Source organism: Chenopodium album, chromosome 17 (assembly GCF_948465745.1).
Source record: "Chenopodium album chromosome 17, dcCheAlbu1.1, whole genome shotgun sequence".
NCBI classification, from domain to species: domain Eukaryota; kingdom Viridiplantae; phylum Streptophyta; class Magnoliopsida; order Caryophyllales; family Amaranthaceae; genus Chenopodium; species Chenopodium album.
Genome location: NC_137850.1, coordinates 5,756,273 through 5,828,361, shown reverse-complemented (window position 1 = coordinate 5,828,361; position 72,089 = coordinate 5,756,273). Strand labels below are relative to the sequence as shown.

The window sequence follows — 72,089 nt, the reverse complement described above, 5'->3', positions numbered from 1 at the left end:
TATTTTATTGATGGTCATGAATAATATATGATATTATCTAATTGCAGTAATTAAAATATGAGATATTTAGATGCCATGTTTCCTTAATTATGAACATTCGATGTTGTAGTTTAGGAAAGCATGATGAGTGATTTATTATATGACAATTTTATAATATATGATATTATTTTTTCTATATAATGACTAGTATGGCCCAGTAGATTACTAAATACGATCTGCGCATCGTGATGTATTTTTGTAATCTTAGTACGGTCTACGAACCGATAAAGTATTTTTGTAATTTATTTTATTTTATTTAAGTAGTAGATAGAATAGAATAATATTACAGGTTGTACTTGATCCAAGAAGCCAATGGAATGGAGGCCTAAAGGAATAAGGTGGATGAGATCCATGAAGATTCAAGTGGGAGTCTTTTCTGCTTTATTAGTTTTCTTAGGATTAAGGGGTCATACCATGTCATGTTTTATTTATGCATTAGTAGATTATGCATGTTAGATTTATTTTATGTTGTGTGATGATGCGCTAGAGTTCACTATATTAAAATCACAAACATAATGAATCTAGGTCCCGGTAATATTGAGGTTGCTTTTCCAATTAAAAACCTGATAAACCTTCGATATTTATGATGGGTCATGCCAAAGCTGGGTGTCATATTATATTTCTTGGGAGAGTTGGGGTAAATCAAGTTTTACAATTTTAATTGGTTATACTCAACAAGGTTACCTAAAGAGTTTAGAACCTTGAAGCTAAGGGTATTAATTAAACATGTGATGGTTAATTATTCAACCAAGAATTACAAGAGTTGTAATCAGTAAAGAGTTTACTCACCTTGAAAATGTAATGGTTGATGGTAGGGCCAAAGTCCGGTCAACTATTGCACAAATAAAGGATCTTGAAATCATTTAATTCAATTGGGATCAATTAATATTGAATAAAATGTTTTAAAGTTACCTATTTAATTCCCTGCTTTAATTTTATTAAATATAATTGAATTTTGTGTTTACTTATAAGTAACATGTCGTTCTAATTTTATTATTATTTGTATCTCCTCGATTGAAAATAAAGTTGAGAAACGTTCTCAAAAGGTTAAAAGATAATCCATAAATCTATATTCCAATTTTGCTAAGATGGTTCTAAAAGGCAAGTTTTAAACCCATGTCAAATGTCTAAGGTTGGTTTTATTCAAAATGTTTGAGTAAAATGCCAACACATCTTCATTTTGAAAAGTGTTTCAAGGGATATAATGAGATGGGAGGTACAAACCCTTTAAAAGACAAGTATAGAAGTCCAATAAAATCTCTTATCTTCAATATGATTGAATCTAAGAAAGTGATTAGAAATCTCTATGATCAAAAGTTGATCAAATGACATTATTCTTCATCCATTTCATATAGAGTTAAATGGTTTATTAAACTCTAATATGAATAATAATTGAATAAGACTTAGCAAAATCATGAAAAGTGCTTAAAGTAGTTAAGCAAAGCATCATTTTGAACCTAAGAGAAGTGTTCTAAGTGGCTCAAATGGGAAAGGTTTAGGAATATATGAGGATTGCATTAAGAAGTTATAGGCCTAGAAATGAAAACAAGTTGCTACTTCTCAAACCTAGAACTACTTACATGCTAAAAGTTGTTATGAACAACAAATGTTTCAAAATTAAATGGACCAATTCCAATTGATTAGAAACTGCCTCATATAGTTGGAAGGTAAAAGAATGGAAATGTTCCAATTAGAAATTGATTTTGCATATTGCTACTTCTTGGACATACGATGTCTTGTTTAGTTCACTCATTAAACAATGTGGTTGAACTAATGGAAGAAGTTACGGGTTAGGGAGAAATAAATCTACAAGTTTACAAGCAAATGTTGCTACTTCACAAGTAGAATCTACAAGTCTGGAAGAAAAAGTTGCAACTTTACAAGTAGAACTTATATTTCACCTTACCTAGCTATTGACTAGAACTAAATAAATGTTATTCATTCTTGTCATTATCAAAAAATACCCATTTAATGTTAGTAATGATTAAGCATTGAAGATTCAAAAACATGGACTAAATGTTATTCTATGCTTCATTGTGTCATAATATGTTTTGAGTTGCTAAATAGGTTTAAAGTTCTATATGATAGAAATTATTAAACCATTTCTATATGTAAATTGTCTCTAATGTGTCAATTAATTCGAATTAAAAATGAACATTGCATGCGGAAGATCCAAAGGGATGGACTTTCAGTATCATTAGATTGTGAATCTATTGATATATGTAATTATCATTCTAATTCGACATTTTGACAAAGTCACCATTTAAAGAAATGATGATGCAAACTCGAGGTTGAATACATATTGATGTAAGAAAACCAAAGGTTCAAAGGCTAGAGACGGACAATGAAACTTCATTTGTGATATGATCACTTGTGCTTAGTTGAAACATAACTGTGAAAGTTTTGAAAAGTTCAAAACATCTAATATGAAGTTCAGAATCAACTTGACAAGATAATAAATACACTACAATATGATTGTAATGATGAAAGTTTAAGTCAAGACATTTACTTGGCAACACATTCAAAATATTGCGATATGATCGTAATAATGAGAATTAAGCCAAGACCTTGATGAACATCCAAGAGTTGTGAAATCGTTTTACGACAAACTCCGAAAGAAAACCTTGTGAAGTGTTTATGAAGGGAGCTATCAATCTATATGAGATATATTTTGATAATGGATGAAAATTACCTATATTCTAACCATTGTTCAAGGGATATACTTTTAAGATAAGCTACAAAACTAAACAAACTATATATGTCAAATCAAATGTAGAAAAAACTCCATATATGATATGGATAAGAAAAGTTCTTATAAAGTCTTTCTACAAAGCAAGGAATAAAAGTTGTATTAAATCGTTTAATGCACGATCAATTCCTATACAGATCACGGGGTACTACTACAAAAATCATACTTAGCACAAAATGTTTGTTGCTCAAGAAGGTGCCCTTATGGAAATTGTTCCAAAAGGTCAAGTGGGAGTAGTATAAATCTCAAAAGAGTTTGAGAAAAGCAACAAATAAACGTGGTTTAAACCATGATTGGTTCACCCTATGCTAAATGTGCCTCCTCAAAAGGCAAGTGGGAGTATAAGAATCTCGAAAAGTTTGAGAGCCTTGAAAGAGTTCAAGAAAAGTGATTTCGAAAACTTGAAGAAATTTGAGAAGTAATCAAATCAAAGCAACAATATGAACATGATTCACCTCATGTTATAAATGACAACGCGTGGTCTCATTAAGTGTAATAGGAATAATAACCATGTGTCGAAGGTAGTACATTCCAAGTGCATATCCTCTGTTGTCGTTTCTCATTGAAACTAAACAAAGTTGTTGTATAAGTTTCAATTGTTGCATAAAAACCCACAATGATGACTAGCATATGTAAAACTTAGCCAAAGAAATATGATTTCATATTGACAAAGAGTTCCAAAATATTTATTTTGGAACATGATGATTATGTAAATAATAAAGATGATTTGACAAGTGATAACTCCAAGTGGTTTAAAAACCAGGAAATCTGAAATAGATTCTTAGTCTATAAGCAAGTGTATGATACTTGATTAATTTGCCTAATTGGGTGAGACCTATTATAAGCAAAACAGACAAGAATGAAAAGTGGTTTCTAAACAAAGCAAAGACTTGTTAAAGGATTCAACTAATTCATAGTATGACTATGACTACGATGAAACCTTTACATTAAGTCATGTTGCAAAGATCTATTAAAGAATTTTAATGAATTCTACCTTATGAGATTTGGTAGATGGATTTCAAACACTTTCTTGAAATTTTCATGAAAGAAGATTTGTATATGATACAATCAGAATGTTTTTGAAAATCCAATAATCCTAAGAATGCATAAAAGATCCTTTAATGGATTGAAGTTAGCATCATGGAGTTGATTGATGTTCTTGATTTTGTGAGTTAATCAAATCGTTTGATGTTCTCGTAAAATGAAGAAAAGGTCTTGTGTATACAAGATGTTTAGTGGGAGCTATACAGTCTTCTTGGTCTAGTATAAAGAGCCATTATTCATTGCTTGAAGAGTCAAGTGGTGGATAATGCATTTTGTATAAAAACCTAGAAGAGGAAGATGAGTACAGTTGGGATTCAAGATCTATAGAGATAGGTTTTGAAGTATGATTGAGCTTGGTTAAGAAACTTATATTGATAAGATTCTTATAAGGTTCAACATTATATTGAAAGGAGTTTCAATCCCATGGCACATTGCTTAAAGATTCAATGCTTTGAGAAAGGTTGATGAAATTAATGTTTTGAGTGATGCTCCTTATGTAGTTCGCAAAGGATGCATCATGCATATCATGGACTATACTCGTCTATTTGATTCACGTGTTTTAAGAACAAGTGATGATAGTTTCAATCGAAATCCAACGTAACGTTGGAATACAAATTAGAAATTTCTAAGTTCCTTGCGAAAGGGGCGAAGGAAAATTCTTAGTGTATGGAGATAAAGATTATTATAAAATTTAGAAGTTGCAAAATTCGTGTTTATGAGAATGTCTCATGAACTCTACTTAATAAACCCCTTTCATGATCAAGGTATGCGAGTCATACTAGGATTCTTGGATTGAAGCAAGTTATGTAATTTAAGTTGTATATGTTTTGAGAAAGCATATTACATGAGTAATACATCAACTTGCAGAATTATGTTTAATCAGAAATTCATCGTTTCTCTTATTTAATTATGGTTTTATGATATTAAATAAAATGTCCAAAATAATTATGGATTGATGGGCTCATCAGGTTGATGACCTGGTGAATGAAACCCCACAGGTGAACAAAATCCATACATTATTCAAGTTCCTAGTTTGAAATCATTAAATTGGACATAAATGATTTCAATAAATGGACTAGCATGTAAGATTGTTTGGATAGCGCAGTTTCATGGGCTATAGGAGCGTAGTGAAGCTCGATCAATCACATGGATATGCATGAATGATGCATGATCAAACTATAGACCTGTTTTGAAGCTCAAGTATAGAGCTTCCGGATATATTAGTGGATTCCTTTGACATGAGTGGAACATTGATTCCATTCAATGATTGATGTAACTGTATACACTCAAACGTGTTCCCGTAACTGGAGATTATAAAGGGTGTTTCCTGGTTACTTCATGATTTGAGTGGCAACCTTGGTTGCCACAAGATTGGATTAAGTCTACCTATTTAAATAGGAATGTGTCTTGGCCCCTTGAAGAGGGAGAATTCAGAAAATGCATGGCCGTGCTCAAATGGATTACATAGTAATCATTTGTTTTGTAATTCTAACTCAGTTTTTCAAGAAAATATTTGTAGATTAATATAATCACAACATGAGATGCAATCATATTATCATATCGACACACATTGACTTAAGGAATTTGAATATTGCGCACTTGTCTCAGACAAGTGGGAGATTGAAGGAATTATGTCTTCGATAAGTGCAATTACTAGATATATCAAGGATCACTATTATGGAGATAATAAGTTCGTTCTTTTGGGTCGTCATTATCTGTTGCTATACTATGATCAATGATCTTTAGGCTAGTCAAATAGTCCAAAGCCCGCTAGAATGGATCGTATGAGGTCACACACAAGGGTATTGGGTTAAGCAAGTTAGAGGCCCATTTATGGGCCTCATGAGTAAGTAACTAATCATGAATTGGATTGGGCTAGCATAGTTAGATTGGAGTTAGGTTTTGGGCTTTGTCATGGACTCTTATTTAGAGATGAGATCTATAAATAAGATCCATGCCTAGGGTTGTATGACATAATAATTGACATACAATTAACATTTGATTGTGAATCAAGGCAACCAAATCCCAAAACTCTCTCTCACTCTCTCTCTAACCCACGGCTCTCTCTCTCCTCCCCTTGGACTCACGGTCGGCCACCCCTAGTGGAGCGTGTGGTGGTTCGTTGCTCGTTCTTCTCCTTAGAAGGTCAATTGAAGGGTTCAATTGCAACTAACTAGCATTAGTGGAGGTCTTAATCCGTGCCTGTGGACCAAGTAGAGGAATCACGTTTGAGGTTCTTTGTCTCCCTTGTTCTTATTCGATCACACGTGGAATCACGCTACAAAGGTACTAATTCTAATTCTTTATGTGTTATGCATGATCTTGGGATTAGGTGCTACATGAATATGATTCATGTTTTTCCGCAATCGTACCTATAAACTCCTACACTAGCTTCTTTAGTCCAACGTTTCAAAATATATTTCTCAGGGACTAATTTAATGTTCATAGTATCAAGGACCTTTAATGCATGAGAACATAATAACCCCAATCTTTCGAACATTTTGCAACTACGTGAAACAGTTTCTGTTGAAGGATCACCCAATACTTGATATTCTTTTCCAATACAGTTGTCATTCTCAGGGTCGGAAATTACAACTCTATATTCATTGGTAAATTGACCTTCAACACGTGGCTTAATATAAGGTGCTGTTGACCACTCATATTCATCTTGAAATGCTTCAAAAATATTAGGAGTATATATTTGGCTAACTTGCCTAAGTAAAGGTGTTCTCTTCATTTTAATTCTAGGTAGTTTTTCTCTTGAATCAAACTCATTCTGCAACTCATTTTGACGCTTTAATCCAAGAACTCTCTCAAATTGTTTAAAAACCCGCATTATATCCATGTTGCATTTTAGATAGTCTTTTAAGTCTTTATTAAAACTTTCACTTAACTGAGTACTTCGCATCCCCAAAGAAAACACATTTGTCATGTAACATTCTGCCCATTTTCTTTTCAAAGCATAAATACTATCTAACCAAATACCTTTGGTGACTTTGCCACGCAATGCTTCGAATGCCTTTTCGAACTCCGCTTCTTCTTTGTAATCATACATACAAGCTTTGAATGCACGAAGAACATCTAATCCATCACATAATATGTGCTTGGTTGCATTTTCTGTAACATGCCAAGTACATAATCCATGCCACACATCAGATATCACCTCTGAAATGGCCTTACCCATAGCAATATCTTGGTCAGTGAAAATAGTCTTCGGCTTCTTGTTACCATGTGTTGCTAGAAATGTTTCGAACAACCATTTAAAAGATTCAGCTGTTTTGTCGTATAAAAGAGTTGCACCAAAACCTGTTTTCTCCCTGAAATGGTTAAAACCAACAAATACACCAAGTGGTCTATGCTCTTTATTTGTACCAAAGGTAGTATCAAAGGCAACTGCATCTCCAAATAAAGCATAATCAATAAGCATTTTTGCATCAGCCCAAAATATGTTTGTTATTTGCTCTTCCCAATCCAATTGAATTGAGTATTGGAATGAAGGGTTCTCCACTGTTTGTAAGTGAAAGTATTTTAATAAACTTCCTGCCTCCCCATACATCATATCTCTTTGGCGCTTACTTCGTAGATAATTTTTATGGTCTCGATGAGTGTAGCCAAGATTGGAAGATCTACCCACATGAGCACCAATGAACTCATTAGCTACTTTAGGACGAATGCCGGAATCATCCACAAGTTCAATTTCAATGGCTTGTATTTCAGAAATTTTTCTCTGCGACGACAACAAGTGGCTAGTTTTTGGTTGATGAATTACATGATTGTGTTCGGATACAAAATCATGAACCTGGTATTTTCCTATCGATCTAATTAATATAATACCAATGCAGACCTTGCATCCGGTTCTTCTTTCAGCTCGAGAATTGGTTGTCAAGTGGTCTCACTTGTCAGGTTGACGAAAACCCTCTTTTGAACAAACAAATCTCCTAGATGTTACTTGTCCATCCTTGCCTCTGTTCTCATAATGCTTACGAACGTTAAATCCCATCTTCCCTCCATATTGTAACCAAAAATTCCAAGCATCCTCCACCGAATCAAATTCCATGCCTATCCGAGGAACCCAATTTTCTACTTCGTTGTTACTATCTGCCATTCTAAGACAAATAAATTTTATGTTGCTATTAGTATGAATCATTAAAGATCATCATTGAAATTATAAACAGTTTACAGTGTCAAAATAAAAAAGATATAAAAAAAAACTGAAGTTTTTCAATTGAAATATAAATTAAAATAGGGCATATATTGGAGCAATTTCATCTTACTTGCAATGGTTGAATGAAAACACAAAATCACAAATTGTAGACTTCTTGATCAAATGTTGCGACTTGAATTATTGTCAATGGCAGATAATTGTTGCTTTATTTTTTTAATGGGGATATTTGTAGGTTTAAAAGTTGGGGAAGCAAATAAAAAAAAATAATTTGCTTGACAATGGTGGAGATATAGGTTCATAGTATTACGGATCAAGTAGTGAAGATTTTGGTGGGAAAATAATTACTCCTAGTGCTGAAAATTTGGTGGGAAAATAAGCTAAGCAATTTAATTAGGCGCCTACTTCGGTAACTGCTAATTGCTTTTTTTTCTTTTTCTTTTTTTTTTGGGAGTAAATGGAGGGTTGAGTAATAACAACCGTTGATATGCATGGAGGGTTGTGATAAGCCCAACTCCAACTCTACATGGTAGAGTTTTCCTCCAACTCTAGAGGATGCCGACGTTACGAATTTGTATTAGTTAAATGAAAGTAATTCTATTGTTGATTTCCAATTTGAATATTAGTAGGAAAATCTTATCTATAAACAACGTTACAAATTTAACTTTGACTTAAATTAATATTATAATTTTTGAGCTTTTTGTTTAGTCTATTGTTTTTTTGTTTAAAATTAAATCATTTCAAAAATCATTGACAATTATTAAAAAAAAAAAAAAAAACTTTGATTTAAATTCAATACTATAATTTTTTATAGATTACAAGAAGAATTTAGTGCAAGTTGTTTTTTATTCTCTAAACACAGGTTAGTTTTCTTATCTTTGGGATTTTTTGAGTTGATTTTAAATTTTCTCTCTCTCTCCCTCTCTTATTTTACTAAGCCTTTTCCTAAGCTAATTGTGTTATTCTAAGCTAATTGTCCTAATTTTATTAAGTGATCTTACTTAAGTACCCCTCTCTTTCTCTCTCTTTTCTAAGCTTATTGCCTTGATTTTTGTATGTGATTTTTGTTAATTGGTCTCTCATCTTTTCAAAGTCAATTGACCCTATTTTCTTAAATGATTTCTCTTAAGTGACATCTTTCTTTTTTTTTTTTTTTGTCTCTCTCAAGAAAATTGTCTTGATTTTCTTAAGAGATCTTTTTTGTGTGGTCTCTTTTTCTCTCGCATTCTCTAGCCGCAAGGGGCTGCCATCATCTCTTTGATGATGGTAAGCCCCAAAATTTCCATCGATTCCTTAGATTTTAATTGTTTAGCTATTAATAATCCTCCTTTCTCTCTTTTTATGAGAGATTTGTTCCCAATTTTTGGGTTTGTTCTCTCTGTTTGTGGGAGTTTGGAGTATGATTTTCTTTTCTTCTCTTATGGAATTGAATATTAGAATTGGGTAGTTGCAATTTGCTTGGAAGATTAATTTCCGTGATTGTTCGTCCGACAAGGAATGTTCGTCCGACAAGGAATGAAGATTTAGGGCTTCATAACCTCTCTAACTATCTAGAGTACCACGCAGGTATTTTCATTCGTACGACTATGCATTAGTTGATCTTAACTAATTCACATATTGTATTGCTTCGGAAGAAGTTTTTTTTATTAAGGCTATTGTTGATCGAATCTACAATGTATTTTATTTTATGGTGATCGAAGCCACTCAAGTAAATTCACTTCAACTCAACATTTTTTTTTTAAAAGAAACGAATGATTTTAACAACAATGATTTTAATCACAAATAACAACATTATATTTTGAGATTGGTTGTTAATATTATCTCTCTCTCTCTCTCTCTCTCTCTCTCTTTCTCTCTCTCTTCTAAGTTAATTGCCTTGATTTTTGTATGTGATATTTCTTAATTGGTCTCTCATCTCTCCAAAGCCGATTTACCCAATTTTCATAAATTATTTCAGAAGCCACTCAAGTAAATTCGCTTCAACTCAACAAAAATTTTTTTAAAAAAAAAAACGAATGATTTTAGCAACAACAATGAAATTTTAACGTGTCATTCTTGCTTTGAGATGTGGCAATGTGATAGTCTTTTTTTTTTTCACGTAGGTAATGAGTTTGAAAAGAAATGTATATTGGGAAACTTTAATAAAAATTGATAATAATGTTTTTGATAAGGTAAAAAAATGAAGTATGTGGCTTTTGTATTTGGACCTAAGCTAGGTAAGATAACTTAGTAACATGTTCATTTTAATAGATTTACTATTTGTTTTTATTACCTTTTTATTTGATATGGATAATTTTAAATGTAGTAAAAAAAATAGGACTTTTAATTTTTTTTATAAGCCTATAGGTTTTGCAATATTTTAAGAGGTTTGTTTTTTATTGTTTTCTATGCAAGGAAATAGGTTAATAAACTAATTGACATGGATTAGCTTTTGTACTTGGACCAAAGATAGCAAAGATAATTTCTTATGGGTTATTCATGAATTGGGCCTAATTTAGCAACATGTTCATTTTAGCATATTTACTATTTGTTTTTATCAATTATTGACATGGATAATTTTAAATGTAGTCTAAAGATAGGAGTTTACATTTTTTAATAAGCTTATAGTTTTTGCAACATTTTAAGAGGTTTGGGTTTTTTTTTTTTGTTTTTTTTTTTTTTTTCTTCTCTATGCAAGGAAACAAGTTAGTAAAATAAGTAATATGGATTGAGTTTTGTACTTGGACCAATGATAGAAAAGATAATCTGTTATGGGTTATTCATGAATTGGGTCTAACTTAACAACAATTCATTTTAATAGATTTACTATTTGTTTGAATCTTTCTTAAGAGGTCTCACTAAACTTAGGTGATGGATTTTTCTTAAGTGGTCTCTCTCACTAATGATTTCTTTATTTCCATCTCCTAAGCTAATTGCCCTAAGTTTTTCTCCTAAACTAATTGCCCTGATTTCTAAGTTACTTTTTTTTTTTTTAGTGGTCTTTCTTCTTGAGTGATTTTATTTAAGTGATATTTCTTAAGTGAGCTACCTTTCTTTTAAAGCATTTTAGTAACTCTTTTTCCTAAGCTAATTTTTCTTATTTTCATAAGTAATCTTTCAAGTGCTTTCCCTCTTTTTGTTAAGTGATCTTCAAAAGTGGTCTCTCTTAAATAATATTTCTTAAATGCTCTCTCTCTTTCTCTCTCTCTCTCCCGTAATCTTTCGTAATTAATCTCTCTCTCTAGTAGGTCGCTTCCTAGCTACTGATTTTTATGTCTTAAGTGGTTTTTCCTTAGTGGTCTCTCTCTCTCTCTCTCTCTCTCTCTCTCTCTCTCTCTCTCTCTCTCTCTCTCTCTCTCTCTCTCTCTCTCTCTCTCTCTCTCTCACACACACACACATTTAGTAACTCTTTCTCTAAGTTAATTGCCTCAATTTTCTTAAGTAATCTTTCTTAAGTAGCCCCTTTCTCTCTCTCTCTCTCTCTCTCTCTCTCTCTCTCTCTCTCTCTCTCTATCTCTTCTAAGCTAATTGCCTCGATTTTTTAATGTGATATTTCTTGATTGGTGTCTCACCTCTTCAAAGCCAATTGACCCTATTTTCATAAATGATTTTCTTTAATGGTTGCTGTTTTTTTGCTCTCTTAAATTAAGATAATTGTCTTGACTTTCTCAAGTGATCTATTTTTTTTGTGGTCTCTTTTTCTCTCACATTTTATGAATCTTTTTTCCTAAGCCACACCGCTTGAAGTCTGCCCCAAACCCCATCTTCCAGACCATGTTTATTAAATGTAATAATCCTATAAAGTATGATTATTGATTGATTGTCACCTATAATATCACCTCACCATGTAAGTCTTACTACTTAACAATGTTGTTATGTGCGTTAATTCCTTTATTTTTTTCTTTTTCCAAGTCCACACTTTATCAGAGAAAAGAGCGTGATCACAAGTGGAGTAATCTTCTCCGCACAATGTCATTCATCTGTTAAGAAGAACATAAAATGAAATCCAACCTTTGCCGCTTTAAAGCTGCTATGGTGCTGCCGCAACGCTACTATTGCTGTAGTGCTGCTGCCACAATGCTGCTGTTGCTGCAGTGCTGCTGCAACACAGATGTTGCTGCAGTGGTGCTGCCGCAACGCTGCTCGCTGTTACTGCTATGGTGTTGCCGCAATGCAGTTGCTGCTGTGGTGCTGCCGCAACGCTGCTGTTCCTGCTGCAGTGCTGCCGCAACGCTGCTGTTGCTGCTACAGTGCTGCCACAACACTGTTGTTGCTGCTGCTACTCTGTGCTGCAATAGTTTTAGGAGCTTTTTCCATGTGTAGCAGTGTATTCACTAAGCTTAATGCGTGATATCTGATATGTAGACGATTTACATTGCAAGTATAGGAAGCATACATTATTATTAATGTCAAATTTCTCCAATTAACAAAGAACAAACATGCATTACATATCAAACCATTTAGCATTCATTAGAAAAAAATGCTAATTATGACTCGATACATGGAGAGGTGATTGCCCCTAAATTTGACAAATTTAACAACCGTGAGTTTATATTATTTCAAATTGTAGCTATCAAGATTTCAGTAAAAAATATGAACATTCAAGTCACACTTTTGTAAACTATATTTTTCAGATTGGTACTACACGTTAAGTTTATAGCCCAAAAATGTCATAGCTAACAATTATTTACACATTTAAACCCACAATATAATCTTGGTTGCAAAAAGAACCTTCTGAATCAAATTGCCTAAGATAAACTTATCAATCTCACCTATAACTTGTTCAACTTCATTTAGAGTGAACATACTCTTCCAACCAACTTCCCATGTTATGCTCTTGAACTCCAAATCTTGATCTAGTATAACATAGAGATCGTCGAAGGGAAACTCATCATTTACCGGCCTTGAATAGAGTCTTAGGTTCTCAATTCCATTGCATACTTCCTCCAACAGTCGGTCCAAGGAGAAATAACTTTGTAATTTTGCTGTGAAGATGCGCGGAAGAAGCAGGTGGCATGCTTGTAGGAGCTAAAACCCACATAAATACCCCCAAAGTTAAGCAAAAAGTCGTCCAACATTTTGAAACAAAATCAATTTTCCCAAATTCACTACCTAAAATTGGCTTAATCAATTGTTCAATACAGCAAAAACAACAGTTCCTTCATCTGGGTATTTAAAATCAAGAACAAAGAAATGAACACAATAGAAAACCGAGGAAATGTTACCATTTGGAGCCTTTAATGATTGCAAAGAAATATTAAAGATACCGGGAAACACACTGTTGTCAGCAACTTCAAATTGGTCATTTTCAGCCTCAAATTCAACTTCCATATTTTTCTGGTTTGAGGGTTCCTGAGATGCTCTTTTCTGAGTGGTTTGCATTGCCGGAGTCTTCCTTGCATCAGTTCCTTCCACCGCTCTAGTCCTTGTAATATAGCGAGTTCTTGTGGCCGTGGTCCAGGGAGCATAAGATGAGTTAATTGCTGATCTTTCAGGGAATCCCTGGGTTTCAGATTCTAGTTTTGCCAAAAATTCAGCCAGCCCATCAACCTACACCAATGAATTAATTAGATTCAATTAAAAATACTACATTGAATTGCAATAAAATCCCTTCCACAATCTGGACATCATAAAATATATGTCATGTATTACTATTGTATTATGTACAAACGAAATTATATGTTAATCAATAAAATGAGCAACAAAATCAGTAATTGAGTAGTAAGCTTAAAAATGAGTAAATTGCTAAATTACTTGTTCATGCTCCTTTCCAATAATATCAACTGAATAAACCATTGTTATAAAAAAAAATTAAAAAAATAAAATAAAATAAAGACGAAATGATCTCATAAAATCAAACTAATCTCATGAGAAAATGTTAAAATTTTGATGTATAGATCTTCATATTATATAGCCTCACTAAAACTTCAATATCAAAGCAAGCTATAAACCAAAAACTTCCAGATGAGGATACTGTAAAATTTTGTTAAAATGGAAAGTGGAAAATTCTTTTCCAAATTAAAGTATCAATATTAAAGCATACATTCTACAGGATTCTAAATCAAATTCTCAATTATAAATTCATTAACAATGCCCTTATATCTTGGGACAATCTAAAGGGTATAAATTTACATGAATATAAGTATATAACAAGAGTCATTTATTGATTTATAATCACTTATCAGCCTACGGAATGACATGAGTACACTGCCAATACACAAGCTTCGATTCTTCACCTAACAGTAACTTAAATAAAACATAATAACTCCATAAATATTACAATACCTCAGCATTGTAGAGAAGAAAACAAAATATAATTTTGATAATTATAGAGAGGAGTCGGCAATTGGCAACTAAATAGCAAGATTGTGCTATAACCACATCCCATCAAATTGAAAAGGCAGTCAGCTTGATAGTTACGACATCATTAAATCAAGGTTCAACAAAAAATCCTAATGCTTTTCAATTTCGATCATCCTAAAATAACTGGATTATCAAACAATAATCAAAATACACAACTAAACACAGCAGTAACATGAAAAAAAATCACAACCCAGATCCAATTATTAATCAAAAACTAAAATTAATTCAAAACCCAAAGGTAATTATACAGAAAAAGGGTGAGAAAGTACCAATTTCAAACAATAGCTGAATAATCCACCAATGTAAACCGTAAATTGACTATGCTAACATCAATATAACAACAATGTGAAAATGAACTGTTAAATGTTTTTATTTTTTTTAAAAGTGGGAAAACCACAGAAACCCTAGAAAAATTAAACTTTATTGTAATATCCCGTATTTTCATACGTTTTTTTCTAATATATTAATTATTATTTTATAAAAAGGGAATTTTAGTAAATTAACTTACTATTTGAATTTTGGAGCCAAAATGATATTTGAATTTTGGCGCCAAAAATATTTTGAAACCAAATTATTATTTTTATATTTTGGATAAGATTTATTATCCATTTATTTTATCTTAAAAATCGGATTATTTTTATATTTCGGATATTTTAATTATAGCAAAAAACTATATTTTATTAATTAATTGAAAGGTCCGAAAATTCCCAAACAGTAGCTAGGAATTTCGGATTTTCTATATATAGAAAATCTTATTTTCTTTATTGGTGAATAATTGGTATTTATTTATTTAATTAATTATTTTATACAATAAATATTATTTACACAATTATTTTAATTCCTAAAAACTAGCAAAATAACTTTCTAAATTACTATAAGGAGGTCCGAAAGTTTGAGCTAAGGAAGCTCAATATTTTCGGCCCTCTTGGGTGATTTTTGGGAGAATTATTTTGGTAATTTATATTTTTAATTATCTCCTTAAAATCTCTCATTTTCCTTAATTCTATTTTTCCATCTCCTAAATATTTGATCATCATATTTTCCTACCTTTTATTTCCTTTGATTATTCCCCAAGTATCTCCATTGTCTTATTATTTTTCATGACAACACACCTTCCATATTTTTATTATGCACAATCACCTTAATATCAAAACTCTCCGTATTTATTTAGGGCTTTTTGTCAAAAACTACCCAATAAAACCCATATTTTGCGAGAAACTACCTAATAAAAAAATGTTGTAATAAACTTCCTAGTAAAGATAAAATGTTAAAAAACTACCTAAGAAAAGGTAAAATGTTGTAAAATACTACCTATACCAGATTTCCACCGTTGATTGACCTCAAAACACTCCCAAAACCACCGCTTTCGTTTCCAAAATTAACACAACTTGCTTGAAATCGTCTCCACCACATCTAAACCACCTTTCAACCCCAAAACCACCATCCCAAAGCACTAATCTACCCTCACTAACTCGGAATATCCTCTCACCATCCCGAAAATAACCTTACTACCTTGAAAACTAACCTTCACGGTGGTTTCGGGCGTGTTTTAAGGTGGATCAGTGTCGTCAAATTAAGTCAACGGTGGAATTTTGGTCAAAGGTAGTATCTTTCAACATTTTATCTTTTATTAGGTACTTTCTTACAACATTTTTTTTATTAGGTAGTTTTTCACAAAATTTAGGCTTTATTAGGTAGTTTCTTACAAAAATTCCATTTATTTATTCACTTCTCCAAGTATTTCCATAACTCTTCTTACCAAAATTCTTCCTACATTTTCCTACCATAATTCATGCCTATACTAGCCTATAAATACCCCTTTATTTAATGACTAAACACTCACACAAATTCTCTTAGTTCTATCTCATTTTCTTCTCTTCTTTTCTTTTCTTTTCTTTTCCTTTTCTCCTCCTTTTGTGCGCCACCACCACCGGCCACCTTGACCACATACGGCTGCCACCAGAAACCGTCGCCAACCACCACCGGCGCCGCCAGCCGCCACCGCCGGCCACCCTTGCGGCCACCTCTCCTCCTCTTTTCCTTTGGTTTTCTATCTTTTCTTCTTCTCTTCTCTTATTTAATTAATTATAATTATTATGGGGGATTTATTAAAATTATTGTGACTAGTTTTAATTAAATAAAATCAGATTTTTAATGATTTTTATAAGAAAATAATTTAAAAGGTTCATGTACACATAGTTGGGGGTTTTTAATTTAATTGTTGTGATTATTTGTTAACCTTATATTGATTAAGGTTATATTTATTTGTAAGGTGTGTGCAATCAAGGTTCTTGAGTTCTTTTGTGTGGTTTTGCTAAGCAAGGATCGAGGTACGTTTAGGTAGCTAGACACCTTTGAAAGTGATTGAATTGAATAGCATGTTTTATGTGATTTTATTTGTGATTGATTTTGATTAAATTAGGGTTTATGAAATAAAGCATATTTAATTAATTGGTTTTAATAAACAATTGGAGTATTGATTTTTATATCATGTTTTGAAAGAATTGAATTATTTATCATGTTTTAAAGACTTGATTTTGAAAGTATGTTGAAATTAATTAAAAAGGAGCTTGAGATATTTATTGGAAATTATGATTTAAAGAGGTTATTGATTATTTAAAAAGCTTTACAAGCATGTTTATTATATTAATCCTACTATGCGGATTCGTTGAAGACTATGGACTTTATATGACCTAATCTTTCTCCAAGAATAGCCTTGAAATAGTAGGAGACTAGCTTGACGGTTGTGCACACTTAGAGAGGAAATTGGGTTAATAAATCATTCTTATTATCAAGTTTTGATGAATTAATGGATTTTAATAATCATTCTTATTGAATTATTGAGTTATTGAAATTATATTTGAGTATTGAGAATTGGTTTTAAATCATGAGTATTGGAATTTATTGGAAATTGGTTTGGAAAGAATGTTTGCAAATAAAGTATCTTGCACTTATCGTACTTAACATATTTTGCTAATTCGTATTTTCTACCTGTTTTGGTTTGCCCTGTTTACCTTAATGGTAAGCAGTGTTGACTAATTTCAGGTGAAGTCAATATGTAAGCATTTGGAGTCCCGGGAATGTCTTCATCTAGATTAGGAATCTCGGTTCTTGTGTTTTAATTATGAGTACTATGACAATGGTTACTATTTATGGGTTATTTAATAAAAGAGTATTGAAGTTTCCGCTGCAAAGTATTGGTTTTATTTAGTAAGTTTGGTGGCCTTGCGTAATCACGGGGCGGTAATACGCCTAAGTCTATCTCTACGGTATAATTATACGTATTTTTCTAGTATTTCCGTAGAGGGAGATTTGGGGATGTTACTTTTATTATTTTAACAATCAAATTAATCAAGAAGTTTAAAACCCTATATATGAAAGAGAAAAAAAGAACAAAACTACCTCATGATATTAGACGACTAAAAAGGATGAATATCTTACCTCATGAAGCTGCTTTAATAGAGGAGATAAAACCTTTCAACGGATCGGAGAACTCGGATTATGCTTCAATGGAGGATCCTAACTGTGTATGTTAACCAGGAAAAGACAATAATTCATAACACAAAATACAAAATTAACACAAAAATACCTAAAAGAAACATATAAATTCACCAAAAAAAAAAAATCAAAAAATCGTCGAAAAAATTACATAATTACCTGACCTTTAACCTTGAGATTGATGTGAGTAGAGTGATTAGGAGCAGGCTTCTCATTCTCATTAAACGTGAACCCAGAAGAAAAAAATTAAAAAAAAACCCACAAATGATGAAACAACAACAATAGATGAAGATGATGATGAAGAATCGAATTAGGGTACGACAAATGAGCAACACCCTTGAGAAGATTTCTAAGGCTCGAGAACCCTTAAGAAGTTGAAAAAGAAAGCTCTGAACCAGAGTCGGAGGAAGAGAGAGAGGACGTGGATTGGCTCGATTTCGATGGATGAGAAAGACCGTGAAGTGCAGAGGAGAGAGACTGAGTGTATAGGTAAAAGGAAAACACAGGAGAAAAAGGACCAACCATGTGCTGCACATGCAATTTTTGGAGGGCAAATCAGGGAACACACTGTAGATAAGGAAAAGCAAGGCAAAATTTAGGGGTAATATAGGCAGTACACTGTTCATAAGGAGACATTTTTTTAGTGTCTTGGTGCTTTTATAGATTAAGGATAATCACAAACCGGTCAACAAAAATCAACGACCTAATAGTCTAGGTAACCTAACACGTGTCAAGTGGTGTTTGGTCCAAAAAAAAGCCACTCGCACACAACTACTAGCAGTGGCCAACCCAACCCCCAACAAAATCAGGCCCCCCTCCCTCCCTCAAAACCACCATAACCAAATCCCCAACCTTGAAACCGCCACCCATAACTGCAAAACCACACATAACAAAAACCCCCGATCGACCCCAAAATCTTCCCCCTCCCCTCCCGGGTCCACCCCCGAAACCACCTATAACACTAATCCCAAGCCCCGAAATCACCTCTAGGGGGATCTCCCATTCTAAGATCCCCTAACTGTTCTCCTCTTAATTATTCTCCATCGTCCATTCTTATATCATATAAGACGTTCTCCTAACAATTTCTTCAAAGTCAACTTCAACGGTTTGGTTCACAGTAACTTAGCAACTTCAAGAGTCATCATTAGAGGTGCCCTTATCAAGTTCAACATCAACAACACCAAAGTATTCATAGTAAAATCTACAACTCATGTTAAAATGAGTATGTCCAACTACTTCAGTGTAGCATTCAAAATAAACATTCAAATTGAAGTTAATACCAATTATTCATCAACTCAGTAAAAAGACATTTTGGTAGTCTCTTGGTAGATCGAGTATATTATTATTTATTAGACACTCGTTTGTCGCTCACTCAATTTCACAATAAAGTATCCTATACATGCATCTATCAAGAGACAAGTCGTGCAATAAATTGGATCGCTGATGTAGGACACTTTGTTTTTGATAGTATGGATATTAATATTTGTAATTACTATAGCTTATTTGTAATCCCCTCGTAAGAAACTTTTCACTACTCCGTATTATTTTTCTTCCATTTTTTTAAAAAAAGCCTCAGCTATTAGCTAAGGCCCGTTCCCTTTACCTTTTTTTTTTAAAAAAAAAGAATAATAAAAATAAGTTTGCTTGAGTAATAATAAGTTCAATACTATAAAAATAATTTCAGTTCAGTAACAATGAGTAAGTTAAATAAGAAATATAATATACTATCTTCATTTCATATTATTTGCAACGATTAAACATTTTCTAATCACACTTATGTCAAATCGTTACAAATGTTATGAAATGAAGGTTGTATAACTGTTAAAAATTATTTCACTTTAATAAAATTAAGAAAGTTTGACTTTTGATACCTCAAAAATAGCCTCTGCTGACTTTGGATGCCCATCTAAAATTTTATATTATTTTGATACCTATTAAAGTTACAAAACCTAGATTTTGGTACAACTTAACAGAATCTGTTAGGGTTCCGTTAAGTGAGGCCCATTATCTAATTAATTAATGATTTAATTTATTTTTTAAAAAAATTTCTTAAAAAAACCCAGCCATTGCCACCCCTCCCCCCTCTTCTCCCTCCCCGTGCCGGCTGTCGATGCCCAAACGTTCCCCCGGCGTCGGTGCCGACAACCCCACCCCCTCCCTTTCCCTTTTCCAATCTCAGTCGCAAGAGCAGCGAAGCCCTCACCGAAACCCCTGTTTTCCCCCTTCCCCCAAACCCTACTGCAACCACCACCAAAACCCCTCCCGCACTCCAATAATTTCGAATTGCTGCTTTCCCTACCCCAAATTCCTAGCGGCTAGGGTTTTCGATGGTGGGGGATGAGCGTTTGGGGTTTTTCGGGAGTGAGTGAGGTGAATTAAGGGAGTTTCGAGTGGTGGTGGTGGTGGCGGCTGGAGTGTGCAAGAGTCGGCGCTGGTTGTGGTGACTAGGACATGTTCCTGGCCACAGTGGCTGGACTTCGGCCTAGCCGCGGCGGCAGGTTGCTGTGGTGAATGGGTTGCGTGCCTGGTTGCTGCAACGACAGATCGACAGTGACACCGACAGGCTGATTTGGTTTTCGGGGTGGCTGGAAGATGGTTTTCGAGGTTGCCAGCTTTTGACACGGGGATGGAGGGGGGGCTAAGGGGTAGCTGGAGGGTAGCAGGATTATGGTTGGGCCCCACTAACGGAAACCGTAACCGTTTTTAGACACAGGTACCAAAAACTATACTTTTAGAATTTGATAGGTAACAATATAAAATAAAATTTTAGATGAGTAATTAAAGACAACAGAGACCATTTTCAAGATACCAAAAGCCAAAATTTTTAAAATTAATTATTCAGTTCATTAAATTAAGTAAAGTTAATTGGTGAAGAGAAGAGGCTTTTGTACAAAGCTTTCAAAACACACTAGTAAAAAGTTGGCGCTCACATCCCCTATTCTTCGCGCTTTCTAAAACCCCCAAATTTTGTCAGTTGCTCTCTGCGACACTCCGAAAACAGCAAAAGGGAGAGAAAGAGAACAAAAACGAGCCTCAAAATTTGAAGATGGCCACCAAATTCGACGATCTTCTGACTTCCGAATTCGATGATATACCCTTATTTACCGTTAAAAAAAAGGTTTTTATTTCGATTTTCAATTTCTTTTTTAGTTTTATTTTATCTCGATGATTGGAAACACTTAATATTCATTGTAATGTATTATTTCTCTTAAATTTCGCCGAATTTGGTTCAATTGTCAAATTTCTGGTATGTTTTGCAGATACTAGGGTTTTAATTTCACTGTTCAATTTTTAATTTCTCATGGTCTAAAATAGAAATGTGACGAATTATTTAGGAATGGTAATAAAGACTGGAGTTTGGATTTTTCGGGCTTTATGTTACAAATTTTAGTTAATTTCTTATTAGTTGAAAGTTTTGTTAAGCAATTAAGTATTACTCCGTATTTGGGAAATGTTTTTTAATTTAATTTTATTTATTTATTTATTTTTAAAGTTCTATTGTAATGGTGTTTTTGTTATCATAATGTTACAAGGACAATGTCGGTTTTACTGTAAGTTCGTTGTCTGATAGATGGATTGAATATTCGGAAATGCCCCCATTCGACGCCTAGATACGAGCTTCATGTTGTTGTTGTTCAGTTTATGTCATGGATGTTAGTATGTTTAAGGGGTGGTAGCTTGAGTATTATGTATTGTTAATCCGATTTTGTATGTGTTTGGTCGTTTATGAGTATTGTTGTATCATTTTATCAGTTTTCGATTGTGAAGTGCATGTGAAATTTGATTGTTACTATGCCTTAATAACAATGTGTTACTATGTACACAAACTTTGTCATTATAAATATGGTTTATGCTTACTTTGTCGTGGCATTAGCTTGTACCTTAGCAAGGGTTTTTGGGACCATTGTTTAATTATACAACTCCAACAGGCTCAATGAAATTGTCTCGTGTTTTATGTGTTTTTGGAAATATTCAGGAAAAAAGGAATTATTGGCTTGGATGATCTTTTCAATGATCACAAGAAGGAGCAACTGAAAAAAAAGAAGGGAAAGCTTAAGACTTCAAAGACTAGGAAATTTTGTGTCTCAGATGATGAGGATGATGCTGTTGCTGCTGCTAATGAGACTGAAAATAAACTTACTGAAGCTCTTCATGATTTTAAGAAGACGGTATGTTGAGCAGTTTTGTTTTGTTTTCATTTTCTTCCTATTAGTAAACTTACCTGTATTTAAACTGGCCTATTTAGATATGTGAAGTTGACGGGCATGATGGTGCTTTAAACGATATTGGGCGGGAAGACACTACCTCAAGTTGGGGGCTGCATGTTTTTGGAACTCAGGTTCTTCTATATTTTACTGAACTCTGTCATGCTATGGGCCTAAGATTGGTTTTATATCTGACGAGAAAACTAATACTTTCCTGCAGAGAACTCCATCACCCTTGGTTGTTCCTCACTTAGAAGGTTGCTTGCTGCTACAGAGTTCTGTGAACAATGTACTCGATGAGTTGTTGGATAGTTCACAGATGGGTACTAATTTGTTGCACTCTTCACTGCTACTTTGTAAAGTTGCATTGCATCTGCTTCCAACGTGTTCTTATTAATTTTAGATGTACTTTACAGGAGCGACATTTCTTGAAGGATTACTCTTAAATGGCTGGGTTTCAAAATTGATTATAACCCGTGGCTATCTGGAAGAATCAATAGCAAAATGGACCATTAATTTATGTTAGTACACATTTCTGGATTTCTGGTTATGTGTGCCTATTGATTTCCATTTTTCCAGGGATGACATGCTCTTGTTCATTTACATTTTCTTTGTCTCCAGTGTTATACTCTTCGGATGAATCACTAATGGCTTCTGCTTGTGACTTTTGGTGTACTATTTTTTGCAACAAGGTTAGCTGGTCATAGAGTAGAAACTGAACAAAGTATGCTCTATTTTGTCCCATTAAGATACAATCCATTGCTTCGGTTTTAAGATTACTAGTTCTTATGTTTCCATTTTAGGCTGATGCACCTGTAGTTAAGATTGAATGGCTCCCTGGCTTTGTGGAACTCAACAGAGCTCTTGAAACCTTTGGATTTCAGCTGCATTCATCAACAAAAGTCTTGTCTCCTGTAGATTCAACTCTTGACAGTAAGTAATCTAGCTCCGAGTATATTTATTAATGCTGAAGCAACCCTACTGGCTACCCTACTTTTTTCTGCTTCTGATACAATATAATTTGGTTATAATGTATGCATGCTTTGTACAATTTGTTATGTTCCACAAAATGTTGCTTTGTCATCCTTTGTTGGATGCTATTTTATACAGTATATATGTATGAAACTACCTATTGTGGGGCTTATTAATTTATTGAGCTTGGCTCATAACACCACTATTTTATGATGAATTTTTCCTCTGAGAGTATTATATAACTGGATGTAAACACTCCTAAAGCCTAGATGACGCAATTGTTTGCTTATTACAGGGATCTTTCAATAATACACTATATTTCTTTGCCTGATTTGATGGCTTATTAGGCCTTGTAACATCTATATGCTGTATGTTTTTTTCATGTAGCTCCATTAACTTTCTTATTCTCTTTAGTTGTTGACTTCTATTTAGCATTGTTCATTTGCTGAATACTATGAACCCTTTTCTCATGCTGAGGATGAAACCCTTTTCTCATGCTGAGGATGAAACCCTTTTCTCATGCCTTCCCCTATATATACGTGTGTGGTGCGCCCGCGCTTATTTTTTTTTTCCACTATTCCCTTTGTTTTGTAATAATCACAACCCTTTCCTTTTACATTTGTTTCATAATAATTGTAATACTTCATTATTTGGTAATGTTCCCCCTCCCCTTTCTAAAATTATTTCTCTCTTACAAACTTTATATTATAAAAACTCCCCTTAGGCCCCACCTTATAACTCTCCTAAAACTGTGTAATGCTTAGTGTTGCAATTATTACAAAATAGAGGGAGTTAAATTTAGTCTCAGCTCTTATTCACACTTTGGTCAACACCGCTGTGTTATGATCCTTTCCTCCTATTGATTGCCAAGAGTCCGACTTCATCTCTTCGTCTGCAGGGATGAAACTTGGTTGTAGTTGTCTCTGTGTGGGCATGTGATGCATTTTAAGATTTTATTACCTACTGATAATTTTAGAGTCTCTTATGTTTTCTATCATGTCAGGGACTTGAGCATTGAGCTCCCAAAAATTCGTTACAAATAATCAGCATAGACTTGCTTCTAGAAAGAGTAGAATTACTTACTTTATGATATGGTGATCTTTTTTCTAACAAGATATTGCTTTTTTAGCAGGTTCTAAACAAAGAGGGCCACCAACTAACATCAGAACATGGATCAAATTTGCAGATGCTTGCTTTCAAGTAAGGTATGCAATTGTATGAATTTCAGAGGTTATTGACTTGTGATATTGACATGGGATGGGGCTTAGTTATCAGCATTAAGAACCTGTATAATTTTGTTTTTTGGTTTTTGCTTGCATATAAGTTCGATACATAGGCAGAACTATAGGAAAAGGGGATCTAGTAAAGGTTCTTATTATTTGAGTAGACTAAGGTAGATATTAGAAGACAGAGTTATTAGAGGATGAAAAAGCCACGTTGTTCATGAGGAATCACAGAGGAAGAGACTCATTAGAATATGAATATTATGTTAGAGGAGAGTTGAGAGATAGAAATTGATGAAAGTACTCCCAAGTCCCAACAGATTTATTTTCAAACCAAGGCAGCATAGCTTTATTGTCTGAAAACGGCTGTCTTTGACTTGGAATTTTACATTATTAAATGTAATTTTAGTGTGAAGTAGAGGGATGGTCCATGATGTGTAGATCAAATTGTCTATAATTTTAAGAGTATGATTGGATGTAAGCAACTCCTCATTATTTGCTACAGTTAGAAGCCTTATTCTATATGCTATGGTAAATTCCTAGAAGAAAAAGGCAATAGATAGAAATTAAAAAAAAAAAAAAAAAATGCAGAATACCTTTGATGTTCCAAATTATATGTAGGTGTTTATGGGGAGGAGGGGCGGGGGGTTACCAGTTAGTCAAATTTTCATTTTAGGCTTACTCAGTAGGTCTTGTATTAATAGTGTCCTGTGTTTTCTGCTGGATAAAAAGTGCTGTTTCCAATTATCCTACCAGTCAAACTGGGGAGAGGTATTTTGGCACTCCCTTATGAGAAGTGAGGATTAGGAAATGGTGCTCTTACATAGAGAATTGTATTACGAATATGAGACTACAGAATTCAATTGTCACTATTTGGTGTTTTGGTATTGTTATGCTCACCAATCACTAGTTGATTTTTTCTTCATTAAAATTTCTAGTCTGCTGAAAACGAAAAAGTGCCCTGTGAACTAAAACTGATTAGATTATACCTTTTGATTATCTGTGTATTAACTATATCCGAACCTTTAACCTGCAGGAGTAGATATTTGGTATTGTCAAGACGAGAAGCAGAAGAACTCACAGGAATACTTATCTGTCTGTTTCTGGAAAGGCAATTACTAGGCTTAAGTGGAGTCTTACATGATTGCTTGCTATCAGCTATTAACTTTTTTGAGGAGAAAGAATGGGATAGCAGCTGTGAGAAAGTAGCAAAATCGATTGCAGACAGGTAGTGTTATACTTTCTTCATATATATATAAAAAAAATTCTTAAATTGAGTTTTGAGTTCCATTCATCCCAACCATAGATTATTTAGAGTTTTCTCTTGCTGATATTGCATAGTTACAGAGCTATACTTTCTCTTTTTATGGAGTAATATTTTTAGTGCCATGTAGAATGCATTTCCTGTAAGACTGGGGCATATACATGTTTGTCTATTTTTTGTTTTGTGTAAATTGATAGCACTGCACAACTAAATTAATCATCTATGAAAGGATAGTTTGGATCTCTGTACTTCATCTATGTTGCAAAATGATGTTTTTGCCTTTTTTTTTTTTTTTTAGGTTTGGTCTGACTTTTTTGTTGTTGTTGTTGGCGGGGTCAAGAAATTTCATCTATGAACACATATTTCGCTTGAGAAGAAAAATTCTAATACTGGATACATGTCTAGATGAATATAAAATTGAAAAGAAAACAAGCTGTAAAGGCAAAATTAGAAAGTTCTGGTGAGAGAATGAAAGGAGAGATGAATTTTAGGTTGAAGATTATAGTTTTGGACTTGAGGCTTTGTGGGCAAGGCCTTTCTGGGACGGGCTAGGTCTTTGTGTTAAATTTTCTTCCTAGAGATAAGCATCTCTTTTGAAGCAACCCTTGTAAGTTAGTTTTACTTTCTTTGTTGTTTGAATGCTTTATTGAAATGTCTCGTACTCATCTTATAGTGAATAATATCAGTCTCTTTTGTTAAATCTGTATGCAGAGTACCTAGAGATTTAAACTGCTTGAGGGCAGTGGATAGTATTTCAGGAGTTGATACTCGCAGCAAGCAACTCAGAAGTGTTGTAGCTTTTCAATTCCTCACAACTTGTTATGCTGAGGTAGGTGATTTGTCATCTGAGGATCAAAATCTTCTTGTGTGGATAAATATTAGTAGGATATATTCTTATGCTTCATAGTTTTTGTTTAGTTGTCAAAAAACTCAAAAACTCTGTCAAGTTTATATTTTCTGCCTCAATAACTTTGTCCCATGATGAGTGAACAATCATGAACATTAATTTTAAATATTAGGAAATCGATGTAAAATAAATAGTATTTTAAAGGAGGTTATAGTTTGCTTCTAGAATATAAGGCAAAGCTGAAACATCTATTTCATTGAAATTTCTAATTTATCAGTTCATCGCCTGTGCAAAAATACAAGGGACCCTTTTGTGTGTGTGAAGCTTTGACTACATATATGTGTGTGTCCGCTCACTTAGCTTTCACTTGTGTAGTTAATGTGGTATAATTTCACATGCCTGTTGTTCTGTCACAGCTGACAGATGCAAAGGGTCTCCTGAAATTTCTGCTGTCAAGTAATTTGAAAGAAAAGAGCTGTAATCTTTTCAAGATATACCTGTGCTTAGTTCTTACTGAAAATTGGCTACTTTTTGGCACTGTATCCGAACCTCGGGTCAATGAGCTGTGGAGCAGCTTCATCCGCAAGTGTTCTATCCAAATTTCCAATACCAATTTTAGGCCTTTTGCTCAAGAGGTTTGTAATTCAGATCTGCAATTCTTACTTTGTCTTTTCTTGGACTAACTTAATACATCTCTCTGTGGGCAGATTCGTAACAGAGCTTCTTATCTTCAGCATAGCACAATCAGAGACTGATGGTTTTCGCATTTTATGAAGATAGTTAAAGCTTATATATATTGCACATATTAATATCCGGTAATGGAACCTCCAATCTAACTGCTTTTCAGCCTTTTCTGCTATCCTTGTTTAAGTATTTATAAGATTCTATATGATGCTATCTTAGGTATTTGCAACTCTTAATAAAGTGTAATTGCTCATCTACCTAGTTGAAATCTCAACTCTTACGACTAATGTCTTGTACTAAGTGGCTGTGTTTACATTATACATTTTCTCCTGTACACCACAGGTCGTTCATACTGGCTTCTTTCCTACCATGTTTGCTGCCTTTTTTCATTTGGGAGATGGGAGATGTTTTGGTCTACTATGTGTTGTCTGTGTGCTCCATTCCTACCCCCTCCCGGGCAATGCCCAATGCTTCATTTGGTGGTGCTTAACTTCTGTTACAATAATATACTTTATCATGTGAATGATTAGTTAGTAGTGGTAATTGGGTAGTAAAATATTGTCTGATTCTAAATTTCTTTTTCGCAAAATTTACAGTTTGGACGATGCCTGGACCAATGGTAGGCGAAACTGATGCAAGATATTGACGATCTGAGTCAAGCTATTGCTCATCAGTGCCTTCAAATTTTTCTTCTTTAATCTTATCGGTTGAAAAGCACTTGAGCTAAATTTTTTGTAGGATAGTCCAGCACCAGGCCTCTCTTTAACAACTTTGTGATTTTGAATCCTCTCGTGTACAAATGAATTGAATGCTCTACATAATTTGCTTATTAAGTTATCATTATCATCAACAATCTAAATTTTTATTTGGTTTTCTACGTAATGTTCTTGATTTTACGAATTTTAAGTTGTACTCTTAATTGTAAAACATATTCTTTATAAAAATGAAGCCATTTAACTAAAAATTTAAGAAATGTACCCAATCCCAAATTACCTACTTCCTCCGTTCCGTTAATATTGCAACAATGGACTTTTTGCACTATTCATCACTCTTATTTGACTATATAATATGATTTATACGCTAAGTAAAATATAGTCATGTGGGATCTTGTTGGATTTGTCTCATAAAATACTTTCACAATATCAACTTTTTATAATTTTTACTATTACACAATTATAGATATTTAGCATATAAAATGTACATTGGGATGCGTAATTTCCTACTTGTTGCAATATTAATAGAACGGAGGAAGTATTTGTCAAGCAAGGTTTGACTCAATTGGTAACATCTTTACCTTAGAGTTTTTCACCCAAGAGGTTTGATGTTTGAGGTCTGAATTTTGTTAAATGAAAGTGCTTCAAGTGAAGAGCTCATTATGACAATAAAATAAAATAAAATTGTTTACATTATTTAGCAATATAAGGGAAAAATGTATACACTGAAGGTCAAAGTTAATCTAAAAAAATAAAACCTTTGTAAATAATTACTCATATTAAATGTTAATGTATGATGTTTGAGTCTTGTCAACTTAAGATGTTTCAACTTGAAGATTTTGTTATAATGTTATGACAAAAAATTATTATGTCCCTTTAAATTACATTATTTAGCAACAATAAAAATTGCCAAGTTTGTGGTTATGACAAATATGTCAAAAGTCAATAAAAATAAAAATAAATAAGTAGTGTGGAAAAAAAAACATTCTAAAAAGTATGTACAAGATAGAGTTTGAACTTTGAAGAGTTTTTAACAAATAAAATCAATAATCAAATATCAATTCAACAATAATATTGAATACACCAAATAATAACCAATAGAAAACATAAACTAATAATGAATTAAACGTGTAACAATATAACCAAAATGAAATTGATTAACTTTTTTTTTTTTTATTACGAACAAATTTTAATTTCTTGACATGACAAAATTTTTGATATAAAGATGAAAGTCGAAACTTGAATAAAAAAAATAAGTAGATCACATATGTTAATCCACTTAATCGTATTGGCGTATAGCTGCTAGTCAGTAAGTCATTAGTTTTCTTTGTTAGTAAAGAGAAACTATAAACCCTAAACCCTAACATAATTAATCATTACTCCATACAATTTTGTTGCTCAAAGTTGAGAAGATTAAAAGGATATTAGACCATTTTCACGTTCACCCCTCCTTCCCTTTCTCTACTCCATTAGAGCGTACTCTCAATCCTCCATTGAAGCGCCTTGTGACTTGTGAGCTTTCTCTCCTCCATTGAAGCAGCTTCTCTTCTGAGGTAAGATGTGTATTTTGTTTTTAATTATCGAATACGATTTCACAATTTAGTGTCAATCGTTAATTTTATTCAATTTAGGGTTCTTCTAAGGTGAATTTTGCAATTCAACTACTGAAAAAGTATACCTTGACTTTTCGTTGCTAGAATTTCGCAACTCAAATTTTCAAGAGACTTTAATTTGATGATTGAGTCCAATTTGATTGATAATGTGTTCAGCAGGTATGGCGGAGGTAGAAGAATTGGGGGTTCAAAACCCAGAAATTGATGTAAGTAAAGTTGCAGGAAAAAAATCAGTTAAAGATGAGGAGAGAGAGAGGAGGAAGAAAGAGAAGAGGAGGAGGAGATTGTTGAAGGAAACTGAGAAGGCTGATAAAAGGGGAGTGTGTTATTTGAGCAGAATTCCTCCAAAAATGGACCCTTTAAAACTCCGTCAAATTCTCTCCGCTTATGGTGAAATTCAACGCATTTATTTGGCTCCCGAAAGTTCGTAATCCTTTTCTTCTTTGTTTTGCTTATCTATGTTAAATTGCTGAGATTGTGGTTATTTGTTTGATGGGTTGTTTGTTGATTTTGGTTAATACTAAGTGTTGGAATTGTATTGTTGAAGTGTTTATAGCGCGATTCTTCTGGACCTCTGAATGGAACGAAATTTATTTTGGTTGATACATGAGGGAAAAATAAGGTGTCATAATATGACAATATGAATATAGAAAATGGAAGAAAAGAAATAGAGGGGATCATGATACCCTCTACACTGTTTTTACTCTGTATAAGATAGATACCCGCAGGCTGTAGGTATTGTAGTTAAAATTTTATAGAAATATAAGTTGCTAGAAGAAGCTGTTATTCTTGTAGGGTTAGGTACATTTAGTATCTGGGAGGCTCAATGAGCATTGTAGTAAAAGCATCTTCTGCTTTTATCAAGTCCCCCTTTTCTAGCATCTACATTAGTATGATAAAGTACTAATATCAATTATCAAGTGCTTAATTCCTGCGTTCTCCATATGATAACATTGTTTTCAAGGCGAGAGCTCCTGAGACAGTGGCCAGGTAAATACAATTGGCTTGTATTTACTTTATTTATCTGGTTATCATCATGTATTAAGACTTTTATGACATAGGAAGTGCGTAATTTAAGCTATGTGGTGTGCTGATGAAAGTGAATGGGTTTAGTAAAGGCTTAATTGTAGCCGCTGTGCTTCAAATATCACACTGCATTAGGGATTTTGGGGGGGGGGGGGGGGGGGGAAGAGAAGTAGCAGCTTGTGAGAAGCAACAAAAAGGAGCTTTTAGCTTGAATCACATCAAATAAGCTTAATTTAAGAGTAGAGAGCTATTTGATGATTCAAATTGTTTAGGTGCTTTGGAGTTTATTTGAGCTGCAAATCTACTTATATGTTAGAGTTGGGTTAGTTTACCACAATAGTAGGCTCTAGACATGTTGTGGGTTCAGGTCATAGTTCAAGTTATGTAGAAGTTACAAAGTGAAGCCAAAGAGCAATGGTAGATAAAGTGAACCAGACAACCGTGTACATTAAATTACATGACTGTGTAAAATATGGTCAAGATGAAGAATCTAACGTGTGATGGTACATTTGTACATTAGCGTGTGCCTTGTGAAGTCACCCGAGTTTCAGCGTTCAACTTAATTGTAGTTTAATTATTCTTTGTAATATTTTTAGGAATCTTGGGTGCTTTATTCTTAATTAATTGTCAATTGCTTAGGAAGATAGAATACTAATTTCCTATTTCTTGTTGTATTCATCCTAATCCTTGTCGTATTCTAAATCTTGTTAGATGCTAGAATTGTTTCCTAAGTCTAATACGTGTCTAAGGTTTCCAACTTTCCATCCTATATGTAAAGAGGGCTTTGGGATCTTTGTTTTGTGTGCTCACTTATAAAGATACAGAAGTACCCCGAAATTCGACAATAATTACAACTCCTCGTGTGCTAAAGAGGGATTTGGATTTGTTATACAAAATCTAGTGAGATTGTGTGGGTGAATAAAGAGACCCTTGTTGTTGGTCAAAGTATACGTTGATGATAAGTTTGTGGTTTATTCCTCTTTTTTGTCAAGGTCATGAATTGTGATTGGGTGAGCATGAGTCTTTGTGGTACAGGTTTGCCTGTTTGCTTAGTTGGTACTGCTCTATGGTGTGAGTTTGATGCATGTGATTAAGTTTGAAAAAAGAAAAGAAAAAAGAAAGACAACTACCATACACCAAGTTTCCCATCCAAACACCATTATGACCCCCCCCCCCCCCCCCCCCCCCCCCCCCCCCCCCCCCCCCCCCCCCCCGCTCAAAGATGTTCTCTAACTTGTATCATTAAAAAAAATAATTGAAGTATTCACGAACCTAAAAAATATTCAGTGGGCATTTGCCTGCTCACTTTCTTACACTGGATATTTCTTTTCCTTACCTCACTTGAGTCACTTCCATATATGTTCTCTTGTATCCATGACGGTTTTCGCTTTGAGTCTTATGTTTTTTTGTTGATTTATTTTTGTTAATTAATTAATTAATTATTATTATTATTATTATTATTATTATTATTATTATTATTATTATTATTATTATTATTATGTCATGGATCATGGTATGACCCGACCCATACGGGTGTACACTCGGAGGTCAAAAAGGAACAACTCCAGTCCAAGAGTCAATGGTCAAGAAATCAGCAACAACAACAAAGAACAAGAGGACAAATCTAATTAAGAAGCAACTAAGGAAAACAAGCAGCAATTCTATTATGTCTAAATTGGTTTTGCCATTTTAGTGAATATTCACATGTATTCCCTAAGCTTAATTCTATAAGTAATGTAGTAGAACTTAGTAGTGGGTATCCAGAAATTGAGTGACTTGTATGGAGAGTAGTAGCCTCAAGCTGCTTGGTGAGATTAATAGCCTCAAGCTATTGTTACCCTTGTCCTCTTAATCAATCAATCAAACACTTGAAGCTTTCTTTAGTAATTTCAGCTTGTGATATTATTGCATTAGTAGTAGTAGTCTATTACATTTTATTATTATTTATTTATTTATTTTTTTTAAAAAATTTTTTGGCGTGTCATCTTTCTTCCTGTTGTACATTTAAAAAGGCTTCTAGTCATTTTGTATTGTTAGGGCTTACATGAGTGATGTTGATTTGCATCTCTCCTTTCTGGAATTTCATATGCATTTTATGTGACTTTTGTTCCCTAAGGTAATTAAAGATTAAATTAAATGTTATTTGCAGATCCTGAAGCTCAAATGCGACGTAAACGGTCTGGAGGTTTTCGTGGGCTAGAATTTTCTGAAGGGTGTGTGTGATCATAATACTTTCATTTGATGTTCAAACTAATTACAGACCTTGAATAAATTATTCAGCAACGCCCTTTTTGCTATCTCATTAGAAAAGGTCCTCACCTTTATTTTACATGTGATTATGGTTTGTGTAGGTGGGTAGAATTTGCAGACAAGCATGTTGCAAAAAAGGTTGCAAATATGTTAAATGGTGAACAAATGGGTATGTTCTGTTGCTCCCATTTTTTTTCCTTAAAGATGTTTACTATTTTAAACGCTTTAGTGCCTTTTAATTCAAAATGGTCAGAGAGTGGAGGTTGTGCTAGGGAAGAGGGGGTTGGGGTGGGAGAGAACCTGAAGAGAGAGAGAGTAGGAGGAAAAGATGGGCTGGTGCCAACCGTTCATCAAGGAAGAAGGGACATAGAATTGAGTAGAGTGGGAGGAGGGGGAAATATTACACCAGTGACGGGGTGATTGATATGTGAGGTTACTCTCCACTTAAGAAAGCTTAGAGCATCAGAACAATTTACCCCCTTAATTTTCCCCCTCTTATTTTATCTATTTCAGGCAGACCCTTATGTTTATTTGTTATATGTTCTGGTTTAATTCAATTGTTGGAAGGTAGAGAGGGAGAGAACCAAAGCTTTTTTTTTTTTCGTCACTATATAGTATCATTGAATAGATAATAATGGGATTAATCATTATTTAAGAAAATAAATTCTGTCAGACATGTGAGCTCTTTTCTAGGATGCAATACTACTAATTAGCTGTTCTTACCAAATAATTGCAGTTTTCTTGTCAAGTTGTCATTATGACCTTGTTCACTTCTTGACATCTATGGTATTAACAGGAGGGAAAAAGAGATCACAATTCTTCTATGATATTTGGAACATCAAGTATTTAAGCAAGTTTAAGTGGGATGATCTTACTGAAGAGACTAGTAAGGATTCATATATATTTCTATAAATTTGGTCATATTGGGGTTTTGTTGTTAATAGTTTATTTGTATGTCAATACAGCATACAATAATGCCATTCGAGACCAGAAGTTGCGTATGGAAATATCTGCTGGAAATAAAGAACGTGACTTTTATCTAAATAAAGTGGATCAGTCTCGTGCTTTGAGTGAGATAGAAAAGCGTATGGTCAAGGTATGTTGACTTTATACTCCTTGTTAAATTGCACCATGTTGAAAAACTTGTTGCTTGTATCAAGTATTTGTTATGTATGGTCTATAGTGGGATTGTTTGTTATGAGTGCATTTAGAGTTAGAGTGATGTGGGTCGAGCTAACAAAACTTTGTAGCTAACTTTTCTTCATTATCCATTTACATTGTGTCCAACACATAATATCTTATACAGATACAGACACTCCGCACTCGAATATGATGAATTTAAAAACACTTGTAACTGAATAAGCTTTATATTATACAAATTTGACGCTTTTGAAGAGTTTGAGTACCAAAGATGAGCACCATATAACTTTGGTTGTTTGTTTCTGTCAGTTTCATGAACTAGGACATCCTATACTGCAGAAAAAATATCATCCCTTAGAATCTAAGATGATTTCCCTTTTGTTTTAGTTTTATAATGAGAAATTTTGTATAAATGTAGTGTAATTATTGAGTAAGTATTTTAATGAATAATGCTGTTACATCTGTGTTCATATTTGGTAGAATCTCAATTGTCATGTATTGTGAATCAATTCGCATTATGTGGGAAAATAGCCCAATGGTGTGTTATCATATTCATTTATTCATTTTGTCAACATTAACCTTAATCTTATAACACCTACTTATTCAGTCATTGAGTTTTGGAAAAAGGTCTGCCTTTCTGTTTAAGGAGACCATACTCAATTTTGACCATTCTAGTTCACATCCTCATTTAAAACATAGGTTGCCTTGAAATACAAGATACTATTTATTGTCCACTGCTATGTGACTATGTGTCAGGGTAACACAACTTTTACCACTTACTCCAGTTGATTAATTAGTACTTCCTCTGTTTATTAGTTGCACCATTTTGAATTTTACATTAGTCACTAATTCCCCTTTGACCATTTTTGGCTATTTATTTGCAAGAAAAAATAGTCATGTGGATCTTATTATATTCGTCATGATCTATACTTCCATAATTCTTCGTATTAATTTTTACTAATTTTAACTAAAAGATAATCAAAGATATTAATGGACAAAGTTGTGCATTGACAACCGTGTAACTACAAATGGTGCAATAATAATATATAGGAATAAGTATAAGATTGTAGTCCATCCATTTTGTTTACTTCTCTTCTAGAGTAATTATCATTAGCCAAGTAAGGTAATGGCTAAAAATGTGGTACACAAAAGTTAGCGAGAAGATCTACTCCCTTTTTATCTCTTAGATTTTGTTTCAGCCTTAAACTTATCTATTGTATTGGTAAGGCTTAAAAGTTTCTTGAGCGCTCAGAACTTGTTCACCATGTGGATCAAGCTGTTCTATTTATCATGTTAGAATATATGTGACAGACCTGTCAGGGCTCTCTTCAGCATTGTAACTTTAGCTTGTACATGGCTTATAAAGAAGAATATGTTTTGTTTTTTCCTTTTTGGAGAGCCGTATTTTGAAGTACTTTTAGACCACCGGTGCATGCCATATAAGAATCTTGTACTTCCATTTTTTATGGCGTTGTACTTGTACTAGAGATCGTGCCTCAAGTTGTTGATTGACATGGTTTAGTTGACAAGTGCTTGTAGGAAAATTTTCCATTTGTTTCAGTAGCTATTTAGACCAATACTAAATTAATATCTGTCCTCAGAAGCGGAAACTCCAAAATAGTGTGGACTCAGAAGGCCCAAAGGAGCAGCAAAAGCCCAAAGTAATACGCCCGTTCCCCCAGAAGAAACCTCTTGCAGACACTGCTTTCAAAAACAGGCCTACTCTCTCTAAAGCTGTAATGGCTGAGGCAAGTGTTGTTCAATTTTACTTACATTGCTTGATACAATTCTCTGTTTTCTCTTACTGCAATAAAAATTTACTCATGATAAATATCTTTTTCCAGATCTTTAACTCAGGTAATGATGAATCCTGAGTATTCTAACAGCCTTTGTGATGCAAGGTCAAGTCTGCCTTGTTTGGGAATGAATGTTCCGTTGTTTACTGTAACATTTGTCAGCCATACCACCTGGATCTTCACTGTATATCAGAGGGTATACATGGAAGGAGAAAGAGATGAATCTTCATATTATTCCAGGTCCAAAGTTTTGAATAGTGTAGTTTCTTCATTTTATTTTATTCTATTTATTTTGCCTTTTTTAATTTGTCAGTGTAGCCGCTTACCACTGTAATTTATATGGATGAGACGTGGGTGCCTGATGGTAGTTCTTTAGGGCAGCTCACTCTTCACTGAACAATTCACATCAATTTTACTGCATCAGAAGATAGAAGTTTTTTTACACTACATTTGTATTGCTTATGTGCAAGAAAGAAGGCTAATGCAGTTGACTTAGCTCTTTGACTTCCGAGCTTGAGGTCAGCTATCGAATCTCACTAAGCTCATTCTAGAAGGGATTTTCTTAAATCTCCCTTCCTAGGATAGGCCTTCACCTCCCTTCCCCCCTTCCCCCCAAGCCCCAACACCCCAACAGTTTAGACAGCTTTTCAAGTTTTATATCAGCTTGTTGCTGCAAATGCTGCTACAGAAATTGCTTATGCCTCTCTGGCTGCGAAATTCCATGGAGTTAACCAAACACTTGAAAGACAGATGTATCTAGGATTCTCTACATCAACGCCTATTTCTTGTACTTCAAGAATTTGGTCGACCAATATTTATTCTATCTTCTACTCATCACATTTTTCATGCCAATTCAAGAGGGCTGAATGCAAGTTTCTCAACACCTTGTATGTTCCTCAAGAGGGTACTTTCATCTGTTTGGTCAAACAAGCAAGGTTATTTTTGTCATTTTGACAAAACAGGGGATTAACACCGTTACCTATATTCTTCAGTGATGGAGGAAAGCTCACAAACAATGACCAACATTTACAATTTTTGGTTAATCAATAACCATACTTTAAATTATAATACCTTTGATTTTTTTAGTTGACACCTATCTATTATCATGCTTGCTAAGTACTATTTTAACGATTAATATCTCTTTCAATTATTGATATTTTGAAATTTAAAAAAAAAAACGGATTTTAATAAAATATACATTTAGATGATTCAAATAAGATTTCACATGATTATATATTATTGTAGTGATAATATCACAAAAGCTAGTCAAAGAGTAGTTTGTAAATAGTGCAAAAGTCAAATAGTGTCAACTAATAAAAGGAGGAAGTATATTTCTTTGGAGAGTTTTTAGTTAAATTTGGCCGTCAAAAATGGTGGTGAGGTTAGGGTTTATTGTGATGCTTATGGTGTTGAGTATGGTGTTTATTATGGAGTTGAGGTCCGTCCACAATTGATGATGAGAAAGGTTGGAGATGATAATTAAGGTTGAAGAAGGGATGATGAAGAAAGTTGAAGCAATGGAAGGAGACGAAAGGGGATGGAGGAAGAGTCCGCAAGAGGGTGAGTCAGCTAACAAAAAACAATAAAATATTGATAAAGTTGCTAATATTTACAGTATCACTTTTGCCATTTGAGAATCAATCCATGTTTCTGAATTAAAAAACTGGGGCTCCCTCATTCAAAGGTGAAATATTCTTTTTTGAAAATGAAACTATTAGTCATACACCGTGTAGTTATTACAAATTCGTGCTGCTCTGCGCAAGATAGTTTACCACAATTTACTTGATTAAAGCCTTGTTCACTTCACTTTACAAATTAATTCACTACAAGTAATTTCAATTCGATAAAAAAAAAAAATTCAATCAAATCAAAATAATTTCAATTCTGTAAAAATAAGAAGAGTTTTGAAAAAATAAGTTGGGTAATGTTATACGTAGCTATATGCAGCCCACTGCATATAAGCATTTAATATACTTCCTTTTTTAATATTAAGTTGGAAATTTATCGACAATTCACGAGTAAATCAGTATAATAAATGTTATTTATTGTCAATTCTTTCGATTTTTAGCTCCTTATATGCAGCCCTTATATATCTTTTTCCAAATAAGTTTAGTTTTGTAAAAATAATATCACTCCAGTAAAACTAAATGGGAAATTCTCTTTGGTGAACTCCAACTTTTTAATTCTCTAAGTGGTAAATGTTTTAAAAATTTATTATCAATGGTAAACCTAAATTATTGATTACCATTGATAAGTGTTATTTCCTCAACTATAGTTAGTTTTTTATTTTTTAATTATATTAAAATAAAAAATAAAAAATAAACAAAAAACAACCCCTCCTCCAACCCACTGCCCTGCCCCCTCGCCCCACCCAGCCCCCTACCGACGGCCGAAAATCGGCGAACTATCCATCCCTGGTGGCCGGCGACACCATCCCTCTCCCTTTCCCCCATTTCAAAACCTTAACAGCCCTTCGAAACCTCCCTAAAATTCGTTCCACCCGTTTTCTAGGATTTCGATTTTCAAGATGTTTCGGGTTTGAGTGGTTTCGAATGGGTTATAGTGGTTTTGGGGGGCTGGAAAACAAGGGAGGGGTAGTTTGGGGGAGGGGAGGGGGCGGTTTTTGGGGTGGTTTGGGGTGGAGTGAGAGTCAGGTTGGGGGGAAATGGGGAGGGGGTACGGTGGTCAGTGGGTGGAGCAGCGGGAATGGGGAAAAGGGAGGTGGTGGCAAACCGTGGGTAAAGGAGGAGTGCAGGGTCTCTGGCGTCGGGTGAAGGGCGAGCGTCGGCGGGGGGAGGGTGGCTGACGGGGGAGGGGCTGGGCTATGGGTGGCGTTTGCTTTTTTTTGATAAAAAATATTTCTAAAATAAATGTAAAAAAAAAAAAACTATGGTTAAATATCTAGTTAAAATTTATCATTAATGTTGTAGTTGACTTAATATAAAAAATTTAGGTTTACCATTGATAATAAAATTTTGAAACAATTACCACTTAAAAAATTAAAAAGTTAGAGTCCATAAAAGAGAATTTCCCAAACTAAATTTATTTCATTAAAAATTCAATAAATGTAAATATACCAGAGGATCCACAAAAATTATTTTAAGGTGAAGTAAACCACCGGTCCACAATCGCCCGACGAACCAAGAGTCCATGGCTGGATCCCGAACCAAGCAAGCAAATTCAAACGTGGATGGGGCGCCAATGAAATTTCAAAATCTAGGTTCGTACCTCAGCTTCGGATCACCGTTGTAACACCAAACCTCTTTAAGCTTCTTCCTCTTCCTTCTCCCCACCACACTTCTTTGAATCTCCTTTGTTTTTCCTTCGATTCTCAAACTTTATTCTCATTGTCCCTCAAAAACCCATCTCTTAAAATCACTGATTTTTCCCTCTTTTGCTCGATTTTTGGTCAATCAATCTTCACTGATTTTGCGTTCTTTAATTTGAACTTCAGATTCTGGGTATTTTTCTTCTTTACCCTACTCAATTTCTTGCCGCTTTACTTTGTTTTTAATTTCTCTATAAATTTCTCCATTTTAATTAAGTTTTTTTGCAGCAAAAAAAAAAAAAAAAAAAAAAAAAACCCTTGATTTTTATTTTCTGAAGTATAATTTCAAACAGCTTCAATCTAATTTGCCGAAGTTGTTGTTATCGATGAAGGGTGATAAATCGATTAAGAGCTCAACATTTAGTAAAATGAGGAAAAGATTGTCTGATATTAGCAATTTGCATTCTCAACACAAATCGCCTTTCAAGAATCAGGAGAATGTTTTATCTGTTCCGGATAATTCTTCTAGTAAAATTTACATGGAAAAAATTCTTCAGGTGAATTCCTTTCTGCTATTCTCTTACAATTTCTTCGTCTTTTTTTTGTGTGAATATTTCCCCTTTTATGTTTGATTTGAGTTCAATTTGCAATTTTAAATTGTATGTTTTGAATTTGTGACTTAGGGAATTGGGTTCAGTTTATAATTTGATGAATTTTGCAAAATTTGTGAATTTGGGAAATGGGGTTTAGTATACAATTTGATAGAATTTTTATGTTATGAATTTGTGATTAGGGAATTAGGTTTACTTTACAATTTGTGTTTTTTTAGGAATAGGGTTTAGTTTATAGTGATGAACATTGTAAAATTTGTGATTTTGAGAAATGGGCTTTGAAATTTTGATTTAGGGAATTAAGTTTAGTTTACAATTTGTGATTTTTTAGGGTTTGAAATTAGTTTATTGATGGACATTATACAGCTTGAACTTGTTAATTGGGAGAAATGGGTTTTGTTTACTATCCAAGGAGCATTATCATTTAGTGCAGTGGGTTTAATTTATACAACCTAATGAGCATTCTATGTTTTGAATTTGTGATTCAGGAAAATGCTGTGATGAAGAAACTTATAGAAGAGAAAGAGTATCCTTCATTTTCAATTCTGTTTGAATTTCGGCTTTGCTTGCTTTATGGATTATGTTATGCTGTTATTATTTAATGAATTGTTAGAGTGAATCTCAGAAAATAATGTTAGAAGGATAATGTTAAGAGTAAATCATACTTGGAATGCAAGTCGGACATTAAATCATCTTCAGAATCTTCTTAACGAATGTTGTAAAGTAAAATTATTGAATCGAATGGAGTTGAGCTGCAGAAGCTGAGAGTTAATCTTCAGAGAACACAACTGCAGAATTGGCATCTTGCTCAAAGCAATACTCAGATGTTAGCGGTTGGTGCATCCTTTTCATGCAGACAGTGGTTGTTTAAAGTTAGTTTTTTAGCTGAGTGGAGTGTTGATTTCCTTTTATTTATGTGTGCAGGAACTTAACATGGGTAAAGATAGGGTAAGTAAGAACATGTAACTGCTTATATAGAGATTGGTGAATGAAGCCCGTCTCCTTGACATTTTAGAGAATTTTTTTAATGAACCGATAATCTGATTGATATCCAGTTAAAAACCCTACAACATGAGCTTCTCAGCAAGGATGCCTTGTCTAAAGCAATGACTCTTGAACTAAAGGTGCGCAGTTTCTCATATTAGTCTTAGGGATTAGATTGCATGAAAACCTTAAGAGAAAACTTAGCCTCATGCATTTAGTATAATAATTCTTTGATTCAAACTTTTGTTAATGGTTTAAATGGTAAAATAAATTGTTTGTGCTTTGAGACGTTAAAGTTAATTCATCTGAGCTTTAATCCTTCTACAAACTTCAGAAATACCAGGTAGCTGAGGGTCCTCTTTCTGTTTGCTTTAAATTGCAGGAAAAAGCAAAGGTGCACTGTAAAACAAATGGCTTGCAGGTATCTTGGAAATTGGCAGTGAACTTGTGTGCAAGTAGCCGGTATTGTGAATGTGTGAACTTTTTTGCTATCTGTGATCTTTTTCTAATTGATAATGGTTTGTTGGTGAAGAAAGGAGAGCCTAAACCAGAAGAAGCAGATGTGGAGCAACCACTGAAGGACGATGAGAACAAAGTATCCAAAACGAAAAGAGAACGCCCTGCAAGAAGTCAATGTAATTTGCTTCTTCTGATTTATATGTGTTTGTAATTTTGATCCTGAGCACCAATACATGTTTTCTGTGTGTTAACACATTCATATCTCACTCTTGCAGCCATGGGACCTACAACGTCTCAGCAAGCTGTTGATAAGGAGACGGTGGAAAACAAAAGGTCAGATGTGTAGTCTGGTTAATTTTAGTATGCTCTGTAGTTTATATTCCATTTTCTTCTCTTCATATTACTCATATAAAAGAGTGAGTATGATATGTATTATGTTGGAGGATATATGCTGTCTTGATGCCCTTTTATTTATCCTTTTTGTAAAGTGGCCTGGCAATATTACTCGCATAACCGTGTCTCATCCTTTTCCTATAAATGAGTTAGATTGGTTCTTGATTATGTAGAGAAAGAATGAATAAATTACAAGCAACAATATTTATGAATAAATAGTCCTGAAATCATGCTTGCTAGCACGTCTTAAAGTAGTTTATGTGATGGAGTTATTGGAGAATTCTGAGATCTTGTATATTATGTGTTCAGGCGTTGTTTGAGGAGGCAATCAGTGAGGTTGAAGCCCCCAGGGAAACAAGATGACTTGTTTGAGATTGAAGTGGGAAAAGATGCTGCCAACCAGACTACACATTTCTCACGTCGTAAATCAACCTCTGATAAAGCAGATGATGAAGAGTGTCTCTCAGGGTCATCAAATAGTACAACAGCACAACGATTATCAATTGGAAGGCCACAGCGCAGGGTTACAGAAAAAGTTCAGTCATACAAGGATCCTCCGCTTAATAAAAAGATGAGGAGACCAGCATAGTAAATCTGCATCTATATCAGCCTGTGTGGATTCATTTGGAAGGCCAACTAGGCATTTCTCAAATCGTAAATCAACCTCTGATAATGCATAGCCTATTATGTCCATGGCTTTGGAAATTATGGCTTGTTGTAGATTTGTGATATATCCTTTCTAATACTGAAGTAGTTAGGATATTTTTGTCTGATCTTATTGTAACATATTTGAGCTTCTGACTTTACTATGCAGGGTTTATGCAATATCAGCTTCTGAAATCTTGCAACCATTATTACAGTGTAGAATTGTTAATTGCAGTAGGTCAGTACTGTTAGCTTCCAATAGTAGGCTGGATAAGTCATCCAGCAATTCATGCTAGTACGTAGAAGGTTTATTGCTAGAAGCTAAGCCTTAAAATAATTGATTCTAGTTAAATTAAAGTGCAATCCTAACCTAATTTTAACTACTCCAATTTAAGTTACTTCTCTTTCATTTGTTTTTTGCATGTCAAATTGATTTATTGTAAGTCATTCTCTGTTGATTTGGTCCTATTTATATGTTGCAATGAGGTTTCTGTTAGGATGCATTTGGGAGGATTATGTTCTATTCTCAATGACTAATAACATAACCTAGATCTTATATTAAGAGGCAAAATTTGAACCGTTGACTTTAACGTATAGACTATAGACTAGTGATATACATATACCATTAACGTTCTCAACAGTAATGGTGTACAAATATTATTAATGTCGTCTCAAGTATATTTAGAACCTGTTCTATACACCTTATACGGCAAGGGATGAAACAATTACTCTTAATATCATTTCTTATTGCCTGTTCTTACATGTATAACTATAATTTGATCATATTTTTACACATGTGGGAAAATATCAATTTAGATATTTGATAGATTTTCCCAATATGTAATTTCAAATTTCGTAATATTCATAATTCCAGTTTACACACAACTAAAGGTAGTTTGATAATAAGTAAAAGAAGATTAAAAATTTTGATCTTTAACAAGTAACAACAATATGCAATAATTTTCCGAAATAAGTTGAGTGGATAACAAGTTATCAATCAAAAGAATCGTTGAATACACTTCCTCTTGAATAGATCATTGCAGACTTTGGATGACTAGACCCAAAAGAAGCAACACAGCTCAGAATCCAAGACTTCTAGCAAGAGTGGATGACATACTAGAATCATGTTAGTTTACTCCGTAAAACGCAAGTTCAGCTACAGCTACTCAATCTTTAATTGACGGTTGACACTACTATTAATACATCTATATTTATACTCCATCCGTCCCTAAAAGATTGCTTCAAATTCCAATTCCACTTTAAGAAACAAAGCAAAATTTATGTACAATTATTAACGAAGAAAGAGAGAGAGCAATTGAAGTTGCAAATAGAAAATACCAATTTTTTAGGAACATCCATCTTTTATATAGTTTTGAATTCGAAGTATAAAATTCAAAGTATGAGATAATTTTATAAGGACGAAAGAAGTAACTCTCTGTCTTCCAAACATATATAGTGTATGTAATATAGGAGTAGCCCTTATTTTTTTTTCCAGCTATATTTTGGCTTCTTTTGGGTTTGTCTAAACCAACTCCACCTTACTCGTTTTACAATTTTCTTCCTCCCACTTTATACTGCAGAAAAAATTAAAATAAACTGCCCCATTTTCTACCCACAAACAGTACCTAAACTACCATTTTGTCACCCTTATAAGAGGTAGGTACCACTTAAACTACTCTTAAGTCTTAACCCCCACACTTTATTCCATTTTCTTCTCATTTGCTAGAAATTATGGAAACACAGAGAACTCCTCTTCTCAATTGGCCTTACTACTATCAAGGCAAGGTAATAATACCCTCCTACTACTACTACTCTTTGTCCAAATTTAATTGTCGCATGACTAGTTCAAATTACAGTCAGAACGAGCATTGGCAAGTTTATTCATCTATTTGTTTTTGTACTAAAAATTTTTGGTGAATTTTTATGTGCAGAGTATAGAAGAGCTAAAGCATTCATTGGTATGCACAACACTGGAGCTAGAAACAACAAAATTAGCAGCTCAAGAAGAGATTAGGAAGAGGGAAGAACAATTAACCCATCTTCAAGAATTGCTTAACAAAGCAATTACTGAAAAAAATGAAGCTCAAGAAAATTGCAAAACTCTTCTCCTTGAAAAACTCTACATCCAACACCAACAACAAATGGTTCTGCCTCAAGTACACTCAGGATCATCTTCAAGTATTGAAGATGAGCCTACAACAACAACAAAAAGAGTATTTTCCAACAACAACAACAACAACAATGGAGGTAATTTGTCGTCTTCAGACGGTGAAGAGAGCATAATCTCTTCACCATCATCGCCATTGCCATTGCCACTGCAACCTTCACCATCCGCTGTGCCGGAAACTGCCCTGACTCTGTTAACACCCAAGAAGCCATTACCCGAAAAGGGGAAACTCTTACAGGCTGTGATAAAAGCAGGGCCATTACTTCAGACTCTGCTCTTAGCAGGACCATTGCCTCAGTGGAGGCACCCGCCACCGCCTTTGGAGAATTTTGACATCCCCCCGGTGTCAATACCGGCTGCAGCAGTCACTCAGCCAGAGGTGGTTCATCAACAAGAGTTTCTTCCTAATGTTTGTGGCAATGTTAACAGAAAAAGAGGATTTTCTGATGGTTTTTCTTCTGAGGCTAGTAAGTACCAAAGGGTACTTCTTCATTAGTACTAAATCTACTAATTATGATTTTTATGACATTAATTTTTAGCAACAAATGCAGCTTCTAAGAGCTAGATTTGTGGGGTTTTTACTTTTTAGTATATTTTTTGCCAATTATTTGGTGAAGGAAGAAGTGGTTAATCACACTCCTTAATTTAGTAGATTATTAGGAAAAACACTGGTTTAATAAGAGTAGTTTCAGTGGTAAGTTTGATCAGTTTTTCTTGAAGCTTGTTAGAGATATGAGATATAATCAATATCGGAATGTATGATAATATCTTTAGTATGTTTCAAAGATTTCACTTGAATTTGGTCCCTTATTGCAGAGCTGTAGTATGAACAGTTGAAACTGTAAATGATGAGCAAATTAGGGGTTTAGCTGTCTTAAAGATTTGCTACTGGTGAAGTCAGAAATGCAATGATAGGGAGTATTATTTTGTCAATAGAATTCTTGGACTACTTTTTTGGTTGTGATTTTTCATCAAGGATAAAGTTCTTTAAGAAAGTGTCCTAAAGTAATTTATAAAATTATAAAATTAACAAACTAGGTATTCGGTTAAAATTTGAATAATTGAGCTCGAAATTGGTAGGGATTGGTTCCTAAAACATATGGAGTATATTAATATTTGTTGGGTGATTGGATACCCAACTGGTTTCGATTTTAAAAAATTAGGAATTGGTATCTAAATCGGTTACAACTAATTTTTAATTTTATAACCCGAAATTGAAACCACTAGGTCCAATTTCAAATATTTGCACATCCTTGATTACGAGTACCATATAAGTATATAGTAACACTTTAACTAAACAATCATTTTCAAATTTAATTTCATGTTGATTTCAAAATGTAATCCCGCGAAATGTATCAAGAATCATAAAGACATATGATAGTTATATAATACATTATCTATATGAAAAGTTCCCTATGAAGTACAATATTTAACAAATAAATTCGAGTTATAACTAGTCACGTCTTCCAATGTACAAATTGATGTGTTCCCATTGCTGTAAACAACGTTATATCTTATTTGAGTCATGTCCACAAAACTCAACATGGGTGTGTTTTAACTTTCATCTAACCAAATCAAATGCTCAAAAAAATCCAAAATTAATTTTGTCTTTTATATTTTTTGAAATAGGAAAAAAGAAAAGTAGGGGTAAATGGGTTGAAAAAAAAATAGGAAAGGGAGAAAAAGATGAGTCTACAATAAAAGTGGTGTAGTTTTAGGTGTGGACTGAACATAAAAGATTGGAAATAAATTTGTTTGGATTTGAGTATTGGCTAGTGGCTACCAACTAGGGAGGCTAACGGGCTAATCTGTCGGGTAAAGTGGGTTCCACGGATCACCACCGAAATCTGGAGCCCAACCATAACAGTACTCTATTACTAAACTATATAAGCCTAATTATCTTATTAATCTTGTCAACATGGATCTCTATTACTTTTTAATTTTTAAAATTTATATGGAATATTTTTTATTTGTAACAATGTATTGCTGGGTTGATTCGACGGATTAAGGGCCTGTTCAATTCACTTCAATTCAATTCAACTCCAATCAGTTCAGTTTAACTCCTAATTTCCTTCTCTCATTAAATATTTATTTCAGCTCTATTCAGTTTAGTTCAGTTCAGCTCAGTAAATATGAACATGCTCTAAATCTCATTAATATGATAGAATATAAAACATATTCATGGGCCTTAACCATCAGCTTAAACTTTTGGTTGAGACTTAGGAATATGTTTTATACTCTATCAGTAATTTATGTCATCTGCCTACACGTAAATATATCATTATATCTTTATGTAAGTACCAAAAAAGGATAAAAAATAATTATGTAGCTAGAAAATATGAATAAAGCGGTAGCCCTCAACAATTCCAAGACAATGGATAATTATTCTTTTAAATCCTCTTTTTTTTCTTTGCTAATATTATGTTTCAAAGTAACAATTTGATGCAACACCCGAGCCACGCACGAGTTATAAAATTAAATCGAAACAAATTAATACATATTTTTATCAATGGAAAGATCATTTCAACTAATTTGTTCGTTTACCTAATATACTATCTTTCATAAAATGTGTGCCAAAATAGTGCGTTGAAAATAAATAAAATGAAGATAAAGACATTCTCTCAAACAAGTTCCATGAAATTTGATCACTATTATGGAGATAAAGTGAGGAGCGATGCCACTACTTCACCACCTCAACCTCAAACTGATACACCCCTCATATTAGGTTGTGTCTAACAACATAAAATAGTGGGTCGTGTACTCATGTTATGTAATTACTTTGACTTGTAATGTATATGTCATATACTCATATAACATCAAGTTGATGAGTTAATATAGAGTTACTTTTTCATTTGAGAGGAAAAAAAAAATTGATAGAAAGATAAATATTTTCCTAAATTACCTCGTACCATTTACCACATCAAAGCATTTCTTCTTAGGCATATATTGTGAAATCGTTATATATATACATTATTTATATTTCCATATAAGTTCATATTTAGATATGTTTAGAAAAAACAAGTTTAAAAAGTGCTATTAAGTTTTTATGAGTTGTTTTTTTTTTTTTTTAAAAAAAAAAAAGGTTCTTATGAGTTAAAACAAAAGAAAATAAGATAAAAATACACCTTAATTTCCTAAATCCTCAAAATTTTGAAAGATTATAGAGAAGTCATTGAATGGTTTAGGAAAAAAAAAAGTGTTTTCCTATGTTATGTCCTCGTGGTGGTTGTTGAATTCTAAGGTGTGCCCATACTTTTTTTAAAATTGTAAGATGTGCCCTCCAACTTAAGATATTTATTCAATCGTACCATCTGACGTTAACCCAACGCTAGTTTTAGTGTTACTTGTTGATTACCCCACTTTGGAGAAAAATTTCGCGCCCAAATTAGGTTAGAGTTATATAAGGGGGATTAACGTTAAGCATTTTTTCCACACTTTTTTAATCTACTTTTTCTTTAGTTTTCTAAAAGCAATCAGTGTTATGTTAAACTCTTTGTGCATTTCTTCTTATCCACTTCTTATTACTTCTCATTTTTCACAATTACAAGTATCGAATTAGCGTTAGAGGATACTGTTGATTAAACACCTTAAGTTGGAGGGCACAACTTTAATTTTGAAAAAACATGGGCATACTATAGAAACTCAATAACGTCAAGAGCATAGTTTAGAAAAACCAAAAAAAAAAAAAAAAAATAGAGAAGTTGCTGAATAATTACCCTAAAAAAAATTAAATAAATAAATAATTTTTTTTTTTTAAAAAAAAAAAAAAAAAAAAATCAACCGAAAAGGCACGTCGATGTCAATTAGTTATGGTGCATTTTCAACACCCTTCGTTTCTTGTCTCGATCTTTTTTCTTTTTATTTTTTTCTTTATTATTATGATTTTTATTACTACTATTTAGGTTTGGCCTTTTCCACCGCTATAAGGGCGGTGTGACAATGTGAAATGTGGCTTTTGTATTCCAAAGTCTAAAAGAATGGAATGCAACGATGAGCAAACAGATTTTCAAGAAATTTGACCAAGTTCCTACTCATTCAACAACGGTATACCATAAAGTTGTACCGTACGGCAATCCATTTTTGAAGATTAGTTATGTTCTTAGCAACTTCCATTTATAGGTCTTTGGGTCTTTGTATCATTGTTACATTTTGCAAGACCTAAGTTTGGAAGGTGGCACTTCACCTTGTGTTACGCCAAAATTTCTCTTTTTAACGTATAAATCTTAGATAAACTTTTTTAGGCAACTAGTAGACAAGTTTTATATTTTCATGTGATTTTGAGATACTTCTTTAAAATTTGACGCAAAACTTACAAGGTTATAGTGGCCTAGTGAAAACAGGCATTTAGTTGGTATATATAATTGAAAATTAATGTCATTTAGAATGGGTTATAACTCCATCATTATTTTCTTTCTTAAAAGGATCACATAAAAAAATGATCGGATCAATAAAAATAGTTTGAATGTTTAGCTCATCAACTCACCCTCTTTGTGAACTGGTGCTCAACCTAATTACGTCGGATTGGATAGGTAAACCCAATTGGCAGATGGGTCATAGGTAAACTTGGGCATGGCATCAGACACGAAACGAAAATGGGTTGACATGCCATGGACTCATTGATACAAGCCTGACGACTGACATGGCACAGAAGCATGCTAGTGAACCACCAATTGTGCGTGGCAATAGTATGACGGGTCGGCTAACTTATTTAATTTTTACCAATGTACAAAAATTCTTTGTATTAAATTTATTATGGGTGTACATTGACATAGCTGACACAACACGTGATTCAAGCTGTGTATCGACTTCTTTTCTGTAATATTGACATAAGTTTGCACATGACGTACTTTTTTTAACTTGTTTCAAATAAGCCGATTTGAGCAAGTAACTCGCTGGTATGACATATAAACTTGTATGCACGGCTTGACCCGTGCCCACTCTAGTTAAAGATAGGGCAATCAACCTAACTCAATGGCTAGATTGTCCACCTCTATTTGTACTTTTGAAGGTTATGTTCTAGAGCCAAGCTATTTTTAAAATGATTATATTGTAGTAAAAAAAACCTTTCCACATACGGTGTGATTCTTAAAATTAACTTTTTGTAATTTGTTTAAGTAACTACATTTACAAATCCCAAAGTTTATAATTTTTTTACTAGCCACTAACGAAATTAATTCACTTTTTGTGTCAATAAAGAAGTCTATTGATCACTACCCACTAATAATGTCCATTCTATTTTAGTATCACAAACGAAATCCATTCACTTTCCTTGCATACTACATACTCAAAACTCAATCAAACTAGTACGATGTATATTGTTAAGTTGTTCCTATTACTGTCTACCAAACGCATAATTATATGTTTTTTGTATTGGATCTATAGAGGTAGACATATCAAGGTTGATTGACATACATATGACAAATTAAATACATACACTAGACAATAAAATCAAAGATTCCACAATAATGGTATAGAGAAATAAAAGGATGATAAGGTGGTGCCTAATTAACAAAGTGGATGATAGTATGTGTGATGTACAACGATGTCCAAGTCTATACGGAATTAAGCCAAAGTGACAATCACATTGTAGTAGAAAAGTATTACCTTTCTCTACGGCTGCTCGACACTCCTTATTAGGTTTTCTACGACTAGACTTCATTACTTCAATGCGGCAATTATGACACATGACTTTGGTAAGGGCACCACTTTCTCCAAACATGCATGTTACTATTTTGAAAGCTCTACCTCCCTCTAAATTCTATCTAGAAAATTACACATCACTATTAGTGTACCTTGGGTCTTGGCAAATAAATCCGTCAAACCATTCAACAGGTACGGTTTCAAGTCTATGTGTCGCAATTAGAATGTTTAAATCAGATGTGATTCCATTTATAATGTTTAAATCAGAGTTGAATCCAATTGGATGACGAGTCAACCGATTTGGTTTTAAACCTTTGTGTGCCAATCATAATATTTGGATCGATCAAGCTAGGTTTATTTAACTTATGTTACTTTATAGAATAATTGGATGGTGAGTCAATTGATTTGGTTTCAATTTTACGTGTGGCAATTAAAGTCATATTAGTTAGATTATATTTGTGTGATGAGTTATTATGTTCAGTTTTCAGTTGGGACATATTTGGATCTATTGTCAATAGTATTCAATCTAGCTCTAATAATTTAAAGGTAAAGATATAAGTAAAGGACGGGGCTTTTTAGCATATTGTGTACAAAAAAAAAAATGAGTTAATGGATTTGGAGAGCTTTCCCATTGATATAGCTATTAATAGAAGTCTTCCAAAATCCACATCACACCTTCTCCTTTGAGTCTTTAAGTCTTCATATAACTGCCTACTACAATGTTCCCATTAGTAGAACATGAGTTTGTCATTTAAGTCTCATCCCCTTTACTAGGGAGTTACTTTTTTTTTTTTTTTTTTTTTTGAAACATACTAGGGAGTTACTTCTAAGGGAACAATCAATTAAAAATTAGATATTATGTCTTTAGCAATTATTACTTACATATGAAAATATCTTTAAGCTAACCACTAGCATCATTATTACTAATGCTGCGAGAAATTGACAAATCTGCCAAGCATCCCACGTTATTTGTTAGTTGTTACAAAACCATTTTGTTTATTAGATTCTAAAGATTATTAGTTCTATAGTTAAGTAAGAAGCGTTGAGTGTCCTTGCCCAAAAAAAAAAAAAAAAAAAAAAAAAAAAAAAGTGTAAAGTGTGACAAAGCTTAACAAAAAGTCTGTACATGTACTTCATAACTAAATAAACTAATACAAAATAATCATGAATCCTCGTCCCTAACTAAAAATAATAATTTAAATTATCTTGACCTAGCTTAATTTCACTTAAAGTCTCATAGCTAATTTCAAAATTGTCCATCAAAGTCTTTACATACTTCATAACAATCTTACACTATATAAAAAGATTTCAACAATACACTTTTTTTTTTTTATTATTTACGTGTTCTTCTCGTGAACTGGTCTCCTAATATTTTTTTTAATTTCCGTTCATAAGGAAGAAAAAAAAAATGCTCTCCTTTAACCATATTTATTGTTCACGTCAGATTTTTTTTGTTCACATTAGATACTCTGTTATTCTTCTCATTATATATTTTTCATTATATTTTTAATTTTTACACGAATAAACATGAAGTTTTATACTACCAAAAACAATGCCAATTAATAAATACCTTCAAATTCTCATTAGTTTGCCAAATTTTCCCAAACCTCCTTAGAGACAGATCCAAATTTTCGATTAGAGGTAGCACCAAGCCAACAACTTTTTTTTTTTTTTTTTTTATTTTTGACAAGAACAAAGGAACCCAAGCCAACAACTAAGATTGTAATAACAACAATATAATACATGTCACTTTTAGTTTTTTTATTATAATTTTCATAATCATCGATCAAATTCTTTACATACTTTATACTACCTCCGTTACATATTATTTGCAACGATTAGACATTTTTCCTCCGTTACATACTACTTTATGTCAAATCGTTGTAAATAATATGTAACGGAGGTAGTAGTATAACATTTAAACACACTTATAAAACTTTACAAGCTAGAATACTGAATACGTAGTATATAATCAACATCTAAGTTACATAACCTTAATATGACAAAAACAACATAATAATTCTTATTCATTCAACGTACCTTCTGCACGATGGGTCATCATCTCAGTGATAATACTCCGTATGTGAACACCAGGGATTGTTAAACAATTACAGAAAGTAATTAAAATAACCATTTTAGTCCGATTTGACAAAAAGACAAGAAAATTATGTGACTTATAAAAAGGGGCCAAAAAAAGTGGTTTATATAAAAACAAACGAGAAAAGAAAAATATGAACGAAAACTGACAGTAATTTGAAGGAAAAGGAGGGAAAATAAAACAAAATTGAGGTTGCTTAACTTATTCATTAACGGGTGTTTAGTCAACAAAATTACTCTTCATTAGTCATTAAGACATTAACGGCCATGACAATACTATTGGTAGATTTCTAACATGCAGGCACACAGTACACCCGTGTACAGCATCCTAAAACTATTAGACTCACGAACAGAACTTCATTACAGGTAAAAAGACAGCAATAACCAAGTACGCTTTCATAATCACTCCTATTCAATTCAGAAATATTGTACTTAGTATGTACATTCCGTCACAGATTACACAATCATACATATGGCGAAAGCAGAAAAGGTTGGTGATAATACTACCAAAGTAAACATGGTTGCTAGTTGCTACGACTAAAAACATCCAAGAATCCCATTGTGTTTTCAGATTCATAATTTTGGTAATGAATTCTTAGACATTAAAATCTGATCAAATGGTTGTCCAATCTACTGCTGTGGATTAATGGGTGCACTTTCTGCCTTCTATGTATCGTAACTCAGTAAAGTCTCGGCACCTTGATACAATTGAACAAGTATGCCTCGGCCTTTGAACCGTGCATGAGCAGAATTTCTGCTTGATTTTGAAGGGATTTTCTTTCAACACGTAGGAGTCCTCAGCGAGATGCTCATGAAGCAGCATGTGAATTTCAAACAGAAGACTTGCACCAATAAAAGGAAAAAAGGAACAGGGAATCAGTCCTCTTCTTCCAAATCATCTTTTGTTTTGCGGTGTGGATTATTTGCTTGAGATCTATACATTTCTGCCACCTGAAAGAATGTCAGAAGCATCTATCAGTGAAATACTAGGGGCCATTATTACTTTCAAAATTCACACCATATGTATCCTAGGAATAGAAAACTGATGCAGAAAAGACTCATAAAGATCAATTACTTCACCTGATCAGATGATGTGGCGTCCTCTGGAGCTTTGTCTTCTCTAAGACGAACCAAACGTGGAACCGGAGTGAAATTCCCTGATAACAAGACAAAGGATGGGAATCAACACGGGGTAGTAGTAGATATCAGAGCATATGGTAAACTAGAGCTTATGGACTGAAAAAACAACACACATAAAACAAAGTGGAAGTGATACAAATGCAAACCTTGTCAGAATCTACAATACCAACTGCAGCACGGTGAACAGGACTAATAGTCAAGTCAGCTGCTTTGACCTCCCATACCTGCAAAAAGCAAGCAATGCTCAATAACAACCAGCTATTATTTAGAACTTAGCTTGCGAAAACCGGTGACTTATATCTAGCATTGGACATGGATCTTTATATAAACTGTTAAAGGGGGCACTCTGGTTGGATCAAAGAATGGTGGTCATTAGACTATAATATCTTATGTAGGGAGAACCTACCCTGTAATGGCCTACGGGATTTCAGTTTGTCGCATTACTTCACTCGTCTTTAAATAAAAGGTAAAAGTCACATTCAGGATATAAAGGCTACTAGAAAACAGAAGATCACTTTAGGAAAGGAGAGATAGGAAGGGAAAAAGTATGACATCCAATTCCCATTTCCAGAAAATTGAATCAAGCCACCAAGCATATATAGAGATGTTTCCATTTAAAACCAAAAAGGGAACGCCTATAAAGAGCATCCGCTACAGTTTGGAGAGAGCAAACATATCAATACTATTATTTTAAAACAGGAAGTTGGAAGGACACGTATCCTCTTCCTGCTTTTCTTGTTTTAAAATAATTTTTTAAATTAAAAAAAAAATACTATCACACATCTCTTCAATTCCAATCCTCAATCATGCCTATTCAACAAAATAATATTTTTCATTAAAAAAGAAAATAAAATAAAAATAGCAATCCCAAACCTATACCAAAAAAATAAACTCACGTCTATAATTCAGTTTTTTTTTTTTTTTTCTTTTCAGAGGGTCTTCTCCAATTGGCTCAAAACTTCCATCATCAACCCATACCATCTGAAAGGACTGATTCAACACCACTAACCCTATCATCAATAATACAATCAACCATTCTCATTGACGTCCTTTGGCTTCTCTCAATCTAACTATATAATGTTTCCATCTTTATTAGTATTTATATGGTAGTTATCAATTAATTAGATATATTGAACTTTATCTTTAGGCATTCTACGATACATTTGAAGATCAAGGTACATTCATTTTATTTTTTCTATATTATTTTGCTAATCAATTAATTAGTATGGTCGACATATCAATTTTAAAAATTTCAATCATTCAAATTTTAATTGCCTGTTTTGGTTCATGTTTATAGTAATTTCAAGTTTTCAAGGCATAAATATTTTGGAAGATTCAAATTGTGGTACGAATTCAAATTTAATGAAGAGTTGCAGTCTAATTTTTCACCAGGTTATTTTGAAATTAAGAACTCTTCCCTATTTCCTAAATTGGAAATCACTTCCTTTCCTTCTTCCCCTCTCCATTCTCTTCCACTTCCCTAATTCTGAAATTGATACATTCTAAATTATACTTCGTTGCAGAGCCCTTAAGACGATTGCTTAGTTTCGTATACTAATTGCTATACATTTCTTATTCAACTTATTCGTCAAAATCAAAGTTAGTTTTTTTGTTTAAATTTCTTTATAATGATTTAGTAGAAATGTATGGTTGAACGATGTTATTGATGTATAAAAGTTTGATTTTGGGGCCATCTGTTAGTAAGGATGAATTTTGTTTCTGCAATATTAATCATACTTAAGATGGTATCTTTTGGTACAAGATTGTATTTGACGATAAAATAGATTCGATTTTTTCAACACTTTCCATGTAGTTGTTGAAGGTTCCATTTTATTTTAGTATTTTTGTTCACTTTTCAACTAACTTAAATTGCATTTTGATGTTAATTTTTACTTACTTTCACTTATAATGCATTATTTGATTGTTTCTGATAATGTTGGATCCATTCTGGATTGCGGTTTTACTTGGTGATTGAATATTGGTGTCTCTTTTTGCATGTGATTGAATATTGGGTTGAGGTTCTAGGTGAATATTTTGCATGTGAGTTTTTGCACTTACTGTGAGTTTGGAGTATAAACTTAAAATCTCGTATTATTTTATTAATTAATGTTGTGTCAAAAAAAATAAAATTATTAATGTTCATTTTATTGGTTTTTTTCAAAAAAAAAAAAAAACAGAATTAATAACTATTATGTATAAAGTTAATTTTAAACAAACAAAAACTACAATACACAAAATAGCCGTGTATCGCACGGGTTTAAGACTAGTTTGGGATTTATAATAGGTGCTCAATCAATAACAGGTATGACTGATTTTTTGGAAATTTACCTCAGAAGGCTCAAACCAGACATCCGGTTTCAGGTTATCTCCATACCGAAAGTATGTCTGTATACATCAAAGTCAAGAAATTAATACATGAAGTTCCAAGAAACCCAGACTATGAAATTTCAAGTCCCTAAAGTAAGGAAAAAGTAAGTAAAAAGGGGGGAAATGAGGACCTTAGGAATCGAAATCACTTTAGATCGAAGACTGGAAGAACGTTCCTCAAGCACTGCCTCAGAAAAACCAGTACCTGTGACAGATGAATTTCCAGCAAACACAAACATGAAGACAATGCAAATGAAATGCATAAAAACAACTTACAGTAGCCACAAATAAACATTAACACATACCAATTTTGCATATGCTCTGGAACTCTTCATTGTTACTGTCATAGCAAGCAAGGAGAAAAGCACCATAAACACCTGTAAATTTAAGTTATATAAGACGACCCAGGCCTTGGCGAAAAAAAAGGGGGGCCCGGGGGGGGGGGGAGCATCGGTTTGCAAGGATTTTCAAATATGAAACAAACTATGCGAAAAGGCATCATTCCATTACAAGATATAATACAACAGATAAGAGAATAACAAAGGAAAGAAAGCAAAAACAAATGAAAGAGAATGCATATTTAATTTATTGCCTTCTGAAAAGACTAATTAAATAAACAGGATTATTAGTAGTCATTTGTCTGAGATTCAAATCCAGAAACAGATGTTCAGCAAAATGGGTAAAATAATTTGACTACAACCTGGAGGAAAAAACGTACGAGCAGGGAATTTTTCATACATAAAACAGATATGGCAATAAGCAGAATAAGAAGATAAGTGTAATCTCGACCTGTTCGTTTCCCACGGCCATGGAATGCTCCAATAGGCACCAGATCCAGAGAGTCCCCAACGCTGCCGAATGAAGAATATAAACAAATTAAAAAGAGGACAACCTGGAAGAGAGGGGGGGGGGGATTCAATAAGTTCAGGTTCAAGCAGATTCACTAGCTAGCTAAATCGCACTCTCCAATTCTTTCAAGGCCTTTGTTTGCAAAAACTAGCTGAAAAAACTGAGAGTTCCTGTGCTGAATGAATTAGAAGTGTCAGTAAAATTTATTGTTGATTTAGCTGAGTAAAATGACAAAAGGATATGTTTTGTTTTAAAAAATGTAACATTCAAATCTAGTACTTCGTGTATTTTAAGAAATTTTGGAAGTACTACCTGTTTTGCTCAACTTTTGGAGATCACAAACTAATTACTTCCTCCGTTTTTTAACACTTGCAACACTTCCCTAAAATGGAAATGTCACAATACTTGCAACACACTATAAATGGAAAGTTATTTTAGTAAAAATATGTACTATTTCCCTTATTTAAAGCACATGCCCCACTAAATTACACTCCTAATAACCACTCACCTCATTTTATATTGTATTATATCATGTGAACCCCACATTTCTTAAATATCTTGAAAAAGTGTGTGTTGCAACTATTAAAAAAGGGAGGAAGTATATAATATTAAAAAAAATAATTATAAAAGAGGATGAAGAAATCTATATATATACATAAGTTTTCTTTAGCCAAACTTCTGATATGAAGTTCCTACTTAAAAGCACTTTTCTAGGAACCGTTAGTAGAGAAACATCGAGTATGTCCATAAAAATTGTTTCTCGCAAACAGAAATAATTTGCACCTAAAGATATAAGCTATCTCTTGAAGCTCCACTTTAGCTTTGGGTAGCTGAAAAGTGTTAGCAAAGCACAACTAAAAGCTACTGTAGTAAAATAATTTCAGATATATGTGGCAAACCATCCAAATTTTCCATCTGTAATTCTTGTAGTATGTCAATGAGGATGAAATTATATATACTGATCAAGAAAATTATGTTCTAACCTGTCCATGTAATCCTTTTTCAATTTAAGCCAGTTATTAGATCTCTTTGAAGGCTCATAGGTGGCCTCTTTTTCCAATGTTTTGATAATCAACCCCTCACAACTACAAAACAGAAAGAAAAATAAATTAATTAATTAAAAAAAGAGGTAGGACCACAAAGAAAAGACAAATGTAGAAGGTAGGACAAAACGAATAGAATCCATAACCACGTTAACTTCTATAACCACTTCGAAGTTCAAAGCAAAATCAACACATCTAGAGGCCCGAAATGCAGAATGAAGAAATGACAGTAAAAATCTGAATAGCCATTAGGAGTCATCTTGTATTGATGACTACCATAGGCTTACCTTTGTTAATCGAAAGGCACATGAACAACAATGAAATCATACCCTGGACCAACTCATGGTAGCCTTACAACAAAGTCAACAACATTTATTTTTGATAACATTACTCTAATGAAACATCAGCTGCGAAAAGATGTAACATAAATTTCTTTTTTTTTTGACAGGAAACATAAATTTCAACTACATTTAGAGCAATGGATAAGGTCACAGAAGAGCTTTAGCTCAGAATGTGTGTGTGTAGATATAACTTATCTCTTCTGCTAAATGGAAATAGAGGTCATATCTTAACTTCTTTCAAATTTCAGAGCTTTGTCTACAGAGCGTCTATACAAAAATTGTGTGGATGATATTACCTCGCATTGACAGACGCTTCAAGAAACTTCTGTATTTCCTCAATATCATTAGATGTGAGTACTGTTGCAAACTGAAAATATCCACAATCTTCCTCAAATGAATCATAAAGATGCTGCAGTATACACAACAGGCTAAGTTAGATGTACAGAATCAAAACACACAGAGTACAGAACAGAAAAACACATTATTTCAACATAATTTCCTAATAATAATAAAGCCTTATGTACATTTTACATTTCTAATAATCAGACATTTATAAGATTTGTTAATTTTGCCTGGGAATACTGTTGTGGTATGTGCTCACAAGAAAATGTCTACACTTGACCCTCCTAGAAAGCCCCCAACTCCAGGATGACCATATATCCCCATGGAGAAATCAAATACAGTAGGATACTTCAGCATTCTTGGGATTTTCAAGTAACCAAAAATATTTAATCTGGCACAGAAGGGCTTCTTATAAGCTTAGTTACAATACAATAACCAATGAGGATCGCACCAAGAGGGCGCATGAGAAGATCAAGATCTAGAAGCGCTAGTACCAAAAAGCAAGAGTCATTTTATATACTGTTTATGCTACGCCTGTCTTCTATGTGAGGCGCTCTGATATTGGTCTCTAAGTGTTAGTATATTGATGCTGGATTATTCAATTCTAAGCCCTATAAGCAAACCAATATTATTCACATACTCTTAACTTATTTGCTGGATTAAACTTACAGCTATGTGTGTATTTGGTAGGTTCTCTAAGTGCGTTTTTTTTTTTTTTTTTTTTTTTTTTTTTTTTTTTTTTCTCTGAATTAGTAAAACCTATGATGCAAACATTTCAGAATATGATGGGCATAAAGATTTTGAATGAAGCAGCTTGCAGCATATTATTATTTCAATCTTTGTTATTCAATGTAAATAAAGAATGCACAAAATAATAAAGAACAGAAGGAATATTATTGATGTACTGAAGACCGGAAGCATACAACATGAGTTTACCTTTCTACGAACATCAAGCTGTTCCTGGAGAAGTGGCATTCCATTCAAATACAATATGTCGAAAGCGAAGACACAAACATCAACCTTTATCTCACTCATTTTGACATTTTTGCGAGCTCGGGTGCTTAGTATCTAGAACCACCACCAATATAGTATTAGGATAAAAATTATACAGAATCCATAACTTAAAAGAGGGAAACAAATGATAAAAAGATTTATGATAGCAACCTTAAGCATTATCGACAATTATTTAAAATTGAGTCAGAGTACAGCTAAAACATAAAGGTTGTTTGTGATTGTATTCTCAATCACTTTTGTGTTACTACGTGTAATGGAACGGCCAAAATTGATAAAATCATATAAAAGTGAGGAAAAAGGAAAAGTCCAATAATGATGATAGGAATGCTAATAAGATCAGGAATTCATTTTCAATCACTGTTATTAATCTGCTTCATCATTTTAAACCTTGCATAGTAAATTAAAAATCAGGGCGTGATCTGAATTCAAATTAATGAGTGCCATCTGAAGGGTTCATTTTATAAGAGAGCATGAGCTGTATAGAATGAATGATTTGCAATAACAAAACCCTTGATGTAGCCATCCACAATACACCAGCAACTCTATGTCTCATTTTATGAGTTTATTTTCTGAGGAAAGGCTGCCCTACTGCAAAGAATGCAACAAAATTCTTCCAAAAATAGATCCAGTACCTGAAAAGGAAGAATCTTCTGCTTCTCACGATCATAAGCAACAATTTCACAGTCCAAAATAAAAGAATTTACAGATGGCTTCTTGAACCTGGAACACAACAGTAAAGCACATTAACAACCAATGATTTTATAAGCATAAATGTAGATTGAAGCATCTTCATTCTTAAGAAAAAATATAAAGAAGAAAATATACAACAAATCTGCAAGTCATCAAGAGAAATCAAAATCAAAATTCTAAAAGGCTTGATAAAATTAGAAATCAGTTGAAAGATGAAACCATGAACCATAAGTGTCAATAATATGAATTTGTTGCCAAGAAGCCAAGAGAAAAAAGAAATACCACTTTACAACCAGCAAGCTCAACAATGAAACATTCATATACAACTTGGAATTCTAAGTAACAACATTACAAAAAGGTTCAGCCTTAGAAGCAACGCAAGGTAACTCCTTACAGATCACAGAAGTAAGGATACACGATAAGCTTTTGAGCACCAATGCAACAACCACATAGGGCATAGGATCAATTCTCCTAAGCTTATTTTATTAAGTTTCAGCATCAATAAGTTTAGTCAAGTAAAATAAATTAAGTAAAAACAAGTTTACAGTTGAGTTTAGCAAAAAAAAGAAAAAAAAAAAAAAAAAAGAATTCAAGTTCAGTAATACAAGTAAAGTCCAGCTAAAATAGATTTTATATTTCGGTGAACCAAGTTTTTTCCTGCAAAAAAAAAAAGGAAAAAAGGGAGCTGAGTAGAGCCAACCATAGTTGCAATCAGCCAATTATTGGAATTAATAAAAAGCAAAAGGGAAAAAAAATCAGTGCTCTAACACCAGCTAATAATTGTAGCATCTTGATAAGGTGCCAATCCTTACAACCTGAATTTATTCAACTTTTAATTTTTTATTCTTTTGAGAGAGCCTGAATTTCTTCAACTAAGTTGATAAAAGAATGCAACAATGCCTGTTATTGTTTCTTATATTTCCTACCAATTCAATGTACCCGTTTCTGTACTCTTCCTTCTGTTCGCCCCTTCCACTCTCTTGAGTATTCAAACAGAAAAAGAAAATCCATTAATTGCAGTACCAGCACCATTACCCCACTCAATAAATCATCAGGTAGAAGATCAAAGCAGTGTCAAAAGTTTTTAACTGTCACAGCTCCTCGAGAAACCTTGAAACTATTTCATACACTAGTCTCTATCACAATGATTTACATTGCAGATAAATACCTTGGAAGAGCAGCAACAATATCAGGGAATTTCTCTGTGTTCCTTTCAGCATTTCGGCTGTATATCTCAACAGAACCATCTTCCATGAAATGAATCTGCGTATAATATCAGACAATATAAGTACAGAACATCATTTGCATTTAGTCATCCTTTCAGACCCTTGGCACCAAGGAAGGAATGGCAACTAACATACTACACCTAAGTAATTACAATAATTGGGGAAATTGAGAAAAGGTACACGAAAATTACTTGAGCACGTTCTCCATCATACTTGTACTCACAAGTAAATACCATATCTTGAAACTTATCTATAATTTCTGAAACTCCATTTGTTGGCTTCGCTAACATAGGTCCTATAGGAACACCTGGTGTAAAGTTACAGGTCTTTGATAGATTCCATACACCATCACTGAGAAGGGCAGGGATAATTTTATCATACACAGGAACCACTGAGTAAACTTGTTTAACAATCTTTCCAGCCTGATACAGATAAATTCGAAATTGTCAAGAGGAATTCATGAGGATAGATCAAAAACATTAAGACATAAAAGTAATCAGTTAGCAAAAATAGAATCTATGAGACTTGTGCAAAATGCAGCATTAAGCTCTATGAAAAAATCATAATGTAGCAAACAATTTTATTACAAAGGCAAAACATGTAAGCAATGTAGCTATTTTCAAAACCAAAACTGCTCATATCTAAGAGCTTCAGAGTTTCCACAAAAAAATTCAACAGTCCAGACCACATTCTCAATAAACCAGAGTTCAAGACAGAATTAATGGGGACTAGATAAGCAGTCATCCATTTTTTAGTAAGATGATATGTCAAATAAATTAATGAAGAGGAAATGCACCAGAAATAGGTGTATGTAAATAAATAACCCCCCCCCCCCCCCCCCCAAAAAAAAAAAAAAAAAAAAAACGAGATGAGTCTAGCAAGATCACACATGATGGTTTTGAAGTATTAAGTCAAATCGTTAGATTAGATTCAAAATGTGACAAACAAAACACGAACAGCGGGAGTGAAATAATTTTTCCTTTTCAAAAAAATTATAGCATAGCATGAAATATAATGATAAAAAGGAAAAAAATTATTCTTTAAATAAAATATACATAAAACTTATAGACTGATAAACATAGGCAGATTAACAACTAACACTAACAACCACCATAAAGCAGGAGTATTGCCCTCCTTACTAGAGGGGAGAGGATGAGAGAGGGGAAAATCCAATTACATGCTACAAAGAAAATAAGAATCATATCAAAAGAACCTCTTGACATGAATTACCACAATAGTCTCAATGTTGAGACGTTACTTCATTGTATTATTTCATTTATGATTCCTCCATCCAAAATTTATAGAGCTTGTTTGAAAAATCAAAAGCTAAATTTTGTAACCTTTTAAACTTTGAACACTACAAAATCATATTTTAGACTGATCTTAAACACGTAGATATACTTTCAGAATTCAGTAGAAAAGCAATTTCGAGGAACATTGACTTTATACTTTGATGCTTATATCATGCAGCAAGTGATGAATGATTCAAATGGTCACTAATGGTCAGAATGGCACTGAAATACAGACATAAGGAGCAGCCCCAATACAAACTCTTAAAAATGACCAGCAGGAGAAACTAGTTTCAACCATATCCCTTTTATATGACTGAAATAACTGCTATATTTCAAGGATTGCAGCAGACTTTTATGAATCCAGAAACAGCTTCCCGAGCCTTCTATACAACCAAATTATATGATCTCTACTTCCCTAAAATTCTCACTTGCCCTACAACTAGTAATCTAAAACTTAAAATTTTGTCAAAAAAAAATAATCTAAAACTTAAAATTATAGCTGTTTTAAGATACTAGTGAATTTTCCCACCCTATGAAACTTTTCAGGCAATAAATGTAGGGATTTTTTCTCCCCTTTTATGAGTATTAATATTTGGGAATTTAGAACAGAATTTTACAGACATCATTCAAGAGGTTCTCATCATAAAGATGAAAGGAAGTGAGCATTTATAAGAGAGAGGAATGATTTACATGAAGAAAGGGTTGCTTATACCCCTCTTAAGTAAAAAAAACATCATCTGTTTCAAATCAAAAAAAAAAAAAAAAAAAAAAAAAAGTAAATAACATCGTCTTTTAAGGTGCAACTTTTTGGAGAAACCCTACTGATAGTAAGCCAAACAAAAGTGATCCTAAAATTGCCAGGAATCTGTACATCCCACACATCAACCAAGCCTAAGTTTCTTAGATAAAATTATGCATGATCCAAATTTAAGGAGGCCATGGAGGTAATAAGAAAATATACTGGAAAAGCATCATCTAAGTCACTACTTATCACAAACATCTTGTTCCTGAAAATTCAGAAGACACAGAACATAAATTTACAAACATGTAAAGACAATAATAAGCCTTCAATATTAATTATTCCCTCCTCAAACTACAATAGTACAAAAGCATTAAGAGAAGGCACCAGACTCATGGAGTAGTAAGTCTTTGTGACATATAAAGTAGAAAAAGACTTCTTAATTTTCCCAAAATCTAGTTATAAATACATACAAGTTTAGTGTCGGTATTCTATATCAGCCACTAAGTAGAAAAATCCGGGGTTATCTTCACTGTTACTGACAAATACCACGACCTATGGAAAGTAGCATACATTTCCTATACTTCAGTAGAAAGCAAAATTTGTTCACAAACATCTAATAGCAGCTAAATATCTCAGTGGTTCAACGAAGAACACAACAGCAAAACAATAATCAACAAAGTCAAAGTACCATCTTGATGCCATACAAAGTGCTGATATAAGATCTCATCTAGACACTAAGACACCACTTACTTCTTCTAGTGGAGATTGAATATCTGACGGGGGCTTTGAATGCTCTTCAGAATACACAGCAGCTTGTCCCAGGGCAACAAGAAGAGTTTTCTCTGCCAAACTAATCCGCAATTTTGCCTGAAAACAACATAATTATGAAAAGAGGAAATATAAAATTAAACATAAATTTATCACAAAAAAAAAAAAAAAAAAAAAAACATAAATTAATTGCACTTGAATCGACATGTAAACCTGAAGTAGCCGCATCAAATAAACAGGTTCACAATCTTTGGCAGCCACAATAAGTGACTTGATATAATTCTTTTTCCTTTCTTGACTATCCTTCCCAGATGCCTATACAAATGACAAACAAATGCAATTAAGATGACTATAGAGGTGAGGTAAAAATCATGAATCAACAAAATATCTCCACTTTACTTCTAATCAAAATATCAAACCATATTATTTCAGAGCCACAAGGAAGAAAATGAGGATATTGGACAATAGAAAAACCATCAAAATTCATTCCCCACTTAAACTATTATGCAAAGAAAAGATCAGATGAAATGTAGCTAAAACATAAGAATTACACTCCACCTTGGCAATGAGCTGGAAAGTATTAAATACTTTGGTAATGGTCAGTGGTGGAGGTTGCCGCATCATACTTTGCTTAGAACGAATTTCTTTGGCAACATCCCCGAGATCACCTAAATCCTGTCAACGATACAACAAGTACAATCAAGAATGGATAAAGAAACAAAATGCAACTTAAACAACCCTTAGAAATGTTTTAACAACCAAGAACCACCATAGTTCTACATTCTAAACCATCATAGAAGTTCTTTCTTCCCAATAATCTTTGTACAACTTTCATGCATACAGACCTAGTTTTATCATCAAAATATCACACATATACACGTAGTAATCAAAACTATCTAACATTCATAATTTGCCATACATAATACAACAAAAGGCAACTACATTACAAGAATAAACCAGCAGAAATATCACAAGACATTACCTTGTATAACTTCTTAACATTTGCTTCAGTAGCTCCACAAGCCTCGGCAAGCGCCTTAATAAGCGTAGCATCACCGATTCCGAGCTCCAAACCTTGATGAGCTGGAGCTATCTTGTTGGCCAAAAGATAAACTACCTCCAAAAGATCATCAGGAGTCTTTGCAATGACAGTCCTCAACACATTACAAGTAATATCAGTAATCACAATCCTACCCGATTCGCCTTTAATCATATCAAACGCTCTAGCAAGAAAAAGAAAAGGAACTTTATCACCATCACCCCACCATGCAGCCAAATTGGGGTCGAATTTCGCCGGTTTAGTCTTCAAATTAGCAACAAATTCATCCACATTAAGATCAACCTTAGGTTTCTTAGCAAAAGGGTTTTTCAATTCAGGCTTTTGGGCACCCATTTCTACCACGGAATTGGATTCTTGGGGTTTCTCAACAGAAATCGAAGTGGGGTTAGGATTTTCTGCAATTGCGGGAGATGGGTCTAGGGTTTTTCGTTTCTTTGGGGAAGAAGAAGAAGATTTGGGGGTTTTTTTATTAGGGGATTGGGTTTTCTTCTTAGAAGATTCTCGAGCTTTGCCCATCATAGCTGCGAAAACGGAAGAAGAAGAAGGGGGAGTAGAAGAGGGTGGAGTCGAAGAAGGAGGAGTAGAAGACATGGCTCGAAGCTTGAAATTCGTAGGGAAATGGAGGAGAGAGAAAGTGGAGGAGAAAATGGTGGTGTTGAATGGGCGAAGAGAGAGTAAACAAGAGGAAGAAGGATGAGAGATTTTCAACATTCGACAATGTCGAAGGATTTTTGGGAGTGAAGGTGGGAAAAAATGGCGGGAACTAGGCCGTATGACTATGAACATATGTCTGTCGCCGGCTACGGATGTAATGAAAATGGCGGAAACACCCTACTTAACCTTAACCGTTTAGAGGTGTCTATTCGGGTGTTACAGTCAGATTCGCTAAAAGGCAACAAAGCTTCTTAGAGAAGCTAAAGTAAAATGAATCGTTTCTTATAGAATTTAAAACAACTATTTTTTTTATTGGGTTTTTCTACAAGGTACCCTCAAATTATTGCGTTTTCTATGTTATGCCCTTTTAAATCTAAAAGTCTACACGGTGCCCACAAGTTTTATGTATTGTTTTATATATGCCCTTCATAAGCTGTTTGTTAACGGTAATTAACTTGTGGTTAAGTTAACCACCCACCTTAGTTAAATACTACTTAAATTTAAGGGACATAAAATAGAAAATTAAAACCTCATTCTGATCAAACCCCTCACATTCCATCTCTCGCAAATATTACACCAAATACAAGCATTAATATGGAATTTGATATTGCAGATCGTTGAACCAAATACACCATATATCTTGAGTCTGAAATTGCAAATGTTCATTTAAGAATAGAGCATCATTTTGCAAATGTCATGAATCACTGATAACAAATGAATAATTGATATGAGACTGATATCAAATATATTGACCAAATCATTTGGCCCATTTTTCAACAATTGAAATATGCACAAAGCAAAGAAAACCAAAATGACATAGAAAGAACTAGCACAAATTTGAATTTTTCCATTGATGATGTTCACACAAATCCACCTACAAAACAAACAAAGCTAATCATCCTTAACTTACTACAATCACAGCTAATTCATCCTTAATTTACTTCCACAACAAAATAACCAGCAAAAATGCAAAATAATGATGAATTGCTATTCATCCCCTTCTTGAAATTGCAATTTGTAGAAGACACCTTCAATTTCGTATGTTTTGGTATCTTGCAATAACATTTGAGTCGATTTGACATCAGAGAATGACGATACGGTGAATATTGGGGCTGAATTAGAGGGGTTTATGGGGGAGAGAATTGGGATAAAAGTAGTATATCCTTCAACTGTGTAGAAAAGAGTTTATATACAAACTAAACTCTAGGTTCCTATTAAATTAGGAAAACCAAACAACTAGGGAACTTGAAAGACTCTTAAAAGACTACATATACAAAAAGATTAAACTGAAAAGACTATATATACAAAAACATTAATTCCCTAAAATAAAATATCTCCAATACTCCCCCTCAAGTAGGAGCGTGAGGATCACGAACACCTAACTTGGACAGTAAGAAATAGAATTGTGAGGCGCCTAATGCCTTAGTGAAGATATCTGCTGGCTGTAAGGTGGTACAGACATGAGCACAAGAAATAACACCAACCATTAGGAGCTCACGAACAAAATGACAATCAATCTCGATGTGTTTGGTACGTTCGTGAAAGACTGGATTTGCAGCAATATGAAGGGCGGCCTGATTATCACAGAATAAACGAACAGGATGATGATGATAAACCCCAAGCGCTGCAAGAAAACTCCGTAACCACTTAATCTCCGCACAAGTAAATGCCATTGATCGATATTCGGCTTCTGCCGAAGAGCGAGATACAGTGTGTTGCTTCTTCGTTTTCCACGAAATGGGAGACGACCCAAGCATAATAAAATAACCAGATATCGAGCGTCGAGTTAGAGGGCAGCTTGCCCAATCAGAGTCGCAGTACGCATAAAGTTGCAGATCACTATCAGAGCGAAGAAGTATACCTTGTCCAGGATGAGACTTAATATATCGCAGCACACGCATAGCTGCATCAAAGTGCTCTTGAAGAGGAGCCTGCATAAACTGGGACAATATATGAACAGGATAAGATATGTCTGGGCGTGTAATAGTGAGATAGATTAAACGACCCACTATACGTCGATATTGTGCAGGATCAGCATATAGAGGGCCTATGGCGGAAGCGAGCTTATGATTTTGAGGCAAAGGTGTATCAACTGGCTTTGAGGCCAACAAACCTGCCTCCTGTAAAATGTCAAGGGTATACTTACGCTGGCAAAGAAACATTCCTTCATCAGAACGTGCACATTCGATGCCAAGAAAATATTTCAGAGGTCCCAAATCTTTAAGTTGGAAACATGTATCCAAATATTTCTTAAATGATGCACATAATGTAGGATTATTACCGGCCACTAAAATATCGTCAACATATACCAAAACAGAAAGAATGTCACCAGCCTTCCTGAAAGTAAAGAGTGTATGATCAGCATGGGACTGATGAAACCCATACTTTCGTAGAGCTGAAGAAAGCTTGGCAAACCAATTTCTTGGTGACTGACGAAGGCCATAAAGAGATTTCCGCAAAAGACACACCTTAGTAGGAGATGAAGGAGAAAAACCAGGGGGAAGCTTCATGTAGACCTCCTCGTGAAGATCTCCGTGCAAGAACGCATTGTTTACATCAAGTTGGTGAACCTCCCAATTTTTAGCTACTGCCACAGCTAAAAACGTTCTGACACTAACCATCTTTGCCACGGGGGCAAAAGTATCATTGAAATCTTCACCCTCCTTCTGATGATTCCCAAATACTACCAGCCGGGCCTTATCTCTCTCAATAGTACCATCTAACCAATACTTAGTCTTGTATACCCATTTACAGCCAATAGGTTTCTTCCCCGGAGGAAAATCTGTAATCTCCCATGTGGAGTTTCTTTCTAAAGCATCAATTTCAATCTGCATAGCCTTACGCCATCTTGATTGACAAACAACCGCTTTATAAGACTTGGGTTCAGTATTAGCAGCAACAACAGCAACAAATTCCCGATGGTTATCAGAAAAATTATTATACTGAACATAATTAGCTATAGGAAAACGCATACCTGAGGAGACCGAAGACATGGGTGTTGATGAAGTAGAATGGGATGTACGAGCCGAGTGACAAATATAGTCAATAAGATGAGCAGGAGGTCGGTGTGATTGATCATCACGCTCAAGAAAAGGAGCTTCATCTGTAGAAGTAGTAGGTCTGTCATGAGACACGTCCATGGATGTCGAACCTTGCAAGAAGGACTCGGTTGCTGCCGAAGAAGATTGCAGACGTGAAGGATCAAGAGGTTGCACATGATCAGGTGCAAGGTGCTCAGTAGCATCACTCCCCCTGTCTTGTGAATTGCTGGCACTATTTTGCCTCTCCCTATGATTTGGGGAAAGGAAATCTAAGTCAAAGAATGCAGCACCATCATGAGCTAATAGTGGAGCACTAGTTTCTCCAGAATTATGAGAAAATGGAAACACATCTTCTAAGAACCGAACATCACGTGAAACAAATAATTCCTGAGTTTCAAGATCGTAGACTTTCCATCCCTTCTGACCAAATGGGTATCCTAGGAATATACACTTCCGACTACGAGAGGCGAATTTGTCTTTTCGTCTCGGTTTATTGTGAGCATAGCACAAGCATCCAAACACCTTCAATAGAGCATATTGTGGGGCAGAACCAAATAATACCTCATAAGGTGTCTTACCATCAAGGATTTTAGTAGGAGTACGATTGAGAAGATAAACTGCTGCTTGGACACATTCACCCCAAAATCTTATCGGAAGAGAAGCTTGAAATCTAAGGGCACGAGCCACCTCCAAAATATTCCTGTGTTTTCGCTCAACACGACCATTTTGTTGTGGCGTGGCAACACAAGAAGATTGAAATAGGACTCCAATATTATGAAAAAAATTTTGTAGTGGTGTAGTGGTGAACTCAGTGCCGTTGTCAGAACGAACAACCTTCACATCCCTGCCAAATTGCTTCTTAACTACAGCAAAAAAATTTCTAAGACAACCCTGCACTTCACTTTTGTCTTTCAACAAATACATCCATACACTACGCGAGCAATTATCAACAATCGTAAGAAAATAATGAGCACCAGTAAAAGAGGTTTTTGTATAGGGACCCCATAAATCACAGTGTATCAAATCAAACAAATTTTCTGCTTTATTCTCACTAATTGGGAAAACAGTACGAGTTTGTTTAGCTCGGGGACAAACATCACAACGATCTAACAATTTCTTTATTTTGCTATTCTTACTAGCACTAGAAATAAAAGACAAATGCTGACTTGAAGGATGTCCAAGACGCTGATGCAACAAAAGAGTCGTGTCTGCAGTTGTAGCATGAGAGAAGACTTGCTTAGCCACCGGCTTGAAAAAGTACACTCCATTCCGAAACTCACCCAGTCCAATCGGGATCCTCGACATGCGGTCCTGTATAATACATAATTTGTCAGTAAACATGACAATAGTATTTGAATCCAAAATCAACTGACCAATGGAAATCAGATTGCATTTTAAGTTTGGAACATATAACACATTGTGAAGAGTTAATTCAGAACTCAACCGAACACTGCCCTGCTTTGTAGCAGAGGTTTGTACACCATCAGGAAGACTCACAGGTCTGGGAGAAAGGTCAGTGCAATCAAACAAATGCTCAAGTGTGCCTGTCATATGATGTGAGGCACCACTATCAAGCAACCAGACGCTTGTCTCAAACACATGCTTACCATACAACTTTTCGGATGACGGAGAAGAGTCAAGAAGACTCATAAGGCGCTGCACTTGCTCAGTGGTTAAACCTGGAATAGAAGAGGATGCTTGTTGTAGCTGTGCTAAGCCATCACTTGTTCGGGCAGCCTGTGTTGCAGCTGCTGTAGGTGTAGGAGTGGACTGCCCGCGGCCCTGAGTACCACCTCCTCGACCACGGCTTGGACGACCTTTACCACGACCCCGACCCCCATTAGGATAGCCAAGACGCTGATAGCAGTGGTCATAGTCATGACCAAGTTTATTGCAATGGGTACAGGATAGGGGCTGGTTAGGATTTGGCGCAAAACGAGGGGTGGTGGGTGCAGGAGAATTTGAAGATTGTGTTGCAAAGCTCAGTACTTCAGTCTTATCATCTCGACCTCTAACAATATTTTGATGTCTCTCCTCTTGAGATACCAAAGAAAAGGCTTTGTTGATAGTAGGGAATGGATCCATACCTAAGATTTGGGTCCGAATAGCCCCGTACTGAGTATCATCAAGACCCAAAAGAAAATCATGAGTCTTAGCATTCTCTGCTCGTGTACGGAGTTTAGTTGCTGAACCTTCAAAGGGGTGAAGGAAATAAATTGATGATGGGTCATGGATTAGTTGTGGAGTCTTGACATTATTTTCTCCTCCTGTCATGGTAAAGAAATTGGTCGGCGAAACAAAAGAGGCGAAATAAGCACCTTGGAGGAGTTTTCCAATTAAATGGAAAAGCAGAGGATGTATGAAAGAGAAAAGAGAAAAAAAAATTGGATCTTAAAAAATTATGGCTGTGATACCATGTAGAAATTGGGATAAAAGTAGTATATCCTTCAACTGTGTAGAAAAGAGTTTATATACAAACTAAACTCTAGGTTCCTATTAAATTAGGAAAACCAAACAACTAGGGAACTTGAAAGACTCTTAAAAGACTACATATACAAAAAGATTAAACTGAAAAGACTATATATACAAAAACATTAATTCCCTAAAATAAAATATCTCCAATAATTTGACATCAGAGAATGACGATACGGTGAATATTGGGGCTGAATTAGAGGGGTTTATGGGGGAGAGATTTCTGGGTTTTAACGGGGAAGGTTGTGGGTTAGCATTCTGGGAAATTGGTCGAGGTTGTTTGCTAATTCGTTGTTGTAAAATTCGGATTAATTAGTGATGTGAAGATTGAGAAAATTGTCAGAAAAAGAGTTCATTTTATCAATGTTTATTATGGAGGAGAAGAAGAAAGAAGCTGACAATGGTAGAAGATCGTGAGTTTGGTTGAAATATAACCACATTATCTTATAAATTTATAATACTAACCTCTTTTTTAAAAAATATAGGGAAATAATATATTGCTAACCATAGTTAATATCAATTAAAAGTATTTAATATTAACTTAATAAACGATTAAAAGTGATAAAGTTAAAGATTAGCAACACAATTAAAACTACAAAGGGGGGAAACCCTAGCCTCCTTTTCTCTCTTCTCTCTCCTAAACCTAGTCTCCATTGTCAATTTTCAAGGGACTTCCATCGAATTTCACCGGTGGAAAGCCCCAATCTTTATTTTCTTTTAAGCCTTTTGTTTTAGGTTACAATAATGTCTCCCTCGAAAGAAAGGGTTTATCTCCTTCGAAAGACAAGGTTTTTTCGATCTCCTTCGAAAGACAAGGTTTTTCGTACTCCTTCGAAAGACAAGGTTTTATTTGTGCTTAATTTGGTCTCCGGTTGTGCGGGGCTACTATTGATTAGGGCTCGGATTCGGGTTACGGAATCAGCACAAGAATTAACTTTCTTACAAAATTGTGAAGCGACGACGAATCCACTCAAAAAGTTGTATGAGACAACGAATCGAGAATATGTCGAATTGTTATATTTATGTATTTGGATTCTTAGCCCTTTCTCGATTAATTCTTGTTTGATTTTGTTAAATTTGTTTTCATTATCGTTCATTGTCAATTGTAGATGCCGTATGGCTTATATTAATGAAATTTAGTGTTCTTTGGGACTTCTTTCAAAAAAAAAAAAAAAGTGATAAAGTTAATTAAACTTGTAGGCACCGTGTAGACATTT

At 34.0% G+C, this 72,089-nt stretch overlaps 4 protein-coding genes, 1 long non-coding RNA gene and 1 pseudogene across 8 annotated transcripts; 4 read left to right on the top strand and 2 right to left on the bottom strand.

Moving 5' to 3' along the window:
- Positions 1–12,506: 12,506 nt before the first annotated feature.
- Positions 12,507–18,295, bottom strand: LOC145587499 (uncharacterized). Of its 3 annotated transcripts, none has more exons than XR_014101275.1 (3): positions 17,994–18,295; positions 17,778–17,859; positions 12,507–13,523 (listed from the first exon to the last, which is right to left on the bottom strand). It is a non-coding gene; the product is annotated as an uncharacterized LOC145587499 (long non-coding RNA). The 3 variants fall into 3 exon arrangements; XR_014101277.1 differs by having other exon boundaries at positions 17,999–18,295; XR_014101276.1 differs by lacking the exons at positions 17,778–17,859; positions 17,994–18,295 and adding an exon at positions 14,606–14,730.
- Positions 18,296–21,371: 3,076 nt separating this feature from the next.
- LOC145588568 (uncharacterized) lies at positions 21,372–27,900 on the top strand. Its single transcript, XM_081645202.1, has 13 exons — positions 21,372–21,385; positions 21,811–22,003; positions 22,081–22,173; positions 22,260–22,362; positions 22,456–22,560; positions 22,661–22,731; positions 22,843–22,972; positions 24,144–24,216; positions 25,271–25,462; positions 26,210–26,327; positions 26,762–26,980; positions 27,053–27,160; positions 27,626–27,900. Exons 1-12 carry the CDS (start codon positions 21,372–21,374, stop codon positions 27,098–27,100), a joined length of 1,359 nt encoding a protein of 452 aa, XP_081501328.1. The 3' UTR covers positions 27,101–27,160; positions 27,626–27,900.
- Positions 27,901–29,141: 1,241 nt separating this feature from the next.
- On the top strand, positions 29,142–36,014 carry LOC145587498 (pre-rRNA-processing protein esf2-like). The gene is made up of 8 exons (XM_081644235.1): positions 29,142–29,295; positions 29,515–29,778; positions 32,531–32,594; positions 32,733–32,800; positions 33,428–33,517; positions 33,597–33,727; positions 35,373–35,519; positions 35,616–36,014. Exons 2-8 carry the CDS (start codon positions 29,517–29,519, stop codon positions 35,643–35,645), a joined length of 792 nt encoding a protein of 263 aa, XP_081500361.1. The 5' UTR covers positions 29,142–29,295; positions 29,515–29,516; the 3' UTR covers positions 35,646–36,014.
- Positions 36,015–38,760: 2,746 nt separating this feature from the next.
- LOC145587495 (uncharacterized) lies at positions 38,761–42,268 on the top strand. Its single transcript, XM_081644233.1, has 10 exons — positions 38,761–39,028; positions 39,189–39,392; positions 39,935–39,972; positions 40,171–40,279; positions 40,371–40,394; positions 40,502–40,570; positions 40,813–40,851; positions 40,963–41,065; positions 41,165–41,222; positions 41,592–42,268. The coding sequence occupies exons 2-10, from the start codon at positions 39,222–39,224 to the stop codon at positions 41,869–41,871; spliced, it is 891 nt and encodes a 296-aa protein (XP_081500359.1). The 5' UTR covers positions 38,761–39,028; positions 39,189–39,221; the 3' UTR covers positions 41,872–42,268.
- Positions 42,269–43,627: 1,359 nt separating this feature from the next.
- Positions 43,628–44,958, top strand: LOC145587497 (uncharacterized). Its single transcript, XM_081644234.1, has 2 exons — positions 43,628–43,712; positions 43,859–44,958. Exons 1-2 carry the CDS (start codon positions 43,659–43,661, stop codon positions 44,588–44,590), a joined length of 786 nt encoding a protein of 261 aa, XP_081500360.1. The 5' UTR covers positions 43,628–43,658; the 3' UTR covers positions 44,591–44,958.
- Positions 44,959–52,228: 7,270 nt separating this feature from the next.
- On the bottom strand, positions 52,229–65,507 carry LOC145587494 (DNA ligase 1-like; annotated as a pseudogene). The gene is made up of 17 exons (XR_014101274.1): positions 64,628–65,507; positions 64,204–64,320; positions 63,859–63,960; positions 63,628–63,744; positions 61,035–61,265; positions 60,786–60,880; positions 59,560–59,647; positions 58,850–58,981; positions 57,868–57,980; positions 57,171–57,272; positions 56,128–56,189; positions 55,644–55,715; positions 55,470–55,543; positions 55,300–55,356; positions 53,118–53,195; positions 52,912–52,988; positions 52,229–52,782 (listed from the first exon to the last, which is right to left on the bottom strand). The product of XR_014101274.1 is annotated as a DNA ligase 1-like (transcript).
- Between the last annotated feature and the right edge of the window lie 6,582 nt (positions 65,508–72,089).

Excerpts from the sequence above, each read along its gene's own strand:
- LOC145587495 (XM_081644233.1), top strand. The coding sequence starts at position 39,222 with ATGAAGGGTGATAAATCGATTAAGAGCTCAACATTTAGTAAAATGAGG. Across the intron at positions 39,973-40,170 it reads AAACTTATAGAAGAGAAAGA|TAAAATTATTGAATCGAATG; the intron begins GTATCCTTCATT and ends AATGTTGTAAAG. Across the intron at positions 41,066-41,164 it reads ACGCCCTGCAAGAAGTCAAT|CCATGGGACCTACAACGTCT; the intron begins GTAATTTGCTTC and ends TCACTCTTGCAG.
- LOC145587498 (XM_081644235.1), top strand. The coding sequence starts at position 29,517 with ATGGCGGAGGTAGAAGAATTGGGGGTTCAAAACCCAGAAATTGATGTA. Across the intron at positions 29,779-32,530 it reads CATTTATTTGGCTCCCGAAA|ATCCTGAAGCTCAAATGCGA; the intron begins GTTCGTAATCCT and ends TGTTATTTGCAG. Across the intron at positions 32,595-32,732 it reads GGGCTAGAATTTTCTGAAGG|GTGGGTAGAATTTGCAGACA; the intron begins GTGTGTGTGATC and ends TGGTTTGTGTAG.
- LOC145587497 (XM_081644234.1), top strand. The coding sequence starts at position 43,659 with ATGGAAACACAGAGAACTCCTCTTCTCAATTGGCCTTACTACTATCAA. Across the intron at positions 43,713-43,858 it reads CTTACTACTATCAAGGCAAG|AGTATAGAAGAGCTAAAGCA; the intron begins GTAATAATACCC and ends TTTTATGTGCAG.
- LOC145588568 (XM_081645202.1), top strand. Across the intron at positions 22,004-22,080 it reads TTCATGATTTTAAGAAGACG|ATATGTGAAGTTGACGGGCA; the intron begins GTATGTTGAGCA and ends TGGCCTATTTAG. Across the intron at positions 22,973-24,143 it reads TGTAGATTCAACTCTTGACA|GTTCTAAACAAAGAGGGCCA; the intron begins GTAAGTAATCTA and ends CTTTTTTAGCAG.